At 41.3% G+C, this 72,089-nt stretch overlaps 1 protein-coding gene and 1 long non-coding RNA gene across 4 annotated transcripts; both read right to left on the bottom strand.

Annotated features, from left to right (window-relative positions):
• Nucleotides 1-19,466: 19,466 nt before the first annotated feature.
• Nucleotides 19,467-61,787, bottom strand: AQP9 (aquaporin 9). Of its 3 annotated transcripts, XR_003608619.2 has the most exons (7): nt 59,811-60,477; nt 35,849-35,975; nt 30,641-30,778; nt 29,143-29,261; nt 26,246-26,463; nt 21,809-22,034; nt 21,549-21,633 (listed from the first exon to the last, which is right to left on the bottom strand). XR_003608619.2 is itself a non-coding variant. In XM_028100174.2 (6 exons), exons 2-6 carry the CDS (start codon nt 35,889-35,891, stop codon nt 21,459-21,461), a joined length of 693 nt encoding a protein of 230 aa, XP_027955975.1. In that variant the 5' UTR covers nt 35,892-35,975; nt 61,770-61,787; the 3' UTR covers nt 19,467-21,458. The 3 variants fall into 3 exon arrangements, 2 of the variants coding, with proteins under 2 accessions (XP_027955975.1, XP_027955972.1); XM_028100174.2 differs by lacking the exons at nt 21,809-22,034; nt 59,811-60,477 and adding an exon at nt 61,770-61,787 and having other exon boundaries at nt 19,467-21,633; XM_028100171.2 differs by lacking the exon at nt 21,809-22,034 and having other exon boundaries at nt 19,467-21,633; nt 59,811-60,461.
• On the bottom strand, nt 49,217-53,453 carry LOC114206426 (uncharacterized). Its single transcript, XR_003608620.2, has 2 exons — nt 51,842-53,453; nt 49,217-50,114 (listed from the first exon to the last, which is right to left on the bottom strand). It is a non-coding gene; the product is annotated as an uncharacterized LOC114206426 (long non-coding RNA).
• Nucleotides 61,788-72,089: the final 10,302 nt, after the last annotated feature.

Below are 72,089 nucleotides of genomic sequence, written 5' to 3'. Positions count from 1 at the left end.
GTGTCTTAGACACTTGAAAAAGTAAATTGAAGGGGACAGAAAGAAGCAAATCTAAACTGGAATGCAACAAAAAACAAATGAATCTAGCTGTATGTTGTACTGATAAAATAACCACACAGAGAAAAGAACTGATTCAAGTGAATTTTGATATGAGGACCCTGGCTGACCCTCCCTTAGTGGGATATATTCTAAGAACAAAAAGAATTCAGTGGCATCTAAAGCTTTAGTATGTTTATTGGGTATTAGGAATGTTAGCAAACTTTGAAACTATATATAAATACTGTAGGAAAAAGGAAAGAAGTAGATATAGTAATATTATTAGGAATCAAAACTTTAAATATTATTAGGAATCAAGATTTTAAATCAAAACTTAAAATAAATGAAAATAGAAAATAAAATAATTTTTAAAAAGCTTCTGTATTAAATGTGAATATATGAATTCTTGAATAAATAGTATGTGTATATTATATACATACATTTCCTAGCTCTGTTCACTTGAAAAGACTTATAAGTGAGGACATTTAGTTGCAATGAGCATACTCACTTGCCCAGCTCTTGATGTGAATATCATTCTCCATTAAAAGGAAACAGGACTCCTTGGAGAATGGTTGAATTCAGATCCAGGGAGGGCAAATGTGAAGTGAATCAGAAATAGTTTATATTGCTGGATAGCAAGGAGGAACTCAAAAACCAGTGTGTTCTTATGAAAAGGATACAAGATCCATCTTAAAGGGGCTCCCCCTAGCCAAGTTTGGGACCATTTGGACATCAAAAAGAATAAAGAGAGTAACTGATTACAAATTAAATATAAAGGAAATTCATGAGACTATAGTAATATGAAGGAGAGGAAGAAGGAAAAATGGACGACGGGGGGAGCCAGAGAGAAACACACACGCAGTGGAAGAGAGAGAGAGAGAGAGACAGACAGACAGAGGGAGAGACAGAGAGAGGAAGAGAGAGAAGAAAAAATAAAAGGGAAGTTCATCTTTACAGAAGAATGCTAGCTAATAAATATAGAAGGGAGGGTAAAATGGGCAATCCCCGCAAACCCAACATAATAAAGGATTCAGGTAAGGATCCTGATGGTGCTAAAATAGTCGGGTGAGAGGTTTGTTCATAGGACATCAAAGCGTTATCCCACAGATTACGAACGACAAAGGAGGAGAAAACGCGCCTTTACCCTGGGGAGACCTGGCCGTCACCACCTTAACCAAGGGATCAAACTTACCATCACGAACACTGGGACAGCCTGACATGAAAGGGCTTCTGGTGCGAATCCATGTGAAGAACACAAAGTTGCCCCAGAAGCATTCTTGCCAGAGGTGTTGACCTGAATCGGCTAAGTCACCAGACCTAACTTCCAGCCTACAGAAAACATCGGGATAGAGGAACACCCAAGATTTCACGACGAGGGGGCGCCTGGGTGGCTCAGTCGTTGAGCATCTGCCTTCGGCTCGGGTCATGGTCTCAGGGTCCTGGGATCGAGCCCCACATCGGGCTCCCTGCTCCGCGGGAAGCCTGCTTCTCCCTCTCCCACTCCCCCTGCTTGTGTTCCCTCTCTCACTGGTGTCCCTCTCTGTCAAATAAATAAATAAATAAATAAATTCTTTAAAAAAAAAAAGATTTCACGACGAGGAAACGGCTGTGTCCAAAAAGTGTGAAGTGTTCTTCAAAATAACTGGACTGCTCCGAAAGTAAATGTAAATAAATTAAAAAAAAAGAAACAGTTCAGTATCTTAAAATGTTAAAGGCTAAAAAATAAAAAACCTAATTGAGTGCAAGAACTTGGTATAATTAGAAATATGAATACAAGTTAGATATTAGAGTATATGGAATTATTGTCATTTTTCTTAGATGTGACTGTGATATTGTGGTTATATGGGAGGACAGATGGTTGCTAGATGGTTAGAAACAGACAGACAGAAACAGAAAATTAAAGCAAACAGCAAAATGTTGAGAACCAAGATGACGAGTATATGGATGTTAGTTCGATTCCTTTCTGTAGACTTGAAATTTTTCCCAATAAAATGCTGGGGGAAAATGCCTGACTGTATAAGACTTGGAAGAATCCTTCGATTTTTATCTTCTAAATTTTTCCTTTTGTGAGTTGTAAAATGAAAACCCACGCAGGTAAAGCCGCTTGCCCGAGGCCCCAGAGTCAGCAAGCAGGAGGGCTCAGCCTCCAGTGTTATTTCCACTGCTCTTCGCTGTCTCGTGAAAATTAGACTCACGTTTTCATGTAAAATTCTTTTTAATCTCTTCTAGCATCACACTGGCTTTTCCATATTAAAATGAGTGGGGGAGAGCAGGGCATGTTGTCTGTCTCCCTAGGGCCTTGGTTTCCCCTGCTCCCTAGACCTGTGCCTCTCCCCTGGACCACAGGACGACGCCCCGGCCCTCTCCTGGGTGGTCTCACTCAGCCCCCAGCCCAGCCCCCAGGTCCTCACCGTCTCCTTGTTTCATTAACTTGGTGCCACTCCCACTGTCCTGGCCCAGCACTGGTTCGTAATATTCCCAGGTTGGTTTTTAAACAGCTTCTTTGCAGTATTGAAACAAATTCTAATATAACCAAGTCAACATGATCACATTTGGCATGCTAATTGGAAACCTCCGTTTTAAACAAAAGGTTATACTCAGGGCACTATCTTCCCACAGTCTCCAGAAAGGTAGCTTGAAATGCACCGAAATGTACCAACCTATAAATAAAACTACCAGGCTGAGTACATTTTGCAAGTGGGTGAAACCATGAAAAAGAAACTTTTCCCAATCAGCCTTTCTTCTCCCAGAGGAAGGGAGATAGTGGTGGAGATACTCTGGAAATCAGGCATGGGGCTGAAGCCTGCTAAGGTGGAAGAGTGAAAACAACTCAAGGATCTTTAATCAGTTTGGCTCCAACTACTAGGCTAGTTGATGCCTCCCCTTTTTTTCCATTTTTATTTACCTTTACATCTTCTCCTTCCTATTCTGATGTGCCTACAGTTTATTTTGTTGTTGTTTACTGGAACAAAATGATTGCTATTCTTCATGTGTATTGGAAGTTTGGTATACAAAATTCTAGATACTCAACCCCTTTCCCCCCACCTAGTTGTTGCTTACAATGAGCCTCTTTTCAATGAATATCTAATGAAGGTAGCTGTTAAATAAAAATGAATGTTATGTATAAAATTGTGAAATGTTATTTTCTACCTTGTAAAGAAAAAACTATATCAGTGTGGAATGTATAATTCATAGTCAGGCTGGAAGACTCTGGCAACTCAAATGGCATCAGCCATGGAGTGGGCAGAAAATCTGAAGTTACCAAGAAAAGCTGGAGGATATTCTAGAGATTGCAAAATAATCCTCGGGGGTTCAGTGTGTTTGCTGAGTAAGGTCCTTGGAAAAACATTCCTGTGGGTTCATATTATTGGCACTCCAAATGAGAGACATAATATCTTCTCCTGCATTTATTGGGCTGAGTTCCTCAATTCTAGTGTGTTGTGAGTCTGCTGCATATGGCGCTCTAAAATTAACTTTAAAATAACAAGCTGCTGGCCTGGATTTTATTTGGCCTGTACAATATTTTTGAAAATCAGAAATTTGCACATAAAAATCCAGATTTCCAATTTCTCTCAGCGTGTCGGAAGATCTGACAACAGTGGGCTTGAATTTTGCTCCCGGTAAATGTTGTCTCCCGTGGCCATGAACTCTGTGGTTTGCCACAGTCCCTAGAAGTCCCTGTTGTTATATATCCAGACAGCTTTATTTAAATGGCTAGCTCCTGGAAGCATCTGAGTTTGGGACCTACATTATCCATTTTCAATTCACTTAGATAAAATTATTTTGACAAAAATGGGTACCTCTATCTATTAAGGCACCTCATGCATTCAAGGCGTGAAATGCCTTATGAGGCATTTTATATTACATTATTTCATTTGCTCCTCCCCAAAACCCTTTGAAACAAGTGTAATTATTATAACCACTTAAAAAAATCTGATTCTGAATCCTGGAGAGGCTGTGTAACTTGCCCATGGTCACACGGTTAGTAAGGAGCAGAGTCAGGATTTGAACCCAAAGACTACATTATCAGATAAGTTAGGCAAAAGAGAACCCTGAAGTTGCAGTTATCTGCAGCTGATTTCCTTGAAGAGCAAGAAAGCAATATGGTAGCCTAAGAAGGACCATGAGTCAAAGACCCAGGAACCAGGACTGAGAGAACACAGGCTTGCTTTTCTGAGAATCTTACCACTTATTAGTTGGTAACCTTAGGAAGTCCCCTTTCCTCCATTGGCCTGTTTCACAATCTATAAAATGAGGGTGGAGAATGTGATTAAAGATACTTCTCTTAAAAGCCCCTGATCTGTCTCACTGTTTGGCACCTAATCTGGGAAAGGATTTGTTCCTTTTCTTTGGCTCCCTCTGCTGACATGGAGCAAGAGAACACATTTTTTGCCCAAACCATTTCAGGTTCATTTCAATTACTAATCAAAGGTTTGCCCTTTCCAAGGTCATGGTGGGCACCTGGTTACCCGCTGAGAAAACTTAGATCAGTAATAATTATAAGTTACTTCCTGATCGCCATTCAGCAGAGCAAAAGAAGTGAAGGTCTAAAGTAATTCAAGATTTTATTGTATACGTGGAAATCATAGAATCATCACCACCATCATCATCATCACCATGGAAATAACAAGAGCTAATATTTATTAAGCACAGACAATAGGCCACTCACTCTCTAAAGTACTTTATCTAGCTTCATTTCCACTTTATTCTTTTTTTTAATATTTTATTTATTTATTTGACAGAGATAGAGAGAGGGAGAGCACAGGCAGGGGGAGCGGCAGGCAGAGCAGGCAGAGGGAGATGCAGGCTCCTGTTGAGCAGGGAGCCCGATGCAGGCCTCGATCCCAGGACCCTGGGATCATGACCTGAGCTGAAGGCAGCTGCTTAACTGACTGAGCCACCCAGGTGCCCCTCCACTTTATTCTTAAAGTAACCCAATCGAAGTTGCTCTTTATTATCCTCACTTTGCACTGGGAGGGAAGTTACAATCCAAAGCCCTCCTTTTCCAGTTGAAGAAATTGAGGCCCAGGGGCATTAAATGATTTTCCCAAAGTTATACAGCAGCTAACTGCTGGTAGAGCTAACACTAGAAGCTAGTCCAGAAATCTTCTATTTCTCTTTTTGTCCAGCTTCTTCAATCTAAAATCTGGCTGAGGAGATAGAACTAATATACTAAGAAATAATTAGCAGGAGGAAGCATGTAATTAGAAACTTAGATTTTGAGGTTGAAGGGGGCCTTGGAGGCTATCTAGTATGACTTCGTGCTTTGACAGAGGCTTCTCTCCACACCCCTTACAATTGGATACTTAGCAATTGAGCTGAAACCTACCTCCGGTCCTAATCTTGTTCCTTGGAGCTATACAAGCCATCTTCTGTACACAGTCCTCCCAAAATTTGGAAACAACCCTTGTGAACTTATAGAACATCATGTCTGGGGGCACTTGGGTGGCTCAGTCTTTAAGCGTCTGCCTTCGGCTCAGGTCATGATCCCAGGGTCCTGGGATCGAGCCCCGCATCGGGCTCCCTGCTCGGCGGGAAGCCTGCTTCTCCCTCTCCCACTCCCCCTGCTTGTGTTCCCTCTCTCGCCGTCTCTCTCTCTGTCAAAAAATAAAATCTTTAAAAAAAAAAACATAATGACTGTGCTAAAATCCCTAAATGTATTTATCTTTCATGTTATATATAAATTTTAAAATTCATTATAAACCTCATTGTCCTGCTCCAGTGGACTCCAAAGATGGCCTCCAGTGAATAACGTCTCCTGGTATTTGTGTCCTTGTGTCGTCCCTCCCATCCTGAGTTTTGGCTGTCCTCTGACCGACATTGGATGGGCAGAAGTGACTGGGCCAGTTTTGGTCCTAAGCCTTAAGAAAGCCTGACACCTAGTGTCTTTGTGTCCTTGGAAGCTAGCCAACGTGTAAGAAGTCTGGCTGCCCTGCTGGGGAGGAAAGACCTGGGAAGATGAGATGCCATCTGGAGAACAGAGGCGTCAGCTCTAGGAGTGACGAGACCTTCTTGAGTGTTCCTGCCCAAGGGCCTCTAGAGTACTTCAGCCCCAGCTGCCAACTGACCACAACTGTAAGAGAGTTTCCGAGCAAAATCAAGAGAAGAGCCACACAACTGAGACCAGTCAACACACAGAATCATGAGAGATAAGGATAAAATTTATTAAGCTACTAAGTTTGAGCGGTTTGTTTTATACCGATAACTGAAACAAACCACTCAAAAAATATTTCCAGAACCCAAACTGGTTGTCCAATGCCAAGGATGGAAGGCATAGTGTCTGTTTATCCTGACCCTATTAATACTGTTCTGGACTTACTTTACATTTAACAATCGTATCATCAGATTGAATGTGTAGCTAACTATACATCTCTAGGATGGCTGTTTGGCTACTTCTCTCCAATGTCTTCCTAAAAGGTGTTAGGGACCCAAATAAAAGATTTTATATCTTTTTCCTTTATAATTTTCCTCTTGTTTGTTGTGACTCATCATTCCAGCTCGATGAGATTTTTGGAAAAAAAATTTTGCACTCTTATCTAAGATAATAACGATCTCTTGTGCCCTCTGCACTCTGAGAAACAGACTATACATATCTTATTCAAATCATCATGATAAAATTATTGAATGGGACCAGGCAAATCCAGGATCCTTCAGCCGGGCACTGAAGACTTCCTGATGAGTATGTTTGTTCTACTGATTGGGAGACACTTTTAGGAAGTGATCATTCCAGCTACAAGTGTGTGTAGTCTGTCGTTCACTAAGCTGCTTTTCTTCTTTTGTTCTTCACAACGACATCGCAGAGCATTTGCCTTCCCTGAACTTTGTGGGTATAACTTTCCAATAAAGTGGTTCCAATTTAGTCTGACAATGGTTTGCTCTTAATCAACTCACGTAGGTTCTTAACAGAGACCACACTATTTTCTACACAGTCAGAAACAATTTGTTTTAGAATTTGAACAGCACAGGTTTGGCGTTAAACACACCTGGGTTGAAAGCCTGGCTATTTTTAATTGTGAACTAAGCCAAGTTGTTCAGCTTCTCTGAGCCTCAGTTTCAGCCATAAAATGAGGATAATAATACTTTCTTTAGGGGTTTGATGTGATGATTAAAATGAGATACTGTATGGAAAACGTTTAGCACCATGCTGATCGTGTAATACTTCAATACATGTTGGGTTTCATTATTGTTCCTGTTTTATTATTGTAACAATAAGTTGTTACTCAATCTGTAGTTTCTAAAATTGACCTCTTTTCTTTGCACTTCTCTGAAAATTTGAATAATATATGCCTATCCCTAGTTTTATGGCCTGTGTTGAAGAATATAGCAAAAATAAAAATAGTGCTTCTTTCTATCTGCCATCTGTTAACATTAACCATCTGTCCGAAGCTGTGGGCCTATCCTTTTTTTTAATTCCTGCTCAAAACACTGATTAAAGTCTGTCCCCCACCCCTGTGCCCAACTCATACCTTTTGTGTTCCTAGCATGTTTCATGGGGCTCAACTCATCTGGGGCTCCAACCTCCATTAGAGACCCATTGGGGTCACTCTTGCTCCTGCCATAATTTGCATAGGTCTGCCATCCTGTTATAGGTCTGTCAACCCAGTAGTAGGTGAGGCCAGAATTAGAAGTTATTTAGCTCTGCCAGGATGGGGTAGAAAGCCAGTCAACACTAAGAAGTCATGAGGTCTAGCGTTAGGGAGCAGGGCTGGGAGAAGCAAGGGGGAACTGGGGCATCAGAAAGGGAAATGAAATAGAATTATAGTAGCAAGGAGCTGGGTACCAATTCATAGAACCGGGCACAAAGCTGACAAAGTGAGATCTTAGAAAGTACCAAATCCAGGGATCCTTACATACCCTCCAGCACTAAAACTGGTGGTATCGGACCTGAGGTCCGAGTAGAATCTGTAAGTAGTAACAGGAGGACCCCAGCGATGTTGGTGGTTACTGTGATGCCCCAGCAGAGAGCCAAGCAATGTACAAGATGTCCTCCGAGAGAATTTCCAAGATTCCTGACACTTGCTAATCCCATCCAGCTCTTCCAACTGGTTTGTTTTTTTTTTAAAGACACATTTATTCAGCATCATGATCAGACTATTACATTTAGCAATCAACAGCATGGGTGCAAAAAAAAAAAAAAAGAATCTACATTAAAACCCTTCGTTGGAATGCTTTACACTTTCCACAGAACAGAACTAAAATAACCTGTTATACAATTAGTCACAAATACAGTCCTCGAGTTTTTTGCCCATACACATGAGTACTGTCTAAAACATGTCTTCTCTATAGCAGCTAGGCCCTGCCACCACGGTGCTTGGCTGAGTTCACAAATCTTTTGTAAGCTGTAGCTTCCCCGTCACTTCTCTGGCTCTCCTCTCCTGCTAAGCTTTGTTTCCTGACAGTGATTAAAACCTTCTGCCACTGCCATAGCTACTGCTGCTGCTGGAACCACCACAGCCACCCTCGCTTTGTGGTTTGGCAAAGTATTGGCCTGCACCACCATAGGGGCCAGAGCTTCTGCCTCCAAAATGTCCTCTTTTCATGGGTCCAAAATTTGAGGATTGATTGCTGTAATTGCCAAAGTCATTATAGCTTCCGCCACCTCCAGGGTTGCTTCCCTCATGACCAAGTCCGTCATAGCCATCCCCACGGCCACCATAGCCACCACCACCTCGACCGCCACCAAAGCCACCTCGCCCACTGAAGTTCCCTCCACGACCAAAGTTGTCATTCCCACCAAAACCACCAAAGTTTCCAGAACCACTTCGACCTCTTTGGCTAAAGCACTAGCCATCTCTTGCTTAGATAGGGCTTTCCTTACCTCACAGTTGTGGCCATTCACAGTATGGTATTTTTGAATGACAATCTTGTCTACAGAGTCATGGTCATCAGATGTTACAAAAGCAAAACCTCTTCTTTCTGCCATGCCTCGGTCAGTCATGATCGCGATCACTTCAATTTTCCCATACTGTTCAAAGTAATCTCTTAGGTGATGTTCTTCAGTGTCTTCTTTAATGCCACCAACAAAAATCTTTTTCACAGTTAAGTGGGCACCAGGTCTTTGAGAATCTTCTCTCGAGACAGCCCTCCTTGGTTCCACAACTCTTCCATCCACCTTGTGTGGCCTTGCGTTCATGGCTGCATCCACCTCCTCCACAGTAGCATACGTGACAAACCCAAAGTCTCTGGAGCACTTGGTGTTTGGATCTCTCATTACCACACAGTCCGTAAGCGTTCCCCATTGCTCAAAATGGCTCCTCAGACCCTCATCGGTTGTTTCAAAGCTCAAACCTCCGATGAAGAGCTTCCGCAGCTGTTCAGGCTCTTTGGGAGACTCTGACTTAGACCTGACGGCGGTGGGAGGGGAGACTTTAGCTATGCTTGCTCGGCGGCGTCCACGGGCAGAAAGGAGTAATCTAACGAACGTATCTCCTTCCAATTGGTTTTGAATTAAATCCTGGAGAGCCTCTCTTAACCGATTTCCGACTTTGGAAACATGGCCTTATTGTAAGACTAGCTAGAAACTTACCAGATGTCTTTCTTTCAGCAGGATGACAATATTTGACTACAGCTGAGGGGGATCCAGGTCACTGGTGACTCTCTGAGTCCTCGAAATGTCAATTTTATGTTAGACTAGATCTGATAAGAGTGGAGAGAGGCAGTGATGGGTTACACGTCACAGGGCAGTCATTTTAAATACACTTTAACAACCTAAGGGAATGGTACTGGTTATAATCCAAGGTGCCCTTAAATGTCACTCAAAAGCCATCTAAGACTTTTACCATTTCTTAACCTTCTAAAACAAAAAAATATACCCCCTCCCATTTTTTGAGGAGCTGGAGAAATAAACCCCACCACACGCCCACCGCCTAGAGATCACACTCAATATTGTGGAGCATATTTGAGTCAGCTTCTCTCTGCCCCCCTCTCCTCCCTCCAACCTTCCTTCCTTCTTGTCCCCCTCCTTCTGTTTCTCTCCTCAGACCTCAAGGCCAGAGAGGTGAATTATTTCTACTTCTCAGTCATGGCACATTATCCACATTTGCATGTCCTTGGCATTGCTTCTATTTTATTTTATTACTTCCCCCCTTCATCCTGAATCTTTATTCCCAGTCCTCTCTCCTGCCACTGGTAGCCATTCTAAGATGCTATATTCTTGTATTTGTATGCATCATTGAAGAATATATTGTGTTTATGTATTTTTAATTTACATAAAAGGTACTTGCTATGGGTCTTGTTCTGTTTCTTTTTATTTTTTAGCTCAATACTATTTCTACGATCTATTTAGAGTGCAAGATGTCCATCTGGCTCATTGCGGCTAACTGCTGCATGGTGGTTGATAGCATGCATCCACCACATTTCATTTATTCATTTCCCGAATCATGGACTTTTAGATTATTTCTAACATCCTGCTGTCAAAAACAACACAGTAAACATCCCCGTGCACATGTCCCTATGGATCTGATTACCAGAGGTATATGGACAGGAGTGAGCTTGTGGAGTCATAGGCATACAAATATCTGCTATAACTAAATGCTTCTAGGTTGTTCTTTAAATGGTCATGACAGGGTGACAGGGGTGCCTGGCTGGCTCAGTCAGTAGAACATGTGACTCTTGATCTCGGGATCATGAGTTCAAGCTTCATGTTGGGTGTAGTGCTGACTTTGGAAAAAAAACCTAATCTAAATGGTCATAACACTCTTTTTATTGGAGAAATGACTTGCATACTGTAAAATTCTCTCTTTTAAGGTGTATAATTCGGTGGTTTTAGATTATTCACAGAGTTGTGCATCTAATTCCAGAACATTTTCAGCACCTCCAAAAGAAATCTGGTAACTATTAGCAGTCACTCTCCCTTTCCTCTTCCTGTGGATCATGTTAGTCTGTTTTGTTTCTTAAATTCCATATCTGAGTGAAATCATATGACATTTGTCTTTCTCTGACTGACTTATTTTGTTAATTTTCTCTATTGTTTTTCTATTTCTCATTTCATTAATTTTTACTCTAGTCCTTATTATTTTATTCCTTTTACTTGCTCTTGTTTTTGTTGTTGCTGTTGTTGTTTTATTACAGTGTAGTCAACATTGCTCTGAGGTTAGCCTGACCGTCTTTTTCGGTGTCACAAGGTAGAAGATTAGGTTGTTGATTGGAGATCTTTCTCTTTTAATGTACACATTTATAGCTATAAATCTTCCTCTGAGCATTGCTTTCACTGCATCCCATAAATTTCCATATGTCGTGTTTTCATTTTCGTTCATCTCAAGATATCTTCTGATTCCCTTTGTGATTTCTTCTTTGACTCATTGATTATGTAATAGTGTGTTGTTTAATTTACACGTACTAGTGGATTTCCCAAATTTCCTAGTTACTGATTTCTAATTTCAATTCATTGTGGTCAAAGAATATATTTTATATGGTTTCAATCCCTACCTATGGTCTGTCCTGGAGACTGTTTCATGTGTACTTGGAAAGAATATATATTCTGCTGTTTTATGGGGTTAGTGTTCCAAAGATATCTGTTAGGTCTATTTGGTTTATGGTGTTGTTCAAGATTTTTATTTCCTTGTTGATCTTCTGTCTAATCGTTCTTTCCATTATTGAAAGTGAGATATTTTATATTTAACTATAATGGTTGAAATGTTTATTTTTCTCTTTAATTCTATAAGTCTTTGCCTAATGTATTTTGGAGCTCTATGTTTATACTTTTTATGTCTTCTTGATAGATGGACTCTTTTATCATTTTTAAATGTTCTCTTTGTCTCTAGTAACACTTTTTCATGAAAACCTATTTTTCTGTTATTAGTATAGACACTTCTCCTTTGATTACTGTTTGCATGGTGTGTATCTTTTTTCCATTGTCTCATTTTCAACTTATCTTTGGCGTTCAATCTGAAGTGTGTCTTTTGTAGACAGTATATAATTGGATATTTTTGAATTCATCCTGCCACTCTCCATCTTCTCACTTGCGTGTTTAATCTATTTACATTTAATGTAGTTACTCATAAGGTAGAACTTACAACAGCTATTTTGTTATTTGTTTTCTAGATGTCTTATGTCTTTTCTGTTCTTTTATTCCTCCATTACTGCCTTCTGTTGTGTTAAACATATTTTTTAATTCACCATTTTAATTCTCTTGTTTCTTTAATATTTTTTGAGTTATTTTCTTAATGGTTACCCTGGAAATTAACAATAAATTTATTAATTTGTAACAATCTAGTTCTGATAATTACCCCCTTGATTTCAATATTGTAAAAAACTTAGCTCCTGTATAGCTTCATTCTCTCCCCATTTTGTGCTATTATTGTCATACAAATTACATACTTATACATTATAAAGGCATCAGTGGAGGCTTGTAATTATTACGTTACACAGTTATGTTTTAAAATAGACCATGGGAGGGGCACCTGGGTGACTTAGTTGGTTAAGTGGCCAATTCTTGATTTCAGCTCAGGTCATGACCTCAGGGTCGTGAGATCGAGCCCCATATCAGGTTCCCATGCTCAGAAAGGAGTTTGCTTGAGAGTTTCACCCTCTCCCTCTGTTTCTCCTCCTGTTGTTGTGCTCTCTCTCTCTCTCTAAAAGAAATAGATAAATCTTTTTAAAAAATAAAGTAAAATAGATCATGGGAAAAAAATTTACAAACAAAAACACATGTATACTGTCTTTTATATTTACTTATATAGTTACCTTTACCAGTCTGTTTCTTCATGTGGACTTGGTTACTGTCTAATGTCCTTTAATTTCACCCTGACAGATTTCCTTTAGTATTTCAAGTAGTACAGATCTGCTAGTGGCAAACTCTCTGTTTTTGTTTATCTGGGTAAGTCTTAAATTTTCCTTCATTTTAAAGGATGGTTTTGCTGGACATAGAATTCTTGGTTGACCATCTTTTATTTTTATTACTTTGAATTTACTATATCCCCCTGACTTATGTCCTCTATAGTTTCTAATGAGAAATTAGTTGTTAATATTTTTAAAGAGTTCTTGTATTATTACTATTTACACACAGTGAAGTGCACAGATTTTTAAGTGTAAGGTTTGATCAGTTTTGACATATGTATACATCTATATAATTTCTAACCCAGTCAAAAACTATAAAACTTCCATATTTACAGGAAATTTCCTCCAGCCCTTTTATATCCAATACTGCTGTCCATCTCTGCAGCATCTCTGATTTCTTTTTCCTGTCCTTGAGCTCTATAAAAATAGAATCATATATTATGTACTTTTTATGTCTGATTTTTTTTACTCTTAATGTTTTAAAGATTTATCCAAGTTGTGGCATGTATAATAACGTGTTATTTTTTATTGTTGACTAACGTTTTATTGTAAGAATATACCACAAATTATATAACCATTTTCCTGTTGATCTGGATTTTTTCCAGATTAGGGCTATAATGAATAAAGATGCTATGAACATCTTTTTTTTTTTTTTTTTTTGAGAGAGAGAGTTAGCAAGAGAAAGAGAGAGAGCATGAGTGGGGGAAGGGGCAGAGGGAGAGATAAGCAGACTCCGCACCGAGCAGGGAGCCCGACGCAGGGCTTGATCCCAGGACCTTGAGATCATGACCTGAGCCAAAGGCAGATGCTTAACTGAGTGAGCCCCCCAGGCGCCCCTGAACATTCTTGTATAAGGTTTTTTGGTGGACATATTTTCTGTTTTACTTGGGTAAATACTTGAGAGTGAAATGCATGGTTATGGGATATATGTATGTTTAAGTTTATAAAAAACACTTTTACAAAGTAGTACCGTTTTACACTTCCACTGATAATATATGAGTTCAGCTACTGTTATTTGATGTTGTCCAGTCTATTTTGGAATTAGCCATTCTAGTACCGGTAACATGATGTATTATTGTGATTTTAATTTGAACTTCACTGATATTCTTATTGTCCATTCATATATATTCCTTAATAAAGTGTCTACTTAAGTCATTAGCTCATTTTAAAAATTGATGTTTGTCTTCTTTTATTGAGTTGAAGGAGTACTTTAGATATTCTGGGTACAAGTCCTTTGTTAGCTAATAAGAATTACAAATATTTTTTTCCCAGTCTGTGGTGTGGACATTCATTTTCTTTCTTTTTTAAAAAATATTTTATTTATTTATTTGAGAGAGAGAGAGCACAAGAGAGACCACAGCAGGGGGAGCGGCAGAGGGAGAGAGAGAAGCAAGCTCCCTGCTCAGCAGGGAGCCTAACACGGGGCTCAATCTCAAGACCCTGGAATCATGACCTGAGCCAAAGGCAGATGTTTAACTGACTAAGCCACCCAGCATCCCACACATTCATTTTCTTAATAGTGTCTTTTAATGGGTAGAGGTTTTAAATTTTGCAGAAGTACAATTAATCTATTTTATATTGTTTTATATTCTTTTACAAGATCTTTTCTCATCCTAAAGTTGTAAATACATCCTCCCATGTTTTACTGTAGAAGCTTTATAGTTTTAGCTTTTATGTTTAAGCCTATGATCCATCTTGAATTAGTTTTTGTGTACAATGTTACTATGAAGTAGGAGTCAAGGTTTCCTTTTTTCTAGTTATTCATTACTATTTTTTTTTTAAACCTGTGTCCTTTCTCTATAGGATGGCATAGGCTCCTTTACTGAAAATCAATTTTCTGCATAAATGTGAATCAAAGTCTGTATTCTCTAAATCTGTTTCATTAATCTATTTGTCCCTCCTATGTTAACAGCACACTGTCCATAGCTTTATAGAAAGTGTTGAAATTAGATAGTATAAGCCCTCCCACTTTGTTCCTTTTTCCATTTGTTTTGGCTCTTGCAGTTTCTTTTCATTTGTGTATACATTTTAGGCTATGAACTTCCCCTTTAGAGCTGCTTTTGCTGCATCCCACAACTTTTGGTATATTTCCATTTTCATTTGCTTCAAGGTATTTTTTTATTTCTGTCTTGATTTCTTCTTCGACCCATTGGTTGTTAAGTAGCATATTGTTTAATCTCCACATAATTGTGAATTTTCTGGTTTTCTTCATGTAATTGATTTCCAGTTTCATACCATTGTGATCAAAAAGATGCTTGACATGATTTCAATCCTCTTAAATTTATTAAGGTTTGTTTTGTGGCCTACTATATGATCTATCCAGGAAAATCTTCCATATGTCCTTAAGAAGAATGTATATTCTATTGCTTTGGGTTGGAATGTTTTGTGTCTATCTGTTAAGTCCATCTGGTATTACGGTATTTAAGGCCAAAGTTTCATTATTGATTTTCTGTCTGGATGATCTAGCCCTTGGTGTAAGTGGGGGTATTAAAATTCCCTGTCATTGTACTGGGGTCTATTTCTCCCTTAAAGTCTGTTAATATTTGCTTTATATATTTAGGTGCTCCTATATTGGGTGCATAAATATTTACAATTATTACATCATTTTGTTGGGTTGACCTTTTTATTATTATGTAACACCCATCCTTGTCTATTATTAAAGTCTTTGTTTTAATGTCTGTTTTGTCTGACATAAGTATGGCTACTCTAGCTTTCTCTTGGTTGCAATATCTTTTTCCAATCCTTCACTTTCCATCTGTGTGTGTTCTTACATCTAAAGTGAGTCACTTGTAGTCAGCATACAGATGGGTTTGTTTTTGTTTTTGTTTTAAGATTTTACTTATTTGAGAGAGAGAGAGAACAAGCAGGAGGGAGGGGCAGAGGGGGAGGAAGAAGCAGACTCCCCGCTGAGCAGGAAACCTGATAAGGAGCTCAATCCCAGGACCCTGGGATCATGACCTGAGGTGAAGGCAGATGCTTAACCGACTGAACCACCCAGTTGCCTCCTTTGTTTTTGTTTTTCAATCCATTCAGCCACTCTGTATCTTTTGATTGGAGAATTTAGTCCATTTGTATTTAAAGTAATTATTGATAGCTATGTACTTATTGACATATTGTTAATTGTTTATTAGCAGTTTTTGTAGTTCCTCTCTGTTCCTTTCTTCTTCTTTTCTTCCTTTGTGGTTTGATGGTTTTCTTTAGTGGTATACTTATATTCTTTTCTCTTTATCTTTTGTGCTTTTACTATAGGTTTTTGCTTTGTGGTTACCATGAGGCTTACATATAACAAATTATCTGGAACAGCCTATGTTGATAACAACTTATATCTGATTCCATTCTAAAGATCCAGAACATATATGTAACCAAGAATTATTACATTATGGAGGGTAAGAGAAGAGCTTCTAACCAAATTCTGATTTCCTTACTCCATGTTTTCAAACTACACCATATTGTAATGACATTAATAAAAATGGCAGCTGCTACAGCAACACTAGTTCATATTTATTGAATATATAACACGAGCATGGAATTATTCTAAGAGCTTTACATTGGTTATCTCACTATTATTATACCTAGTTAAGAGATAAGTAAACTAAGGCTAAGTAACTCGGCTACTTTACGAGTAACTAAATTTCTGAGGAGCCAGGATTTGAACCCAGGGAGTCTGATTCCATAATCCCTTCTTTCATCCATTCAACTAGTGTTTATTGAGCAGCTACCATGTTCCAAGCACTAGGACAGTAGTGGTGAATAAAAGAGCAGTGGTCACCCTACTCAGACATGGGATTTGTATTCCACCTCTACCACTCTTTCACTCTGGAACTTGGTGCAAATCATTTAGGCCTCTGAGCCTCAGTTTCTTCATCTTCAACTGGGGATAATAATATACCTGTCTAGGTGTTCTGAGAGTCTTACAAGATACTGAATGTGAACATGTTTTGTAAACTGTAAGACACTATAGAAGAATTATGTGTTAATAACATATTATAGTACCTCTGGACCTTATGATGTCTAGGCCCTAGGACCTCCCTGTTTCCTTCTCAGGTCAGGAAGCCCCTTTCTTGCTTAGTGTTTGAGAAGGAGGGAGAAGGACCAAGATTTGTACAATCCCCATGGCCATAGTTCTGGCCTCTGGAGTATCCCTCACAACCTCTAGAACTCTCAAGGCTCTCCTCAGTCTCCATCCCTACTCCCGGGTTCAGTCTGCCCCTTGACCTATTACCTGAGACCCCATGGGCAGGGAGTTGAGAGCCACAGGGAAGAAGCTGCATTGTAACTGAGCTCTGGGACACCGGCGGGGGGGGGGTGGTTGTGAGGGAGGTAAGAGGCAGGGCCTACTTACTCATTAAGCAAGATACCTAGAGCCCAGGATACTTTTAGTAGCCCATGAAAATGTTTTAATGTTCTCTAACATCATATGAAAAAATATATATGTAATCTACAATCTAGTTTGCTACTAGTATAATCATAAAACATGATTTATTTAAAAAAAAATCTGCAAGGGAAGGGGCCCACAAAGGCAAAAATGCCTAAAGTCCACAGATGACACATCTGGAGGGAGACAGAGTCAAACTATGCTTGGGCAGCATCTCCACCCACACAGAGTTCCCTGGGTTCTCTCAGCTCATTCAGTTCATTTATTCGTGTTCAGTTCATATGGAGGCATTTCTTTCCGTAATGTAAAGACAGCTTCTCTTAGATAAGAGCTAGTCCATTTCCAGCAACAAGAGCTTAGGGCTTGGTGGATCAGTCTATCTACCTACCCACCTACCTACCTATCACCTATCTATCTACCTACTTATTTTATAGAGACTTAGAGAGTCAACCCAGTAATTAACCCAGGACTAACATTGCTTCTCTCCATTTGCTGCGATTAGTAAATATGTTATCTCAGACAACTTTAAATTCCCACTTTGAGAATTGATACACATGTCTTTCTAATGTTTGGTGGGTTAAGTAGTTCTGTTTAATGTATCTAATTAATTTATTAAGAAGTCTTGGGGAAATTACCCAAGATTGAACTACCATGACCTTTGGTAGGTTCCGTTCTTGAATCTCATCCTTTTACAAAAATATTCATCAACAACTTGTCCCAAGTCCTTTATCAATGGTTTTCAAATTGTGTTCTGAAGATCCCCTACATACATACACACATAGAGTTTCTTTTCAGAGACCCCTCAGCATCGGGCTGGGGGCAGATGGGGGTAGTATGATGATACACAGGCAGGGCAAAACTTCTATCCCCTTCCCCACCCTCCTTCTATTTATAGCAGCTTTTGTTTACTAGTGGTTACCATATAAGATTTCATTTGAACAATAGGTTCTGTGGCTAAATAAAACTTGTAAACCATTCTCTTTAACTGGAAGTTGATATTTTTGAGTACTGATGTCTATATAAGACGTTGTGTGTGTGTATGTAAGCAATTTAAAGGAAACAGTAATTTATATCTTAAGGACCAGATTTTAAATGTGGCATTTCTACTTCACTTAGCCTGTTCAACAGCTGAGTATTAACTCTGGTTCCTACTGGTTAGAAAAGTCCTACAACATTTGACATACTTTGAGATCTCAATGGGTTGGGGAATCATGGAGAAATTCTGGTTTTGGCATTAAAATAAATGCTTCTATTAAGTTTTGTGATTGACAAGGAAGGGGGGGGGTAAAATTCCAGCTCCTAAAGGATCTATTTAAAAAATAGGTTATTGGCTCTACTTGACTTCTGATATAGATCATTCAACCACAAAGACATTCTCTGGAATAAGAACCCATCACAGGAAAACCCACTTGTAAACTGGGGGAGAGGGAGAATTTGAATGTAAACCCCTAGAACTAGAGGACTTTTTTTTTCCCCCATTTAAAAAAGCCTTCCTGGGGTTGATTTCCGTAAGTGTGCATTTCCTCTTCATGATCCTGGTCATTAATCACCAGTTAGTGTTTAATGAGCACCTGCATGGATCATAGGTTCCACAATCCAACCTGAAACTCAAATTTTAGGTTGCCTCTTCCTCTAATAACTATAATCCACCCCCAGGGGCTGCTCCTGACTTGTTTGGCATTTCTGTTTTTGCAGAACTTGAATCAGGGCACAGGGCTTCAGTGTCTTCTCTTATTCCTCCCTTCACCTTTTCTCAAATCCAGACTCTCTCAACCTCTGCATGATTGCCATTTTGGGCTGAATAATTCTTTATTGTGGGGAGTGTGGGGGTAGGGGGGCTGTCCCGTCCTTTGTTGGATGTTTAGCAGCATCCTGACTTCTACCCACTACCCACCAGTAACTCTCCTGCCCAAACTGTGACAACCAAAAATCTCTCCAGACTTGGCCCAAATATCCCCTTGCAGGGATGGTGGAAGGGACTGAGAAGGGGGTAAAGCTGCTCCCTGTAGGGAACCACTGCTCTCAAATCCATGAGGATCCTAAGCCTGAGAATCCTACCAGAAATCACCTGGCCACCACCAGACATGGTTCTCAAAGAAGGCTTAGACATATGTAATTTAACCAAGTCAATGTTATCAACCTCTGTTGCACATTTGAATCACTGCAATATTTACAAATGATTAACTGGGCCTTAGTATTTTTTTAAAACTTCCCCAAGAGATCTCAATTTGACATAGGATAAATATGTGTACTTAGCAGTCATAATACTCATAAAAACTTAAAAAAAAGAAAGGGCCACCAATTTTATTTCAAATAGGAAATATCCAGGTAGTTTCAGAGCAAGAAAAAAAATTCCATGTTGGTAGATTATAGAACATAGGCCACTGGAGACATTTCACAATTACTTTTTGTTCTGTTATCATCACAAAGCAGTTGGGAACCTGGATACCTCTGGGAATGCTGGGCTTTTTAACAGTTTGACTGAAGGTGCATCATTTGATGTAGAGCAATTTCTCTGGTGCTTGTAACTCACAGAGACTTGTCACCAAAGTGACATCAATTAGGGAACTTCACAGGGAAGAGCCCGACCAACGGGAAATTCCCCAGATGTAATGCTTGTTGACTGGCAGGGAAGGAGGCGTGAGACTTAGAAAGAGCAAGGGTGGGCTAAGGAGGGAGGCATTCTGATAATGTTTTATCAACACATGAAAAATATGACCAAACTGCAACCTCTTTCCTTTGTTAGTGTTTCAGTAACAGCGGGAATAAAACCACATGATAGTCTCACGGATAAGAGGAATTCTTAATCTCAGGAAACAAACTGAGGGTTGCTGGAGTGGTGGGGGGTGGGAGGGATGGCGTGGCTGGGTGATGGACACTGGGGAGGGTATGTGCTACGGTGAGCGCTCTGAATTGTGCAAGACTGTTGAATCACAGACCTGTACCTCTGAAATAAATAATACATTACATGTTAAGAAAAAAAAAACACACACGATGAAGGTCTTTATATTTTAGGATCCCAGGAACATTATATCCAGAAGGTGTACACATTTTGGCAGCTGCCAATCCCATGTCTTCTGGCCGGCCAAGGAGGGCTGGCCGAGATTCTTGGCCAGTTACTGATCTTCTGAAAGGTGTATGATGCAGTAGACGAGGTTCAACCTTCCGTGTGACCTTAGGCAACTCACTTAACTTCCCCAAGACTTTGTTTCCTTATCTGAAAAATTGGGGCAGCATGGCATTTACCTCGGACAGTCATTATGAGGATTAAATTAGATAATAAAGGTGAAAGTGTTTTTGTGAATTGTAAAGCCCAATAAGGTAATACTATCTTTCCTGGGACCTTCCATCCTGAAGATTCCACTAGACCAGGATCCATGGCTTCCAGTTTTGGCTTCTAGGGCCTGTGTGGAATAATGGATGAGTGCAGACACTGACTTAGCTTGTCAAATGCCTGTCCTCAAGTGGACAATTAGGAAAGTACATTTGAGTTAAAAATACAGGGTGATGTAATTTTCCTGACTGAGGTTACAGTTGTATTTTAGGTTATTACATACTAAAGACAAGAAAATTAATTGGTGCCCTCTAAAATGTAAAGAGCAAGAGATTAATCTGATAAATGGTTTCCATTAAGAAATGCCATTTGGTTTCCCAAATTTATCTTGTCTCCTGAGGTTTCTGAATGCCACAGTGTCCTTCCCCTGTGCTTTCCAGCATATTCTACTGATTCTTGTATCTCTAGGTTTGAAGAATATCTGTATTTATACCAATATAGTGGCACAACATAACTACAGAGTTAACCTATTAGCTCCCTAATTCATGGACATATTAATTGAAATCACAGTTTTTGTCTTTCAATTTAGTTTTGGTTGATACTCGAAACATAACCTTTGTGGAAGAAACAAGGCTTTCGTAATGCTTTTTCATATAGGTCGCGCAGCTGAGATCATCCAAATAAGTCCATGGTCAAGGTTCTAAGTTATCAGTGCTCGCCTAGTAATAAGGATTCTCATCAAAGGATGAAACAAGCAGAGCAGGAGATAAGGCTATTTCAGGGGACAGTCAGTGCTATTCTAGGGGAAACCGGTGAAGAAGAGGTCAGCATTACAAACTTTCCCTTGAATGCTTTTACAATTAGGAGCCTCACATGGCTAGCAGAGGAAATTGGGTGGATTCCACCCTAGTTTTATGAAAACACAGGCCCCTGGATGCCATCTTTTCTGAAGAGAATACTAGTGCAGCCAGTTGTAGACCTGAACTGAGCACACTACTACATTATCACACTAAGTTCATATTTTTCTGGTTTGTCCTCAGCTTGGTCTGTCTCGAAGTCCGGGTCAGGATCTCGGTGGTGGATTTCAATCACAAGAACATAGATGAGGCCTCCAATGACAGCGCCAACCAAAGGACCCACTACGGGAATCCACCAGAAGTTATTTCCAGCTCTGAAATCAAGCAAGAAATTAGTGACACACCACTTGGATCTTCCCCCTGGTATTATTAGCCATTCACTAACAAGCCCATCTTTCTCATGCTCATGGTTCCCTTTTAATTCAGCAAGAGCTAAGTATAAGGACATTCACTGTGCTTCACGAGCATCATCCTAGATTTTTCATATACCTTATTTCAGATGATCTGTTCCATTGTCCTATTAGTACTCGTGAGAGAATATGTCCCATTTATTTTCCTTTCATGAAAGGGAGTCCCTGAATCCACTGTCAGAATTGAAGGCATCTAGGGACAGTGTTGGTCGATTTTTCAGGAACTGCCTTTCCCTCATCCTGAAATGATGAGTCCTGGGGATTACAAATGGAAGGGTGTGGAGAGGTTCCTGGATAACGTTGGTCTAGGAGGGCAATCACAGAATAAACAATCAGGAATGTTTGTCAATGAATGAATTTAAAAAATGAAAGGTGGACATATGAATTACCTACTAAATATAATTTAATTTCATGCTGATTTTTTGAGGTCACAGCTTCAAGCTACTCTCTGATAAGGCTTTTCTGCCATGATTCCCTGTCTTCTGCAGAAGTCCTCAATGACAGTACATTATACTAGAAGTATAGCTCTGGGAGAAAGCAGGTGCCTTCGTAAATTGCCACCATCTTTTCCGGAGACAGGAAATCCATTTAAATAACTCCATAGGAAGGACCACGAAGCTCAGAAGCAAGCAAAATTGTACAATAATACTCTAAAATTATTTAAGGATTTATACATTTCAGACAAGACTTTTTTAAAGCAGGGGAATGATAAACACCAGCATTGAGGATAATGCAGAGGAGGCAGAGGAAAGAGCAGGAGCATGCGCGTATATTGAGGACTTCACAGTTGGGGAAATGCTCATGGCTGTTCTTTTTATCATTATGCTTAATAACCATATATATGTTCCATGTGGCCTGTTGTTTGTATCACATTTGAATCAGAAAGGATAATAAAGGAACTAAGCCCTGCTCTTGACCCTCATTCTTCCCTCTGCATGGCGATCCCTTCTACCTGGATCATCCCCAGAAATCCTAGCTCATGAATTCAGGCTCCAGGGCAGAGCCCTGAGGTTGAGCACCACGGCCACCAGATGTCACTCTTACTACGAAGGAGAGAGGACACTGCACTTGCCTGCTCTCCATACCCAGAAGTGGCGAGCCCCCCAATCCAGGAGGGCTTTCCTATGAGAGGCACATGGGCTTTAAAGAGCTAGGAGCCTTCTCTTTGGTAAACACATGAAACAAGTATAAGCCCCCTTATTTTTCTCTCATTTCCTTTCTCTCATCGTGATTTAACCGCAAATCTCACTGTCCTTTAACAGATTCGGGTCCCAGGTATCTGCCAGGACTCACGTCCTTCTTTCACTGGCCGGACTCTCAGGGCTGAACATGTGGTACCAGGGTCACAGCTCAGACATGGCGGCCCTCGCGCGTGGCTTCCTGCCTGGCCGGGTCTTACGTGCCCACAGTGTCATCCGCATGCCGTGATTTGGGGGATGCCAGGACAACGTCTGTGTTACTTGCTTAAGGTACGCACCACCATCAGGGATTCATTCCTTTGGGTCAACTATTTAAAATATTAACAATATCCCTGAGATCCTTCATCCATGAAGTCATTAACACCTTAATGTGAATTCGTGGAGAGCGCTTAGATGGAAAACCTCCTAATTAAGGGAAGAGCCAGAGTCAGACAGGGTCTATTGACTTGCCCTTGTCAGGGCAAGTCTCTGGTGCCCCCCACACACGGTCATCCTCACTGCCTGCCAGAGAGGGACGAGTGGGGACCCGAGAGTTAGGCGGTCTTGGTCTTATCTGACACCAAGCTAGGGTATCTCCTGAGATGCTTACCAGGGATGAGGAACCCTGAAAGGGTGGGACGATCTAGGAACACCCTGGAGATCGGTTATCCCTCCAAGATTTTCTTGGGAAGTTTTGAAGATCACCAGCCAGCCAGCTCTTTCCTAACTGGTTTCTGCTCCTCTATCTCTCCTTTTTAATCCATTTTATGTAGTGATGTCAGATTACTTTAGTGAATTGGAGTTCTAAGCATGTCAAACTTCTGCTCTAAATCCTTCCATTGCTTCCCATAATCTATGGAAGAGGGAGCAACCCAGACCCCAGTCTTTCACTCTGGGAGTCTAGAGCCTCTGTGATCCGACACGAGTTGTCCTTTCCAGCCTTCTCCACGCACCCTTCCAGCTAGACGAGATCACTTGTTAGTTTAACATTCCGTCTTTGTAAACAGATCCTCTCTGCCTGAAATCTCCTCTCTGTCCCCCATTTAAGCATGTCCAAATACTATAAAATGCCCCTACTTCCACCCCCGTAATTCCTAAATTTGGAGCTGCAAACCTCTCAAGTGCCTGAGTTAACGAGTCAAATCTCCTTAATGGCACTAGGCAGCTTCAACTGGTGCAAGCGCCTATGCTGAGCCCGCTGAACAGAACACAAAGGAAGCAGAAGGGCAGCAGCTGGGTTTCATCATCTCCAGCCCGGGGGCCTTGAGCAAGAGATCAGGTTGCTGCAGGGGTGGATAAACGAATGCACGAAGGGAAAAGACCCTGACACAGAGGGACATGGAGCTGGTCTGGCAGTAGGGGATTCTAGCATTTTGCCACAGACATGATCTCTTACTATATACTTAAAGCCAAGGGAGGATAGGTGAGCCCTCTATTGATCTTAGAAGCACCACCACTCCTAGAGCTTTGGGTGAGTCACAAAACAGGGCTCAAAAGGAGGCCTTCGAGGTCTATTTGTTCCAGGGGTCTGTGTGAAGCTAACAGAGGTGACCTGGCTGTGGGGGCAGCAGTCTCCTAGAGTGAGGCTCGGGGAGGTGGGATTAACGAAACTCAGGTTAATTCTGGGCTCTGGGAATCTTTCTGACATGTTTTTCATTCTCCATCAGGAGGACACAAAAGAACCTTCTTAGTTGGGGACATTTTGTTCAACCTTTTCATGTCCTAGCGGTAATCATTCTGGAACAAGAGCTCCTCACCCGTGGTACTCTTAACATTTTTGGCCAAATAATTCTTTGTTGTGGGGATCTGTCCTGGCTACTGTAGGATGCTTGGCAGTGTCCCTGGCCTCTCTCTACCCACTACATGCCAGTAATAACCTTCACCTCCACCCTCCCCAGTTGTGACAACCAAAAATGTCTCCAGGCATTGCCAAATGTCTTTGGGTGGAAAAAATTACCTCTGGTTGAGAACCACTGGTCTAGAAAACTCATTGCATTATTAGTTTCTTAAAGATAGGAGATGTTGCTTGATTTTCTTTGTATTTCTCATCTCCTAGGACATGCCAGGCACATAGCATTTGCCCATTCTTTCATTCAGACTTTATTGACTTCTCCTGAGACTCTGTATATGCCAAGCCCTGGTCTTGTTACTCTGGGGGCAGCGGTGAGGAAGCAGCCAGGTCCCTGTCCTCAGGATGCTTACATTCTAGCAGTTCTCAACCCTGTCTGTGGTGGTGATATGACTGGTGTCAGTTATTTTAATAGCTACTTTTTCACACTGGTGAAGACAACCCAAACTTTCACTTAAATAAGTCATCACATGTGTATGATTATATGTACAGGTCAGCATTTAGGGACATTCAAGTCTTTTCTCACAGCAAATATCACTAGAATTTCCTCACACGTGTCTTTCCTACTTCTCTTTCTCCATGTGAGAGCCCTGCTACTTGATGAACCAATGTAAGTTCCTTTCCCACAGAGAGATGTGCTAAGTGGGTGGGGACAGACCACTGTGATTGCATGGGGCAAAAGTGGGAAGGAAAAATGGGCACATGTGTCCTGGAAGATTGGTACCAACAGTTGACGTATTTCCTCAGCACATTCTGAGGTAGAAAGTATGGCGTCTTGCCATTTCCTGTGCATGGGCTCTCTTTCATATCTGTTCCACCAGGGATTTCCTACTCATATCTCAAGACCCAACTCAGCCCTCACTTCTTTGGTGACGCCTTTCCCAACCTCTGAGGCATAGCTAGTCACTCTCTTGTCTGCGTTCACTAAGCACTTTGTTTTGGGGGTTGCCAGAGCCCTTACTATATTGCTCAAGGCTAGTGTTTTAGCTGATTTTGAAATCTCCTTACGTAGCACAGTGACCACAGCACAGATGGTGTTCAGTAAAGATCTGCTGAATGAGTGAAGCATAGCATGGTTCACTAGCAAGAGCCCAGTAGTCGTATCAGAAGATGGAAATTCTAGGTGCAACTTTATCACAAAGTGAATCTGCAGACAACCTATACAACCAAAATACTCACATAAAGCCATCTACTAACTGAGGATTTATTATTATTATATAGGGTAGGCCTATCTCTTTTGAATTTACCTGGACCCTCTCTCTGTCTCTCTCCCACTCTCTTTCTCTTTATCTGTGTCCATGTGTGTCTCCCCCTTCCCCCACACCCCAAATCACAAATCGTCAGTGAAACAATCCACACTGATGACCAGAGCATGCACTTAATCTCCATGCTCCTAACTGAACTCTCCCGGACCTCCCCGGTCCAAGCACAGCCCTTCCCAGTGAGGCACAGCGTGAATCTCTCTTCCCCCGACACCGCCATTACTTACGTGAAGACCTCAAACCCCCAACCTGCCAAAGCAGTGAAAAGTCTGGGACTCAGGTCTCGAGCTGGGTTCATGGCACAGCCACTGTTCAGTCCCAAGGAAGAAGAAATGACAATAATCAGGAGGCCAATGACAACGGGCTCTAGGCCTTTGGGGACTCCCAAGTTTCTGGAGTCAAAAATGGCAAAGACAATCATGAGGAGGAACATGGTGGCCACTACCTGGGGACAGAGAAAATGCACAAAGGATTTAACTTGTATTCTGCTCACTCACCCACCTCAGAATTCACTCCCTCTTGTTAAAAACAAACCCGGTGATAACTAACACGCACTGTGCCAGGCTCTCTTCTCATCACAGCAATCCTAGATGTGGGGCTAGCATCATTTACACATTAGTGACGTGCCAAGGTCACCTACTCAGTGGCAGTCAGGTGTGGACCCAGAGAGTTCGGCTCTGGAGACTACTAGCTTGACTACAACTATCCTGCTAAGCTACCATCCCGCTAAACAGAAAGGCAAGCTGCCGGCTGGCAAAATGGTTAAAGATGCTCAGTCAAACTGGTGAGAAAAACAACGTGAGACATCAGTGGATACGTGGGCAAAGGAAATGAAAAGAAAATTCATAAGAGAAAAGTAGAATTAAGAAGGAAAGAAGTGGGAAAAACTAATTTGTAATGAAAAAAGGCAAACAGTACTAAACATTAGGGAAATGATACCAGTTCTCTCAGGCTCTTCTAGTAGAATGACACATGCCACTTTCAAAAGGAATGAAGATACTGTCCTTTTCGATGAAAGCCAAGGTTTGAGAGAGAGAAAGTCAGCCTTCTTTCTCTCTTACCTCTAATGGAAAGGACCTGAATTCACATGAGAAATCTCTAATGAGATAGCCCAGCCCCAATTGCTAGAAAGGTCTTCCTTTTATTGGGTGTAACTTTATCTCACCATAATTTCATGGACTAAATATCTTATAATTAGTGTATAAATATTACTGTATATATATTATATAATTAATATGTAAGTATATTAATATTTATTGAGCACCTGTTATGTACTAACTTCCACCAAATCTCCATGGAGGGTGTACATACCAAGCCTAACTTCTTTTGCACTTGACATTCCTTCAACTCTTTGAAAGCTACTAGTCCATCCCATCACCTCCAGCCCCACAGCTCCCACACACACACCTGCTCTAGAACAAACATCCCCATTCTCCACTCATTGTTGTGTGACATCATTAGCTTTTGGTTCCTCTCTTGTAGTAGTATGCCCTCTTGAACTGTGACATTTGGAAATGAGTCTAATACTCCCAGTACAGAATAGAGTATAAAACCCTAAACTACTTCATTTGAATACTATCCTTCTGTTTTTTCAGCTTATGAGAACATTCCTTTTTCTCTGGCAGCTACATCTCTCTGTATCTTTGCCACCAAAACTTTTCTCATCATCCCAGCTCATTTAGGCTCTTGGTTCCAAATGACTAATGTGATTCCCACAGTCCAGTTTCCCATCTAATTGTCTTCACTTTTGCATTGTTCCTTTTGTCCTCAGGTGCTCATTTTGTTTTTTGCTAGATTCAAAATTCCTGGGCAGAGACTGTTTACAATGCATTTTCCTCATATTATTCACTTCGTCCTTACAAAGTAATCTGATAAGTGCTCATATTATCCCCACTTTACGAGACCCCCAGAGTTCAGTAATTTAGCTAAAGTTGCTCAGGGAGTTGGCACAGAACTGTTATTTTAATTCAGACACTCAGACTCCAAATCTCAGATCTTTATGACTCACGTTTACTTGTCAGTCCCTCAAGCTCCAGACACAGGGCTGAGCATACAGAGAAGGCTCAAGAAAGACTTGTTGGTTGCCTGTTTGGTTTGTTGATCAAAGTGGAAAGGAACAAGACTGAGGGCATGAGGGCATGGTTTTTTCATCTATCCATCAAACGGAGGTGGGCAGAGTTGGCAATCTGGAAGATCCCTTTTATACACATGTCCACTCTACCCAGCCCCATCGTGATCACAAGAGAACAACTGAGAGTTGCTGGAGATGTCCTCCCTCCCTCCCTCCTTCCTTCCAGGCTGACCAGCAGCCTTTTTGGGCTGCAGTAAGGGAGGAAGAGGCTATCAGGTTGACAATGTTCGTCCTGCCACAAATTGACCAGAAGAACTGTGCTACTGGCTACATCACAGATGTCTGGGTGCAGCTTGTTGAGATGTCCATAGGGCAGAGACACTTCTAGCTACCTCGAGAGGTTAGATAAACCTATGCAACTGAGGAGACACAGAGGATCAGTGATACTCTAGGCTCAACTGCCACACTTCACAGTCCTTGAATTGAGATAGAAATGTCTTTTCTTATAGCCTCCATGTTCAGAGCACAGAAGAGACAGTGATCAGAAAGCAAACTCTATTTGCCCCTTTAGGGGTTGAAATGTCCAGTTGTCCACTCTTTTCTGGACCTCAACCAATGTGAAACAAGTGTATGCATAGTTTTTAAAGATTTACATCGTTTATTTTTAGAGAGAGAGAGAAAGCAGGGGGAAGGGCCGAGGGAGAGAGAGAATCTCAAGCAGACTCTCCGCCCAGTGAGGAGCCTGATGACCCCAGCTTGATCCCATGACCTTGAGATCATGCCCTGAGTTGAAATCAAGAGTTGGGCCACTCAATCAACTGAGCCACCCAGGCACCCTCAAGTGTATCTATTAAAGAGGAAACAGAAAACTTTTTTAGTGGTATCAACTTTGGTAAAGGGAAAAACTTGTCAAAAATGCTTGCGTTATGCCTAGTGACCTCTGACTTTGGAAACACAGCCTTTTCTTTTTGATGGACTATAATGCTCCTGTGCATTCCCCTTATTAGATCATATCTTTTCACCAAAGTTTGATCTTTGTTAAATGATACTTACTTGGTCTGCAAATGCATTCGTCAGAGACAGATATGGAGCTGGGTATGTTGCAAAAATGTGTGCTGTTGCATTTTCTCCCACAATGAGCAATTTTCCACCAGCAAAGGCCATAAGTCCGTCTATGGAAGAAAGAACTCTCACCTTAGTGCTCTCTGGGCAAAGCTGAGGGAAGCCCATGCCCAGTCTTGTGCTAAACAGCTGCAACCCAACACTCAGCTTCAGCTTAGCAGATCCACACCATTTGCCTCTCCTCACTTCATAGCATGGCAGTTTTAGAGATGCCCAGAGAAATTCTAGCATGTCGGGTCAAAGATAGAAAGCCCTGGCTGCCCTCCATGGTTCACTCCACACTTGAGCCATCCTTAGCCAGTGGGTCCGGGGAACTAATTTTTTGGAGGGGAATTCTTGGAATTTTCGAGGTCAACCAAATGGCAAGGTGGAGCTTCAATCTACTGTAGGTAGAATTCATGAATCCCAGGGGGTTCTCAGTAACCCCTAATACCAGTCCAGAAATTGAGGGTGTTGTGGTACAGCGAAGATGCCCTTAGTTCAAGGGAGACCACAGTCCTCGACACAGCCAATGCCAACCCCAGGTCTCTCCTGCCACAGCAGCTGGCTCTCCTGAGTTTCTGATCTGGTCTCAGATCTTCCATCAGTCCTCTTAAGCTCTATTTCTCAGAAGGACATTCTGTGGGAAGAAGTCTCCATCCACAAAGTATTTCTTGAAGGCGCAGTTCTTAAATTCTAGCTCCTAGAAGCTTCAGTTTGAGAGTCCTAATGTACTGAGACTTACCTTGGGTTAGACAGAAGGATTACTTCAACCATTGATTTCATGCAATCTCAAGATTTTTAGTTTGAGGGGTCTTAGAAGTCAAGTCTCTTATTTTTCAGAGGAGGAAACTGAGAATGACAGAGTCAGATGACTTACATGTAAGTCCCCCATCTACTTACTGACACAACACAGAATTAAAGTCTGGGTCTTCGATCGCCAGTACTGTTTCTCTCCCAGGACTGTTACAGAACAGAGGTCCTGGTTGTTGGACAGAATGTGGAAGAGATTCTCCACCTAGCCTATTCTCAACCGTGCCCCTTCCTTCAAAGACTTTGTTCCAGATTCCTTCTCTGAATACTTAATCATCATCACTTTTGCTACCAGTCAACACCCTCTCTCCCAGCCAAGTCAGAGAAAGTTTGTGGAGAAGCCACTGGCCTACTGCTTATTTTGTGCAAGGTCACACTGTAGTACTGAATGGACCTAAAGATAGACTTCTAGTTCTGCCCTCCATTTAAATTGTGACCATTTTCTGAAAAAGGCTTCATGAATTTGTCTTAATGATAATGTTGGCCCCATCATTCAGAACTTTGAATACTTAGAACTGCCTGCCAGTTGTGGAACACTTCCCTGTTCTTGCCTTATCTCAGCTCTTCCTAGCAAGTAATTCTGACTTCCAAATTATGGCCAGCTCTCCCTAACCTCTGGGCTCGGGGACCTACTCACCATGGTAAATGCCAAAGAGGGTTGCAGCTCCTGCAAAGGCTCCCAAGAACTGGGCTCCCACATAAAAAGGAAATTTGAACCATTTCATTCGTCCAAAGAGACACATTGCAAAAGACACAGCTGGGTTGATGTGGCCACCTACAAGAAAGATCAGATGATTAGGGATGTTAGCAAGAGGCCAGGGAGAATTATTACACAGAAAACCTTATCTAGAGACCTCAGGCAGAACTCAGCCTTCCAGGTAGGGAACTGTGTGAAGAGACAGACACCTAAGTGTATGTGAGTGTGCATGTATGTGTGTGTGTGTGTGTGTGTGTGTGTTTGTGTTTGAATGGGGAGGAAAGGCAGACCAATAACCCACATGCATCATTAGACACTGTCTAGGAAGTTCAGGTTTCTGAAAAGGGAGTCAGATATGGGAAGAAACTTGTACTCAAGAGGCTCATTTTGTATCTCTATCTACTATCAATGGACCTCTACCCAGCTATCATCTATCTACCAGGCTTTTATCTATGTATAAAACAATAACCTCAAAGAGATGGGTATAAACTGTTAACTTCAATATATTTTTAAGTCAATATATTTATACAATATGTTGTTTAAGGTTTAAATCTGCATCTAGCAATTCCTCAGCCCACGTCCAGAGGATATAAAACAATCTTAAGATGGAAAAGAGATGTCTAAGGGAAAATAAACCTTGGCTGGTGGGCTGTGACTCTCGCTCAGGTAAGGGGCTCAATTTACTTTGAGGTAATCACAGTGTCTGAGTGGATTCTGCTCAGTTCCTCTGCATAAACCATGTATTTCTCTCACACACAAAACGTAGCAACACTTCCAACACTGCAACCTAAACTCCTGCTAGAGAAATCAGCCTCCTGGTTTCTCATCTAGTCACCAGATCAGATAATGGGTTTGCTCAGTGGTAGGTCACCAATACCCCAGCCGGCTTTGCTAGTAACAGCAACAACATTTACTGAACACGTGCCATACATTATTATTGGGGTATTACATACATTTGACCCTTAGAAGAACCTAGTGAGATGGGTATTACTCCAATTAACTGGTGAGAAAACTGAGGCATAGAAGTTAAGCAACTTTTTTAAGGCCACATGATTAGTTAAGTAGTGGAAATGGGATATTCAAATGCAGGTTGATATGAATTCTAGAGTCTATGTTCTATGTTATACCACTTCCAGACCTCCTTCACCATCTTTATAAGCCTTCCCTGCCTTAGTGGGCAGAAAAAAAATTTTTTTTCAAATATCATCTTTGAGTGCATATGGGCTTAGTTCCTAAAAATGAAAGATGTTCATTTGAAGAGTACACTTTGTGTGGAGGGTGAGTTAGAGTCACTGTCAATGTGACCACATTGAAATGTGGACCTTTGGGGTGGGGACATAGTTGTGAACAAGAGATGATAATGATGATGATGAAGGAGGAGAAGGAGGAGGAGAGCAGAAAAAGAAACTTCACCATCTGATTCTCTACAGAACCTGTAGGTCAGGCTGCTTCTGGAAAGTCTCCCCCTGTGAAGAAAGCAATGCTCTTCTTAAGTCTCTAAACCAAAGTGGGCTGGCAGGTAGTGGTTCTCACTGCTGGCTAAGCCACAGGGTCCTTTCTTCACCTGCCCCTGCCATTTAGGGGCTAATATGAGGGAAAAAATGCCAATATATCAAAGTATGGGTGATTTCCTGAAGCCTTACAAATACCTCAACTGGTTTGTTTTACTTTTAAATCTAAGAAAGCCACAATTCTGGAGACCAGCAGGAGCACCACTTACTAGGCAAGCTGGGAACAGGGGTTAGGAGAGAGTACCCAGGCAATGGAAAGTTCCCGAAGCCAGCCCTGTTTCTCTATTCCCAGAGGCTATTTGGAGAGGAGCTGCCACCCAGCCTGCATAGAGGGATCCATTGTGAAAGGACAAGAGAAATCAGCTGTAAGAAATCAGCCCCAATCAAAAGCACCTCCCCTCAGTCCATTCAATTTGAGAGTTATGTGTTTAGCAGGCTCCTCTTCCAAAATAAAACCTCCTACAGGTAGGTTTCTGGTTTGTAGCCCCTCATAAGCACCTTGAGGCAGGGTGCTCATTCTTCATCTCGGACTTTACACAATGCAAGCCACGCAGGAGGTGTTTAAAATATGAAAGTTGAGTCAATAAATCATCAGAGGCCTTTATTCAAGGGTAGCTGGGACTACGAAGGCCTGCTGAGAGGGAAAGTTGTTTGGGAATCAGAGAGGGTGTGTCCAGGAGGGTGCCTTGCAAAGCAACAGGAAGATTTCTCCTTGCAGGATGAGTGCTCAGCCTGGCTTATTGCCGGACAAAGCAGAGCAGTGTAGTGGGAAGAACACGAGTGCTGGACTTGGGGAGCGCCGCCCTCAAGTCTTCGCTCTGTCCAGGTTGTTGTGAAGATCAGATGATTCATAAGAAGAGCCCAGGGTGGAGCTGGAGCCCTCCTGGCCGGAGATGAAAGTCTTACGTGAGCAGAATGAACACTTTCAAGGTGCTGTTCTGGGCAAGCCTCCTCCTTTCCCACGCTCACAGACCATGCTGCGATAGAGACAACCTTAATATTTTATTTGTCATGATGCAAAGCCCTCTTGCTTTTTTGAGAATTTATATGGCTTAAACAATGTTACATCACAAACAGCCACCATACAAGGAGGCAGCATAAACACTTAATGTTGGATGCTGCATCATTAATGGGGGAGTCGTGAGTTCCTATCGGCAATATTTGAGGGGCAGGCCACTGGCATGTTCACAAGGAAGAACAGTGTGGTAAGTTCCTTCCAGAAAGGTAATGTTGTATATTGCAAAACCAGATGTCAGTTGACGTCACCAGTCTGTGACCACAAAGTGGGATCTTATTTATGTTTATGCCCATTGTACAATGGTTATTTTTGGAATCCTCAAAGAGGGCCTCCTATGTGCTCGCAAACCAGTATGTTAGCTGCAGCCAAAGGAGAAAGTCACCTCCTCCCCGCCCCCACAGTCTTCCCGTCCCATTACTGTGGCTGCTGAAACCAATACTGATGTCGGCCTGGGTGTTAACGGTGGCCTGGTGTGTGGTCTCTGTGCATTCCCAAAGCCACCAGTCCTCAAGGAGCTGAACAGCGCTAGGTTCCAGAGATGGGGAGATAAGCTTCCTTTCCAGCCCAATGCTGCCTTGTATCAGCCAGGCTCAGAAACTGCTCTACATATATTTTGGGATCTCACAGACTCTCATGAACAGGTCGGCTCTTAACCCTCAACTGGAAAGAACCTCTAGTAGAAATAGTCCCACAGGCTCTAGCTGTCACCCTTCTGAGCACAGGGGCTTAACCCCAGTCCAGGGCCCAGATGGGAAGCCTTCACGCCATCTCTCACCTTCTCTTCCTCTTTCTGCTGGTCTTTGCCCTTTTTTGTCCTATGCTGACTGCCCAAATCCCCGACTATATCAATAGATGCAGACAGATATGGGCCACATTGGTGATGAAAGCTATTACCTACACTGGTAAGGTCTGGGACCAATTTCTGCTAAATAAATATGTGATGATGTTCAAGTCAGGGTATTATGCAGGTGAAATATTCCCAAACCGTGTTTCTACCTAAAAAATATGCCCACATTTATATTCCCCAGTTTGTGGCCACCAGCCTTGTGTGAACGTAGTGGGAGCACAGAGGGGGCAGCTGTGGGGCGTCTTGCAAGTGTGCTTTAGGCCACGCCTATGATCTGTCTGCTGCCAAGGCCTGCACTATAGTTAGGATGGTCCCCTGCCTACTCTGGTGTTTAGGTAGGCACTATAGTGCTGGGATCACAGCAAAGACTCGACAAGAGTGTGAACATAAACACTGCTCATACCAAACAAACCACACACACAGCCATCTCTAACCTGGACCGCCACAGGATCTGAGTCTATGCGCTACAGAAAGGTGGCAGCCAGCAGGTGACTGTTCCAGGTGCCCAGTCCAATGGGGCTCCCAGGGGGTCTGGGCAACCATTCTTCAGTGTTCCAGTGGCAGCATCTGTCACCAGGCCTGCCAGCTTGACTGCAGGTTCCTCTGCCAGGACTGTTCTGCCCAAAGGCCCTGCTTGTAATGTCACGCCCTTCCCATAATAGACCATTGCGAACACTGTGTAATGGTGGGGACAGGAGTTTTGCTGTCACATAGACCTAGGTCAAGTCTTTGCTCTGCTTCTTTACCAGCTGGGGGACTCGTCATTTTCTCAATTTCTCGGAGCTCCAGGTTTCTTGGTGGCATGGAGACAGGAACGCCTGTGGCAGAGCGCTACTGTAGAGAAAGGGGACAGAGTATGCACAGCAGGCTGCACAGGGCCCCGCCGCGGGCTTCCCTTTCTTCCTTCAGGCTCAGCAGGCTTGCCTTAGTGTTCTGACCCGGCTGCTGAAAGATTCTGAGCACGTTTGAGAACTGCATCATTTCCACAGACCTCTCCTGAGTTCCCAGGCTGCATTAAATAGCATCATTTCATTTTGCTTCTCAGAACTTTGTGAATGGGTTCTAATCAGTCCCCCACTTGGGGCGGAATTCAACCAAGAGCACTGCTCAATGAGACCTGCACTTCCCCGAAAGCACCAGCCATTTTGCAAGTGGCCTAGACTTTTCTGATTGTTGTGGGTAAAGGTCCAGAGACTTGTCTCTGTTGGAGTGATCTTCACTGGGCTCTGCACAGGGTCTCCGGGAATGACTTCCAAGCATGGGGAAGAAATAGGCCAAAGATCATACTGATGGATGAAGAACAGGATGCAGTGGTTCGATTTAGGAATCAGCCAGGTCAGGGGGGCCTGGGGGGCCCAGTGGGTTAAGTGTCTGCTTTTGGCTCAGCTCATGATCTCAAGGTCCTGGGATCGAGCCCCTCACTAGGCTCCCGGCTCAGCAAGGAGTCCGCTTCCTCCTTTCCCTCTGCCCCTCACTCCACTCATGTTCACTCACTCTCTCTCTCAAATAAATAAAAAAAAAAAAAAAAAAAAAAGAATCAGCCAGTTATGAATCCTAACCCTCATCTCTTGTCTCTTGCTAAATGTTGCTTTTGCACAAGTCACTTACTGTTTGTTGGCCATTTTGATTTTAACATCTATAAAAACAGAATTAAATACATATTCTTGCAGGGTTGTTGGGGTCCAAATAAACTGGGGTATGTAAAGCCCCCAACACTGTGCTACCACATTGGAATGGCTGAATGAACGGCCGCTATTATTTCTATTACTTACCAGAGACACCCCCAGTCACATAAATGGCCATTACAACTGCCATGGCAAATCCAACATTGATAGTGATAATTCCTCCAAAGAGTCCTCGACTGAGGACAGCTTGGGCGACAGAGCCACATCCAAGGACCTGGAATGAGAGGAAGCTCAGTAAGCTCAGTAACTAAGTGGAGAAGGCCACTGTCGAAGACAATGGAAAGTCGCAGAAATAAGAAATATGCTTAAAGCAAGTGCACGGATTGGGCTGCCTCCAACTTCATGCAAATCAAATTATAAGGATCCAGCCAAGCACAGATAGCAAATGGTGATTCCGAAGCTGTATCGGGCATACAGATGAGTTTTGCTGGGCTGGCAGTGTTATTCTTTCCCCACTTCTCAATCGGGTAGTTTTACACACTGATCCAGGGTTCTGGCTCTTAGTTTAAATCAAACTTTTTATTTTGAGGCAGTGGTAGATTCCCTTGAGGTTGTAAGAAGTAACACAGAAAGATCCCGTTACTTTTTACCTGCCGGTTCCTTTTAATCCATCAGAAGATCTAGCAGCCTCAAGGAAATAATATCCTGGGGCAGAGTAGGGGTCAGTCTATCCCTTTAAACAAAGCCTGTGTGGGCTCAGTCACTTCACTGCACTCCTGTGGGTCTCCTTCCTGGCCCCTGGAGGGAAGCTGGCAAGCTCTGCTCTAGAAGTTCCCAGCGCAAGCCGTTTTGGGCTTACAATCAGATGCACATCCGGCAAGTGGAAGGGCCACGGGTACCACCTACAAGGCCATGGGAAAGAACGCCTGATGTGCAAGCAAACAGAGGCAAACTGGGAGGAGGAGAGACTTGGCAATCAAGCCCTCCTCATCTCCGTGTCTTTTGTCCCTGCGGAGGCTGTCCTTTCCGAGGGAGCAGAGACTGCCAAACTCACTGCTGCTTGTACTCCCTCTGGCACTGAGCATGGAGCCGTGCTCACAGGAAGCACTCTGCAAACAGGTGTACAGTGAAGAGGAAGTGCGATCGTGAGTCTGCCACAGTCTTCAGCTGTAGAGGGTACTGTGGAGAATGGGATCAGTATTCAGAAACGGTTGGGACGAATATCTTATGGTACATCTACTCAACAGAGTGCTCTGCCGCTATATCATAGAATGAGGGAGGTCTGTGTGTCCCAGAGGGAAAGAGCCCCCATAGGTATTCTTAATTTTTAAGAAAAGATGCAGAACAATGTTAAGGCACACTGCCAATTGTATTCAAAACACGTTATATGTATTTCTTTTTATATGCATGAGCCCTCTTTATGAACCTAAAAGAGCAGGAAATGGGGTTGTACTCTGTGGTGGGGGGGTGGGGCAGCTAGATGGCCAGGGCAGATACTGGAAGAAAACTTTTCATTGCTTATCTTTTTCCTTCTTTTTAAACATGTGTTTTAGTCTGTACCACTATAAAATACCATAGACTGGGTGGCTTATACTGAACGGATATAGGTGGAGGCTGGAGGTCCAAGATCAGGATGCCAGCATGGTCGGGTGAGGGTGCTCTTCCAGGTTGCAGACTTCTCTGTTGCATCCTCACAGAGCAGAATGGGCGAGCGAGCTCCCTTGAAAGTCTTTTTTTTTTTTTTAAAGATTTTATTTCTTTATTTGAGAGAGAGAGAATGAGAGACAGAGAGCACAAGAGGGAAGAGGGTCAGAGGGAGAAGCAGACCCCCTGCTGAGCAGGGAGCCCAATGCGGGACTCGATCCTGGGACTCCAGGATCATGACCTGAGCCGAAGGCAGTCGCTTAACCAACTGAGCCACCCAGGCGCCCCCTTGAAAGTCTTTTAAAAGGGCACTAATCCCATTCATGAGGGCTCCACCCTCATGACCTAGTCACCTCGCAAAGGCCCCACCTCTAATACCATCACTGTGGGCATTAGGTTTTTAGCAAATGAATTTTGGGGCGGGGGGGGTGGCGACAGAAACATTTTGACTGTAGCACCATGTAGTTCCTAACGTTTAGAAAATGGGTCCTATATACTCACTGAACAACCAGTCAAAACCATTTAATCCTGGCCATGAAGGAAACCTTTGGTGAGGAACTGTTATTGGGAAAGACAGAATAGTCACGTGCAAGTCTGGTAGGAAAGTAACAAGACAATAAATGGCCATCAGCCATCCTCATGCTGTGGCTTAAAGGGTGAGTGTGGTCCTGGAGGAGTGAGTTCTGGAACACAGGATCATTAAATCATAGCTCTTTGTGTGTTGAATTGGCCAAACTTTTTCCAGAATACACAGACCAGCTTGGGTTTCATAATGAAAGAGCAACCGATTTCAGGAAGGGCTCAACATCAGGCAATGAATATTGTTTAAGGGCATATGAGGAAAGATTTCAGAAGCAAATATATGTAAGGAAAAAGAGATTAAGAAGGTGGATGAAGATAATAACCAGCCACTGTGCGTCTCTCCACAAAAGGATGAAAAAGGAAATCTGAGCCTGAAGTATGAGAGGTTACATGTGAACAATTTCCTGACAGCGATGAATTAATTCTAAATAGCTTCCCCCTGGGTGCCTCTGTGAGGTTTTTCATAGAAATATAATTTATGAACAATAATTTAATACATATAGAATGATTTTAGATTATTCCTCCCTGAAGGCAGAGAAATTATCTTGATCTTTCAACAGCTTCTGTAATCCTTAGTTCTAAGACACATTGCCTCATCTTAGTTCCACTTGCTAGACAGTAGGGTTAAGTAGGTGGGCTTGACATCTTGAGGGGAGCCCTTGGGCTACACAACACACATGCACAGGCTGGGCTCCAGACCCTACAGGGAATCTTAACTAAGGGTGTACTAGTAACATGTTCCCTTTTCCCTATTCAAGAACATCACCTGGGTCCATTTCATGGCCTATCAATTCCACTTAGACATGACCTAATTTTTTTCTAGAATCCCTATCTATTTTAGTAACTCTCTGAATTAAAACCACCACCACATTGGTGTCTCTCTCTCTCTCTCTCTCTCTTTTTTTTTTTTTTTGGTGTCTTTCTTTTTAATTTCAAGGCAATTAACCGACCCATGCACAACTTCTACGCTAACTGGCATTTTGACTTCATCTTCTGAAAAGAGGAATGAAATGTTACTGACAGCTGACATGACATGTCCTGACAACTGGGGGTAAGACGAGACACATTCAGACATGGGCCAGTCCTGACGTATTACTGCTTTCTATATAAATGTCTTCCCTCTTTTGAGGTCTGATGCACGTGCACCTGTGCTAGTCTAGAGGGGGTAGAAAAGCTTTAAATGGCCCCGGCGGGTTCAGGGAGGCTTCCCCCCTGTCAAATTTCACAACGATTAACACCTCCTCTTCCACCCTAGATGCTGAAATTGTTTTTTTATTCTTTCCTCAGGAGGATAACTGATGCAGTACGCTGCAGGAAAGGAAGGAGGAGAAATGAACAGTGTGGGGGCTCCAGTGACCTTCATCGGAAATTGCCACTTGGAAGATTTCAGCCCAGATTTATGTGATTGCTTTTTAATTTTAAAATATATTTATTATAGCCTGAAAGGTAATGAGGTGAGGATGATACCACCTTCTGGTATCATCCCTTGCCTGCCTCTTCCCACCTGCATCCAAGCACCAGGGAGGCAGAGCTTGGATATCCTAAAGTACCGTGGCCAGATCACTGGGGAATTGTCACCCACTCTGGTTTCCTTCTTCTTTGTGCCTGGTGTAATTTTTCCCCTTCCAAAATGAGAGAACTGTCCTTCACGGTATTACTGAGAGAATTTCCAACATGATTCCCTGCCCTAACCTTTAAACAAACTGCCCTACCTTTCCCCTTCTTAGATACAGAAAGAGCCTATTATCATATCCAGCTTGTCTCAATTTTCTGGTCCCACTATCTGGAAAGCTGTTGTGGATCCATCACCCATTCATACTCTCGTCACACCTAACCTATGTTCTCCGAAATTCAGTTGTACTGTCCGTACTATACAATTAGTGCTTAGTTGTTTTCCAAGTGCCGGATCTTGGCCTCCGTATCTAGAAAACAATCTCTAAGATTCCTTTCCAGACCAACAGCAAACAATATGCTGGCCTACTTTGTTTCATTCTGTTTCCTTAGGTGTTGTGTTTCCCAGGTCCACCTGTGCTGGCCATCTACATACCTTCAAGTACTCTTCCCCCTTCTTGTCAGGATCTGGCATCTGCTCAATTTATCTTCCTTCTCCAGGGGAGTTAGAAAACTCACAGAACCATGTAGGGGAGGGAGGTTATTACAAATCATGGATCTAGTTCTCACTGTGCCCTTCACTGTGCCTCCAAAGCTCCTCATTCAACTCTCATTCATATTCACCCAACAGCTTCACCATACTTTCTCTTTTCTCATCAGCCCAACCCACCAATCCCCTTTCTGCAAATAAAACCACCTTCTACTTGACTCAGCACCTGTAAGTTGCCTTGAAGATCGGTGGCAATTTAGAATATCACATAAACATTGTGTCCCAGTTACCCAGCACTACGTAACTACCCCCCAAACTTAGTGGCTTAAAATGATAACATTTATTTTGCTTGCGAATCTGGAATTTGGGCAAGGCTGGGCAGGGCATCTCATCTCTGCTCCATTTGGTATCAAGTGTGATGGTTCAAAGTTGGAGGATTAGAATGATCTGAAGGCTAACACATTCATGTGTTTAGTGGTTGATACTGACTGTCAGCTGATGCCTTGGCTGGAGTGCTGGCCAAAGCCCCTACAAATGGCCTTTCCATGTGGCCTGGCTTCTTCACAACCCCGTGGATTGGTTCCAAGGAGTCTTGGAACTCTGGAGTCTCCAGAGCCTGTGGTCTCAAACCCAGCACAATGCTCTCTCCTCAGCCTCAACACTACACTGGTCCTGAACTCAATGGCAAACATACTTGGTCTGATAGATATAGGCATTTTCCCTACAACATCCTAAATAGGTGTTCATCTGGTCTGTGTTGGATTACTGTGAGACATAGGGAGCTCATTACCACATCGGGCAGCTTGTTCTATATATTTTTTATTGTTCCAGTGCCTAGGGTATCTTTCCTTACATGAAGTTGGAATCCTCTCTCCTGTAATTTCTGTCTGTTAGCTCTAGGCCCATTCTCGGGACCATAAAGCATAAGCCTCTTCCACATGCCAGGCCTTCCAATAAATGGAGGGAGTGTGAAGTCCTCTCTGAGTTCTCTTTCCTGGATGCCTGTCCCTTCATCTTTGATTCCTGGTGAGTTTCACCCGGTCAAGCTCTGGGTTGTCAGCATCCCCTTTAAAACACAGAACCCAGAAATGGACACAATCCTCCCATACTCGTGCATGGCATTACGAGGAGGTAAGTCATCCTGTACCTTCTGCTCATTGCTTCTATTGCCATCTAGTGGGATACTCAGGTACAGGATGTACTTAAACTGTACAAATCTATGCCCGGTTTTCCCAATTTTGTAAGGTACTCAAGATCCTGTATGAAACGTCTTTGTCTCTGTAACAGCATCTAGTATATTGGAGGGAACTAAATAACGGGATTCTAGGTGCTATTTCTAGGTATGACAGCCGGTGTCTGTGTAAATGACACTTCTCAGTATCAGCTTGATCACCTATTAAAAGATACTAATGATATCAGACAGGCTTGTTTCGTAGTTTAGTAAAGGTTCAAATGGGATAACAATAATGAAAGCATTATTTAAACAACAAAGGGCAATGGCAAGTGCAGGATATTGTTGCTTTTAGTATAAACTCAAAAGGAAACCCCCAATTTAGGGTGAATAAGTTAAGACAAAGGGACTCATGAACTTAACCGCTGACTCACTGACTGGCAATAAAAATAGGGAGAAAACCACATCTGTGACAGATACTAGAAATAGTTGCGGTTTCATTCCTAGTCATAGGATCAAAATTTGCAGAAGAGGGGAAGTGGGAAGCTGACAGGAGCTTCAGGGTGTTTTGCCTACACGTGATTCCTCTCCAAAGCTGGGTCCTTACATAGTTGGTGAGATTTTAATGCTTTTGGTGGGAAAGCCACACTAGAAAAGAGGAGAGGGCAAATACTGTTGTTCTTCTCAGGCGCCATGCATGGTAGGAACGGGAGAAAGAATTTCCGTGGAAAAGCGAGAAGGACATTTGAAAGGCAGAATTCCTACGAAAGACTGACTGGCTGACTAGTCATTCTCATTCACCCAGGGCAAACATTCTGGAATCATTTGGTATTCCTTCCTCTTCTCTCCCTTTGCCACCCATAGCCAGCTATTCCCAAATCTTTGGAGGCTTTTTCTGCAGCCCCCAACCAGCATCCCCACCCCCAGGGTCTCCCCACTCAGTGACCATGCCAGAGGGAGCACGACTCATCACACTGCTCCCCTAACCATTACTCGGGAAATGGCAGCACAAGCCCCTCCCCCTGGTACTCAGGGCTCTCCAGGGTCTTGCCTCGTGACCCCATCCACTTTATGCCCAGTATTCTCCAGCATAAATCTGCATCAGCTGCCCTGGCATCCCAGTCACTTTGAGTCCTCTGAGCTCACGAGACTCATTCCCACCTTGCACACCAGCTCATGCTCTATCTTCTAGCAGTACGTCCCTTCTCTGTCTGTCCCTTTCTGCAACCAAACTCAATGTATTCTTGACACTGACCTAAAATCCTACCTTTGCTGTGGGGCTTTCCTTTGACAACTTAAGCCCTCAGAGACCTCCTCTGCTTCTTTTGCTACGTCTTTACAATAGCATTTCGTTACATAACACCTTGCCTCGGGTCACCCTACCAAGACTGTAATGTCCACCGCAGCAGCTCATGCTTCTTTATATTCCATGCTCAAACAATATCTGATGGAATATATTAAAATATCTAAACAGGGGCACCTGGGTGGCTCAGTCATTAAGCGTCTGCCTTCAGCTCGGGTCATGATCCCAGGGTCCTGGAATCGAGCCCCGCATCGGGCTCTCTGCTGGGCGGGGAAGCCTGCTTCTCCCTCTCCCACTCCCCCTGCTTGTGTTCCCTCTCTCGCTGTCTTTCTCTGTCAAATAAATAAAAAATAAGATCTTAAAATATCTAAACATAAGCAGGGGGGGAAAAAACCCTGTGTAAATTTCTTTTCAATAGAAACGGGATAGGATGTGAGAAATGGGAGGTGTAATTTCTAAGAAATCTCAGCTGGGCTGCTGGGAAGTTCCCAGTTGAACCATGACCGCTATGACAAGCTGATTACTGGACACAGTATAAAACCTAAAGAGGTAAAGTGATTATCACAAACAAATGCTGGGTTGGGGAGAATCATAAGCCCACAAATTTTATTTCATTTGACCGTTCTCAAATCCCCTGGGTATCTATTACCTCCGTTAAAGTGCAAACTAAGATGTTCTTAACCCTGTACACAGTGTATAATAGACACTGAACAAGTATCTGTTTAGTCAATATGTAAAAACTGAGCCCTTTGGGAAAGCAGTAGTTAACAGAGGCCAAGGATTCTTTAGAAAATGTTTGCAAATGCCTGCAACGTGAGGCCAGGGACCACCAGGGGACCTTGTGATTATTGCAAGGGGTCTGCAATTCTCTGTGCTCATCAGACATTGTCCAAAGAAGGAAAGGATAACATGTCCTGTATAGTACATGTCTTCCACAGTTCAGCGTTCTCAGAATTAGTGGATACTGAAAGAACAGTTGAAAGGGCTTCTTGGCCAGTACTGTCATGGACTTTGGAGCTAAGGCTGCATGACATGTTTAGTGTCTGTACTCATCTGTTTAGGGCAGTATGGGTAAAGAAATACAAACACCAGGGATGCTCTCTGCGCCCGGTCCCAGGCGAAGTGCTTTCCCTGTATCACTTCATCCTACCAATGCCCGCGCACCCCAGGAAAGGAGGACAGCATCACTATCTCCGCTTCATGGATGAGCAAATGGAGGCTGAGAAGCCGAACAAGTTCTCCAGGGTTACATAATAAAAACAAAGGAGACAGAATCTGGATTTGATCCCAGGTCTGTCTTACTCGGAGGCCTGTGCTTTAACCATTACACACTGGATGGAGTGAGAGGTCATCCAAGACAACCAACAGCCCCAAGAATTCATGGCAATATTCAGGGGGACCAGCGAGGTCCCACGGAATGTGGGGTCAGGCCACCAGCTTTCCCATCTGCACGCTACAAGGGCTGTCCGGGAGTGTTGAAGGACTTGGGAGACCCAAGAGCTGTCAGTTACCCATCTACCCATCTATCCTACCCGCACTGTAAACTAGATGCATCGGGCTGCGGAGAAAGGACTGAAGATGAAGCTCATTTGGGAATCTTCTTGTAGTTCTGGGATTTTGCGCCAAGACAAAGTGCATTTTCTGGTGACGACACATGTGGTCACTCTGGTTCAGAAAAATACCCAACACTTGTGCTTTCTCACCAAAGCTTCCAATGACCTAGGGAAACATCCTCTTTAGCCCCATTTGCCTTCTTTCTCAGAGGTCAGTGAGACAGGCTGGTGATGCAGCACAGCTTTTTGGTTTACGCAAGACCGATTTCACTGAGTAGTATTTGCTTGCCTTCTAGCTCCCCCTGCACAGACGGCTTCCACTAGATGACTGAGCAATCACCAGGAGAATACTACACCAGAAAGCCCATTAGACCCTTTCCTCTTGTTCTTTTTGGCTCGCTCCTTTTCTCAGAGTGTCTCCCAACTCTGTGGTCAGCAGCAGCCGGCACACTCATGCCCCTAATGATGACCAAACCTGCCTGGCCCTGGAAGCGACTGGGCTGAGATAATCGTGGGGTGGGCCTTTTCTGCACAGATGAACCACACTCACGAGTCAAAGAGACTTCCGGCGGCACCAGCCAGTGTTTGGGGACTTCCTAGCACTCATCTCTGTTCTCAACACCAAGACCCGAGAAGCCAAGCATTTCCCCCACTCCCGCTTGTCCCTTTAACCAGAGCCAAAGAAGTAACTAAAGTGGCCACTGAGAATAAAATGCCCCAGTAGCTTCCAAGCTCACTTGGCTAGTACTTATTTATTACCCTTCTCCTGAAAACTTTTCTAGGAAATTATTATGCTTTAATCCAGTAGTGCCAGTCTGGGGCATGGTTGCTAGGGGTCACATGGGCAGCAACAATGGGACCCAAGAATGTGAGTCATATATGGCTGTTGACCTTGTACGTTGCTGCTGGTCTTCTTAGAAATAGGTAAGCAGTGTATTTTAAATGAAAAATATCCTTCAGTAGAAAATTTGTCATTCAATGTAAATGCTCACCAGACAGAAGTCAGCATTAAGAGAGTAGATCTGGGGCAACATTTGTATTTTAAATAAACTGATTTGTTTTGGGTTTAAATAAACTGATTTGTTGGGGGGCCTGGGTGGCTCAGTTGGTTGAGCGGCTGCCTTCGGCTCAGGTCATGATCCCGGGGTCCTGGGATTGAGCCCCACGTCGGGCTCCTTCCTCGGCGGGGAGCCTGCTTCTCCCTCTGCCTGCCACTCCCCTGCTTGTGCTCTCTCTCTCTCTCTCTCTCTCTCTCTGTCAAATAAATAAATAAAATCTTTAAAAATAAATAAATAAACTGATTTGTTTACACACACACACACACACACATACATACACACACGCATTACAAACACTGTCTTTTAGTCCGCATAATAATTTGAGGGGGAGGAAAACTCTGCTGTTTTCATCCAAAGAAACCTTGAGATAAGTAATTTGCCGGAGGACATACAGCTAGTGAAAAGATCTTTTGGAACCTAAAATTAACATTTGGGTCCAAAGGTTGTGTTTTTTTTCACTTAAACTAAACTGCCCTCAACTGTGCCTGAGCCAAATAAGTAGTTTGTCCAGATTTGTGCTTTATGAGTCTGTCTTTCAAAAAGCAAAATTGGAGGAAACTAAGATCCTCAATTCTACAAGTAGCCCTAATTGGAATTTGGCATTCATCCAGCCATTCCTTCCGCTCTTCATTTATTCCTCCATATATAGGTACATTCAAATATTCTCAGTGCCATGCATGATGCCCAGGGGTAGCAGGGATGCAAAAAAAAAATCAGACCCAGGTCCTTTTGAGAGCTCATAGACTGGTAGGAAAAGTATGGATGAAGGGTGGTACTGTTATTTAATATTGTAGGCTTGTTATTAAAAAAAAAATGCCTTAAGCATTTATGCCTAGGGAAAGTGTACATGAAGACGTGATTTTGTAATTTTGCCTTACTAACTAGATGATGGTTATTTTGACATTTAAGTCTCCCCAAATTCTTGAATCATCTGACATAATACTATTAAATCAAATATATTAATATATGCACATGACAGATTGGCTTCATGAGAAACTTGATTAAAATTACATGAGATCAAGATTTCTCTTCTGATACTGCCTGAAATAAAAATGGTTTTCTCACGGGGCAACTGGGTGGCTCAGTTGGTTAAGCATTTACCTTTGGCTCAGGTGGTGATCCCAGGGTCCTGGGATTGAGCTCTCTGTTGGGTTCCCTGCTCAGCAGGAAGTCTGTCTCTTCCTCTGCCCCTCTTGCTGCTCCTGCTCTCTCTCTCTCAAATAAATAAATAAAATCTTTAAAAAAAATGGTTTTCACACTATTGCCTCAATCAGTTTTGCGAGGTGTTAGAACAGGAAAAGAAAAGGACAACAATCTCGCATGCAGGAATTAGATTTCCCATAGCCAAGCCTTTTATAAACAGATGATATTGAACAGAAGGCTTAGACCTTCACAGTCTCTCCATTTTCCCTATTCTGGTGAGCATATTTTGTCTGTGTAGAATGCAATTAAGGACACCTTAGAGCAGAGTCACAAACTGGTGGTCCATGGCTGAAGACAGCTTATGAGTGGGATGGATTGACTCAGAAATATGTTTGTTTGGCCTACACCGTGTTTTTTTAAATTATTATTATTTTAGAAATTGTTGCCAGTATTTAAAAAGAGAAAAATTGCATAGAACTTTTGATTTCTGACCATTTTTAGAAAACTTGAAAATCTGATAAAAACCCACCCAATTCCTACTTGGCCACAGTGGAGAGAGTCTGGGCGGCAGATGCATCCTAAGACAGGACATACATTGTCCACTTCACTCATATACATGACCTGCCTCGTGTCAATGAGTTTTGGGGCTACCGACTCCCATCTGAAGTCCTGGGAAGAGTTTTGGTGCCAGTGACTTGTTGGCCCCACAGATGGCATGGTGATAACATCTCTGGGATGAGAGGTAGCCCAGCCTCTCAGTTCCTGGAGGGAGAATCTGTGGCAACCCTCAAATAAAGGACTGACCATGGGCATGACTTCATCTAAGGTGGCAGTGATAGCGAGACCAAAAACCCAGTCCCCTTTCTTGAGGCAGGAGTCACTTTGGGGTTTTGCCAGAGGTTCCCCTACTCCTATAAACATCTTGCTTTTTGTAACGGGGGAGGAAGGAGAACAAATGCCAATCTGCCAGCATAGTCTCGGCAAACCTTGGCCCTCCAGCCCAGGCTGTAGGTGTATGTTACCAGAAGCCCCACATCCTACCTCTCATATATCTACTCAGTTGATGTGACTCTAGCCATTGGAAGACATAACGGTAATAGTCACAACAACAACTAATGTTTATTGAGTGCTTTTTACAAGCTAAGCACTTTCCATACATTAGCCCATTGGTCCGCACAACAGCCCCGTGCGTCAGGTCCTCTTACTTCCTCCATTTCACAAATAAGGGAATGAAGTTTTTAGGGAGGCTAAGAGAATTTCTCACGCTCACATGGGTGGTCAATGATGGGGCCCCAGTTTGACTACACATAATTCTGACCCCTGGATAGGTGAATACAGCATGTATACAGTGTGGTTAACACTGTCACGTACATTACCTGCCAACATTTAATCTGCATTTCAAAAGTGGAAGACTGGAAAGAGACAACCCAGAAACAGACTCTTAACTCTAGAGAACAAACTGATGGTTACCAGAGGGGAGGCGGGTGGGGGAATGGGTGACATAGGTGAGGGGGATTAAGGAGTGTGCTTTTGATTAAGACCCAGTATTGTGCAGAAGTGTTGAATCACTGTATTGTGCATGTGAAACTCATGTTGCACTGTATGTTAACTAACTGGAATTAAAATAAAGACTTAAAAAGTGGAACACTGGACAATTCGACAAAATTCATACAGATAATAAGTGGCAGAATCTGAACCGGGAGCCAGGTTTTTGGATTCCTAGTTCTGTGTTCCTCTTCTGACAACCGCTACTGTTTCGGTGGGTCTGCTTGTTCCCTTTATTAGGGCAGAAAGCATATTTATGTATGGCTTTCCAGTCAGTTAGTTTTCCAATTGGAAAATAAAATTTTCTCAGTCATAACAAAATAGTCACAAAAAAACCCCAAGATTGAAACTTGGACATTTTGGTTAAAAATAAAGTATTTGGTGGCACGCAGCCTGAGAGAATATCAGGATAAGATCAATCACCACTCAAGAACCAGCTGTACTTGCAAAAAGATGATGTTAGAGCAGGCTCATAAAAACAGAGGAATCCGAGGTTTGAGAACCAGGTGAATGGGCAGATGGCCAACCTCAGATCTCTCTGAGTAGAAAAAAGTACCAAGAACAAAATTAGGCCTCAGAAATATAAGGTGATTAAACACCATTGTTTCTCACAAGCTAAAAAGAATAATGCTCTTCTCTTCTGACCTACATCAGGCATTAACATCCCTCAACTCATCCAAATAATGCTAGCTTGGACAAGAACTTGATCATGATCCCAGCGCCAGAATAAGGAACTAATTAAGCATTTATTTATTATTTATTAAGCATTATTTACTTATTATTAAGGTGTCAGTGTTCATATTAGGATAACCATGGTCTGATTATGCTGAATGTGGATGGGGGTTGCTCAAGACAGCTCTCCCTTTACTTAGAGTGGTCTAACAATGTTAAGTACACCTTGGGTCACTTTCACTTTGAAAGAACCCTGGAGACAGAGGAATTCTGGGGCCGATTAGTTTCTTAGATTCATTCTAGGCCCTGCAATTCCCAAAGTATGTTCCATAGATCATCAGTTCCACGAGATGCTCCTCAAAAAAAGGGATTTGTGCAGCAGCTGTGTTAATCTTCTCTGTGTCATTCCAGTTTTTCTCCGAAGAAGACATACAGATGGCCAACAGACACATGAAAACATGCTCAACATCACTCATCAACAGGGAAATAAAAATCAAAACCACAATGAGATATCACCTTATACCTTTCAGAATGGCTAAAATTAAAAACACAAGAAATAACAAGTATTGGCGAGGATGTGGAGAAGTAGGAACCCTTGTGTGCTGTTGGTGGGAATGCAAGCTAGTGCAGCCACTGTGGAAAACAGTATGGAAACAGTATCCCCCAAAAATTAAAAATAGAGCTACCATATAATCCAGTAATCATATTACCAGGTATTTACTCAAAGAATACGAAAACACTAATTCGAGAGGATATACGCACCCCTGTGTTTATTGCAGCATAATTTACAATGGTCAAGTTATAGGAGCAGCCTAGTGTCTAATGATAGATGAATGGATAAAGAATTTGCTTTGCTTTGTGGGTTCAGTGGGCTTAGCAATCCTACCTCAGACATGAAATAAGGTGCCCACTAGATGTACGGAGTAGCCTTCGTTGTTGGGCTGTTTTAGCATTTCAATCAGATCTATCAGTTACCTCACTTTTATGAGGATTCTCTTCCTCATGGTCCCTCACTTTATGTGATATCTTCATCACAAGGCTGATGAGTAAAGAGGGGCCAACTTCTGCTCTCATTTCTATGTTCTCCTTTCTTGTCAAGTAATGGGAACATGTTGCAATGGGCTTTGTCACTAAAGAAAAACCAACCAAACCCACTTTGGAAAGCAGAAAACAAAAGTACTTCCTCTTTGAAAGTCAATGAAAGTGGCAAGTTTTCTGAGTCAAAATTCAAATTCAGGGATCAAAAGCAGAGTTCTGTTTGGCAGAATTGTTTGGCTTTAGGTATCTGTAGCCTTCAGATCAGTGATCCAGAATGGACTTTTCTCCCCAAGTCCTTTGGAACTCTGAACTTTTCCGGGCTAGTCTGGCCCTTCATGTTCAGGGCTGTTAAGGGGAAATCTATAGGAAAGTCCTTCAGCTGATCCTGACTCAGGCTCTAAGGACGTGAAGAGAACCAGCTTCATTTGGAGAAAGCATGGGATTTCTTAATCATTCATGGTCACAAGTCCCATGTGGAAGAAAGGGAGCCAAGAGCCATTCTTTTGGGAGAGTGCTCTTCAACAGGGCATGCACATTCGTCAATCTTCCTTTTCCAGTTTTCCACTTCACAATAATTTCTGGTTGGTGATATACCTGGGCAACCTAGCAGAAGCAAATGCAAACCTGCTGTAGAAGAATGACTCCACAACTCAGGCCATATAGAATTCCCACAGAGAAAAACAAACCTTCCTGAAGAGTTCACAATACAAATTTACAAAACACTAAAGGAAATGATCCTTCATCAATGAGACTTAGTAGGTAAAATAAGCAGGATTATTAGCTCCCCCAAAACTTAAGATGACAGAACAATCATAAAATAGCATAAATATATTAGACTTTAGTGAGTTAAAGAGATGAAAAAAATAAACACCTAAGAAAAGAAAAACAATTTTTAAAAAGAACCAAATAGAACTCCTGGAAATGAAAACATAGGAATGAAACTAAAAACTTAATGAGTGTGTTAAACAAAAGATTAGATACAATGGAGTAAGGAATTAGTGAACTGGAAGACAGGTTTGAGACAATTACATAAAATTCATCATGGAGAGATTAAGAGATACAGATAGGAGAGAATGGCTAGAGACATAAAGAAAAAAAGTGAAAGAGTCAGGCATATATGCACATATAATAGGAATTCTAAAAGGAGAAAATAAACTGGGGAAAAGGCAAAGTAATAAAGTTGAGAATTTTCCAGAATTGGTAAAAATTGTGAATCTTTAAATTCCAATAAACAATGAATCTTGAGCACTACGAATAAAATAAAATAACCCTTAGTCATATTGTAGTAAAATTTCAGGGGAAGAGAAAGAGAAACTCTTTTTGTTGTTGTTGTTGCTGCTATAAACATCGGGGTGCAGGTACCCCTTAGGATCACTACATATGTATCCTCGGGGTAATTGGGTGATGGGCATTAAGGAGGCCATGTGATGTGATGAGCACTGGCTGTTACATGCAACTGATGAATTACTGAACTCTACTTCTGATACTAATGATAAATTATATGTCAGGTAATTGAATTTAAATTAAGAAAAAGAATGGAGAATCTAAATTAGACATAAATTTTAGAGAAATCTTCTTGTACACACCTCTCTCTCTTTCTCACTCCCTCCCCTCTTTCTCGCCCTCTCTTTTTTTCAGTGCATATGCTAAGTAATCCTCAAGGAGTAGGTAATCCTTACTTTATGCAAAGTGTTTCACAACGCAGAATACTAACCACTATACGATCACGGCATGCAAAGTGTTTCAGAAAATATAAAAAGAGGGAAAGAACTTCATTTCATGACATTAATATAATCTCAGTGATAAAACTGGATGAAGGACAACATAATATAAAGAAATTATAGTTCAAATCCTTAATAAAACATTGCAAATTAAATGCTGCATGATTAATGAGAATTCATCTGAGGAATGTAAGGAGGATTTAATGCTAAAAATATTTGTCAGTGTAATTTTCTTTATCAACAGATAAAAGAGAAACCCATATGCTTATCTCAATAAATATGGAAGAGATATTTTTAAAATTCAACAATCATCCCTAATGAAAGTTTTAGTAAATTAGGAGCAGACAGGAACTTCCTTACTCAAATCAAGAATGTCTACCAAAAGCCTACAGGAACTATCACACTTAATGGTAAAACATGAGGAGCAGATTCTTTAAAGTTGGGAATAAAACAAGAATACTACAACTATAACTTCTAGTAACCTTGTACTAGAGAGGTTTTAACCATGGTAATAAGAAGAAATTAAATATTTAAGGTCAAGAAAGGAAGAAAAGTTCTCATATTCTCAGAAAAAAATATCAAAAATATTAAAAAAAATATTATCTATACCAGTCCAGTCCAACAGAACTCCACATCCACGCTGTCTAGTGTAGCCAGAAGTCATACATATGGGTTTTAAGCACTCAAACTGGGACTAGTAAGATTGAAGAAAACAAATTTTATTTTATTTAAATTTAATTTTAATTTAAGTAGCCACATATGGCTAGCGGCTATCATATTTGACAGACCTGATCTATACAGAATATCCAAGATAATCCATAAATTTACTTGTGTTATAAGACAGTTACCGAGTTTGCTGAATACAAGATCAACATACACACAAATCAATGTTGCTCCAAAACCCTAGTAGTCACCAATTAGAAAATATAATTTGTTTTAGAAAATATAATTTTAAAATGTACCATTCACAACAGTACTAACAACCACAGTATATCAAACAAAAGAGATATATGACTAATATCAAGTAAATTATAAAACTTAAAAATAAGTTTAGAAAGCAGACCTATGAAGAAAGAGCTACATCATGTTCATGGATATAAGATTCAATATTTTAAAGATGCCAGTTCTATCCAGAATAATACATAAATTCAATGCAATTCCAGTCAAAATGTCTACAGGGTGTTTATGGAACTTGATAAACTGATCCTAAAATTCATGTAAGAATAAAGGGCTAAAAATAGCCAAGACAATATGGGAAAAATAAGGAAGAAAAACATCAGATAACAAAAAATAATTTAGAAAGTAATTATAACAAAAATATATGGCATTGGTGCTGGTTTGGACAGAGAAATCAAAAGAACTAAATCAAGTCTAGGCCTACAACCACATTTATATATGAACTGATATATGATCTCTATCTAACTGGTATTTGATGTCATCACAAGAAATAGAAGTAGAACAGACTGTCAAAAATGTTACTGGAACAATTGGCTGTCCTACCAGATAAAGAGCACCTACTCTACATCATATACCAAAATAAATTCTAATTATTTAAAGACTTAAATATCAAAACTAAGACATTAAACTATGTAATAAGAAAACACAAAATACCTCTAATGTCTGGATTTTAAAAATACCAATACTCTATTATAATCAATAGGACAAAATTAAAATGCAGAGGATATGAGCAGGCAATTTACAGAAGAGGAAATCTAAAGGTTAGTAAACATGAAAAGATGGTCAACTGCACGAGGAATTCATTGCAAATATTAGTGAAATTCTATTTCTTATATGTCAAATGGGCAAAAATCTAAAAGTTGAATAATATCAAGGGTCAGGGAGTACATGGAAAATGGAAACTCACAGGTTGCTGATGGTACTGTAAATTTAAAACCACTTTGGAGAGCAATTTTGCAATATGCATGAAGTTGAAGATGCCCTTGGGCCACCAAACCCACTTCTAAGTGTATACTCAGAAGAAACTCTGGAACACACGGACAAGGAGATGTGTACAAAGATGTTCATTGTTGCAGTGGTGCTCCTAGTGACAAACTGCAAACCACCCCAACGGTTCACAAGGGGAGTGGAAACATAAAGCCACTGCACTACAAGACTATAATGAATTACCCACATCTACATGGCTCTAAACAGAGCAGTCTCAGGAAGTGTACTTGGGGAAAAATCTCAAACTGTAGAAGGTATACAAACTAGGAAGCCACATACGTACATCTTTAAAGCATACAAAACAGTAACATATATTGTTTGGGGCAACAGTAGTAAAAGCTCAAAAGCGTATGTGAGAATAACTCCAGCACGGTGAAGGAAAAGCAGGGATTTGACTCTGATCCCAAATCCGCCACACACTCGCCAGTGGGCAAGTCGCTTGATCGTAGTAAGCCTTCATTTTCTCATCTGTAAAATATGAAGAATTCCCTTACCTCGTGAGATGTTTCCAGAATTAAAGAGTGTCTGGGTATACTGTACGCTCAATAAATGTTAACCCCTTTCGTTGTCTTTTGTCCTCATCACATAGCCATACTTGAAGGGAAAGGACCTCCTGCTTTGGGCCCCCTCACACCCTCACACCTGCTGAAGGCACAGGGCAAGAGCCCACACAGATCCTGCCATGTTTATTTAACTCTTCCCCATGTTCATAGTTAGAAGCTGGCACTTTCTTAAAGTAACAGAACCCCCCAGGACAGAAGTACAAATCCATGAGAAGCTGAGAACTAAACATAAATGATAAGTAAATCTTAAGAATCAAGTAGGACTGACTGTGCAAGTTCTCTCTGATGTCCTACTGTGGTGGAAAAAGCATTTGACAGAATTCTGTGAGGATGCGGGTCTCTGTTTCCTCATCTGAAAGACACAGGGGGTGGACGACAGAGGCCACTTCATTCCCAAGCCAGTGCATGAGAGCCTGAGGACAGAGATTCTTCCACACCGCCCCTGCAAACACGCCATTTGTGGCCAGAATCTGCCAGGCACTGCTGACAGCAGAGGCTTCTGTCCTATCAGCTGTGGGTAGACCGATGGCTCTAGCTCAGTGGGACCCTCATTCTGGACATCCCGGCTTGGACTGGGGCAGGTCTTTGCAAAGCAATAAGCCAGACCAAGCAGGGAGGAATCAGAGAAAGGGCAAGTGACCGTTGAGTCAGAAAGCAAGAGAGAGGAGTTATGGTGTCTTTGGCCACTGGCCTGTCGGTCTTTTGCTCTGAGCCACAGGGTGGTCTCAAGGAGAACCCAGAAAACAGAAGCACTAGAAGAAACACAGTGCAATGCATGGTCAATGTGTTCATTAGGCACATGAAGATATGACTGAATCACCTCAGAACCCTCGTGTTACAAGAGGTTTGAGTGTGTTTGTAGGTACTGAAGTGGTCCATAAACTTTACGCTAATAGATCTTCTATAAAGTTTCCATGCCATGATCGTGTTTGTTCTATATTATCATCTTTTGACAACTTTAGTGTCTAATGTATTTTACACTATAAAATTAGTAAGGTTCTCTTGGGCTTTCCCAGGAAAGGAGTTAACTCTCATCAAACAATGGTACATTAGGAATAACTACAGTCAAATATAAAGCCCAGTTCTTGCATTCATAGGCTGGGTGACCTTGGGTGAACCTCTTAATTATGTTACACCTGTTTCTCCATCTGGCAAAATGGAGTTGATCTTTCTCTCTCCCTCCCTCCCCCGCTTCCAGGAAAGATATAAATATAAAAATAAACAAGAACCTATATGAAATTTGCAACAACATGGGTGGATCTAGAGAGTATGATGCTAAGCAAAATAAGTCAGAGAAAGACAAACACTACGTGATTTCACTTATATGTGGAATTTAGGGAAGAAAACAAAGAAAAAGAGAGACAAATGGAAAAAACAGACTCCTAACTCTAGAGAACAGACTGATGGTTACCAGAGGGGCGGTGGGGGGTGGGTGGGTGACATAGGTGAAGGGGATTAAGAGCACACTTGTCATGATGAACATTGAGTAATGTACAGAATAGTTGAGTCGCTATACGGTACACCTGAAACCAATATAACACTGTATATTAATGATACTGGAATTTAAAAAAGAGAATCTATATGAGAAAGCATTCTATGCCTCTTGGAGGGAAGCACAGTGGAAACCAAGGGCAAGTGCATGCTTAAGGCAGGGCATGCGGGCTCCACACTGATTCAAAGGACACATGATTGCATCAGCCCATGCCTCGGCTTTCCCATCAATAAGAAGGGCCAGCAGCATCTATCTCAGAGCTGTCCTACTAGTACCTGGGAATTCTAAATATGCAGCAGTCCCAAATGTCCTGAATTATGACCTGCAAAGCACTTGTTTTAAGAACTAGCTTATTTTAAGAATTTTCCCATTTTACTTAAATGCTAATCGTATATTCTTAAGTTTCAAAAGCTCTCCAATCTGGAATAGACCCACTCCAAGATCTGAGCACAATTTGTAATAATAATTTTAAGGCCCCAGAATTTCTATAGTCAGCATATCTGAGATCTCCTAAAGACAGAATGACAAACTCAGTGACTCTGGCAAGGTGGGAAGTATGGTCATGAAGTCTTGGAGGAAGGCAAGAGCAGATATGGAAAACAGAGTGGAGTCCGACATTTCTCATGTACCACCCATCCCACTTCCTCTCTCCCTCCTGCACTGCCTATTCCCCTATGCCCTCCGTATCCTGTGTCCCAGGTCTCTGCTCATTCTATTTCCCTTCAGGGCACAGATCAAGGCTATAGCAAGTATTTACATTTTTTCATTCTTAGAGATGCCAAAAGGTAGATCTCTAATGTGTAAGCTTGGCAGAGTGAGACAAGAATTTAGAATCTTTCCCAATACACAAGTAGATGATTACCCACTCATAAATCCAGCCCTGGAAGGATGCCCTTCCACCGCAGGAGGAAATATGGTGGCTTGCTCACCTCAGCATCTTCAATAGGATGAACTGTATCAAAGAATCACACCTCTATAGAATAGTGAGGAGTGAATATTTATTACAAGAAATGACTAGAGATTCTGAGAAGTACAGCCCCCAAAAGACATTTTAATTGAACAAGACATAATTATGGGGTCCCAGTTATGTACGTGGCAGATGTTGGGGGAAGGGAGCTGGCAAGATGTCCAGAAGGAGACAAAGCAGGTATTTTCAAATACTACAAAGACTTCCACGTGAAAGAGGGGAAGGGGAGAGAACTGGGAAAGGGAGCCGGCATTTAATGAGTGTTTCTTACGTCAAGAACTTTCTAAGCAGTGGGTATGTAATGTGCAGCTTGAAATCCCCAGGCCACGAGCCATGGGCAGGGGGCTGAGGAGTCCCCTGTGCTCCACCTTCCCCTCATAACTGTTGGCTCCTGCTGAGCCGTCTTTTCTGCTTCAGAAGGCTTTGGGGTACAACTCATGGTCTGGTCTCATTAGGTGCCCATCAGCTAAACTCACATGCCCACAGGCAAAGGAGAGCTCTTTCATGGTTCCAAGCTATGGAGATGTTAAAGTAGAGGGAGTCTGATTTACTATCTATCAAGGACGTTGGGGAAGGAATTCCATCAATAGGTGGGAAGTGTAGGCTCTAGAATTAGAAAGAATCCCAGTTCCATACTTTCCTGGTTTGGGCCAGTTACTTGGTCTCTTTGAGCCCTCATTTCTCCAACTGTTTATGAGTGTTAACAAAGCCTTTCTAGTGCAGCTATTGTAGGATTAAACAGATATGTATATAAAGAAGCTAACATATGGTAGGTACTTAATACATGCTCTCTCCCTTCCTTTGCAGCTTAATGCTTCAAAACCTCTTTATTAGGGAACACACATTACAAACCCTCTCCCGGGCCCTAGCAAAGGCAAAAAGGCCTACTTGTCCCTTGACTACAAGCCTAAATTAGAGCTAGCTTAACTGCTTATAACTTAATCATTGTTGTTTTTAGTTGTAGTTTACAGAGACTTTTTCACGGACTTTAATGCTCATGGTTAAGTGGATGTCATCAGTCATTGACACCATGGTGTCAATGAGTTTAAGACGCTTCTCCTAAGAGCAAGTTTTGAGAGGAGGAGGGAAAATGGCACCAGACTCCCAACATCTGGGGAAAAAAACAAATTTGAAGGCCTGATGAGTCCTGTATGTCCTTTGCCATCTTTTTTATGTTCCCTTTTGCCCCTGCCTTATCAACATGCAAAGCTTTTTGCTATACAAAGCAACACAAAATGCATGTTTTCTAATTAAGCAGAAACCATTACTTTGGCTGATAGTTAAGCAAAACCACGAAGATTAATTGGTTAAAAAATACTGTGTGCAAAAGCGTCTTGTTTATATACCCCCCAAGCCTCAATAAAAAGATTATAATCACGGGCGCCTGGGTGGCTCAGTTGGTTGAGCGACTGCCTTCGGCTCAGGTCATGATCCTGGAGTCCCGGGATCGAGTCCCGCATCGGGCTCCCTGCTCGGCAGGGAGTCTGCTTCTCCCTCTGACCCTCCCCCCTCTCATGTGCTCTCTCTCATTCTCGCTCTCTCAAATGAGTAAATACAATCTTTAAAAAAAAAGATTATAATCACAATTATGGACTCCATCAGAGGTTGCTTTAAAAAGAAAAATTAATTAATTAATTAATTAATTTTTAAAAAAGTAAATGTACAATGTAGATGGAAATGAAACATTTAGGCAATTATTGGCTTTCACCAGAAGATACAAAGTTTTATTTTCAACATAAAATAGAAGATATTTCTTTAGCTCCCACCTTGAATACTAGATGAAGACATGCAACTAGTTGTATGAATAGAATGGTGAATGATGGAAAGCAACTTTTATTTACTCAACACAGAGGGGATGGAGTTATGAAACAGCTTCTCATTAAGAAAGGAGGTTTTAGCTTTTTCAGTTGCAAAACGGATGTTTAGTTCACTTCCTCCTCTGTGTTTTCTGCAGAGCACTGTGGATTGTAACTGAATTTGCTTACTTCTCTGTACCACAGGTCACCATAGAGCTGAATTGAGTCTGTGGTGACATCCACTCTCCTCACTGGGACCAAACTGTAAAGAACATGACCCCAGAGTTCTTGTCTCACTGAGGGTGATTTTCCAGTAAGCACTGAGTAAGATCAGAAGAATCATGGGCTTTTATTTACTCTCTTTTCCTTCAAACGACCCACCCCATCTGCATTCCTAACTCAAGTGAGTGAGGACAGTCAAGAAGGAGTTGTCCATATGCCTTGAAAAGACTTGAGTGGATCCAGTAAAAAGAGGCTCTCAGAGACCAGGAAACTTAACGACTCCCTCTCAATTTACACTAGGTTCAAATTTCTGAGTTCACATTTGTTTCTTGATCTTGGCTTATTCACCTAAATTATGTATTTATACAAAGCAAAGAAATTTTTTTTGAGATATAGCTGACATAACATTATAATAGCTTCAGGTATACAACATAATGATTCAATATTTGTATATATTGCAAAATGATCACCACAGTAAGTCTAGTTAACATTTATCACCACATAGTTACATTTCTTTCTCCTGATAACAAACTTTAAAGATCTATTCTCTTAGTAACTTTCAAATATGCAATACAGTGTTAACTAACTGTAGTCTCCATGCTATACACTACCAGAGAAATTTTAAAGTACAAAATTTATGGACAATTCTCTATAACTTTAAGAAAAATGAAATTACTAATACCTGAAGTAGGGAATCTTTGAGCAGATTTATTTATTTTTTTAGAGCAAGTTAAAGTCAGTAGTTGTTGCATATGAGAATAATCAAACATTTCATTTTCTGCTCACAAATGATCTTGCTCCAGCTAAAAACTCAGCATCCAAAGAATACTACAATGTGCAATAGGATGAGAGCCTAGAGCCCATGCCACTTAAGTAAACTGTCCAGTTTTTCATTAATAGCTGTGCAATTCCCTGGCCAAGATCCTTGAGTGGTTCTTATAATCAGTCCTTCCTTTAGATAGATGATAGATTAGATAGATAGATAGATAGATAAATAGATAGATAAATAGATAGAAGGTTCTTGTAACTGTCTCATTAAAGACCTTTAGAGATTAGCTTAAGGTAAATAGAGGGGGGAAAATCACGCAAAACCAAAGCTGGATGGTTGCAGAATACATATTTCTACCTCGCGAAATTTCTAACTTACTAAGTCAAGTGATCTGACAACATAAGCCTTGCCAAGCATTTGTACTACTGAGTTGTTTCTTGCCGTTCATATTTATTGACTACCGATCCTTATTTCAAGGGGCGAGTCACTTCAATGTTTGTGGGAAACGAACACGGTATACATCAGTTAATCAATGAGAAAAATTTCTAACAGCTGACTTTAATCAAAGCCAGCTCAGAGTCTGAGTAAATCTCTGAAATGAAGTAGTTTATTCCCCTTCTCCCACCCCCATCAACTCTTGAGAATAAATGAAATGAGTAAATGGAAACCTAACCTGTGGTCAATAAATAGTCAAACAACATGGAAGTAACGTGATGTTTCCTGGAAGAGATGAATCTGGTAACAAACTTAAGGAAAACAAAACTATCCGCCACCAGCTACATAGAAAGAGAGGCATAACTGGGTCAGAATTCAGGAAATACTTACGATCATTATATAGGTGCCCAAGAACTCAGAGATTGTTTCTTTAGCTAAGCTGCTCTTCAAGACCAGCTTCTGCTTGAAGCTTTTCCTCTTTCGCCCCTTACCAGGCTGCATCATGGGGCTTCTCCAAGGACCACTCTCTCCACCAGTACCTGCTTCTTCTGGCTCCTACTTCACTCGCACGTGAAAATGGAAGTTTTGACAACAGCTCAGATTCCTGGAGATGTCTAGTGAGATTCTCTGACTGTACAAACGCTGTCCCAATTACAGCCCGTGACTTAATCCTCTTCTGGTGAAATTGTCATCCCCTGTTCACTGTTGTTTATCTGACTTCGTGAGTTAGAGTCTGAAATACCCAAAACGATCCTTTTTGTGCCTGATAGATTAATCATTACCTTTATTCTCAAGGTATTTTTTTTCCTCTGTTGGTTTTTTGTTTTTTGTTTTTTGTTTTTCCCAAGAGATGAGAAAAGAGATGTTGTGCTGGTTGTGTTGCCAAACCACAGCGATGGGCTCCAGTCCAGAAGAGATTTGCATGTTACACAATTGCAGGCTTCTGATTTTTTTCCCCCTATTCAGAAGTGGGTGGTTGGGGTGTAGTTTGGGATTATCAAATCAGGTATACATACATCCAGTGTAAACATTCTCTTCTGAAGGAACTTTTCATGCACGTTGGAGAATATGGAGAAAATACAGATGTATTGTTCTGCAAGATTAATCACTCTTGTTTTCTTCCAATATCATTTCAGTGATTTAATGACACCTCCCTAAGGGTGGTAAAAACAATTGCATCCATTCTAGAGATGGAGAAATTAACATACAAAGAGACCATTGCAAGTTTCACACTGCAAGACTTTAGGACAGGATGGATCTCCTCCTTGGTTACTGTAGCTGGGCTTCATTTACTGAGGACAAACTGGGATCCAAGAATCAGAATGATGGAGAAAGCAACTTGTTGACTTTCTTCTGAAGGATTCCAGAAACTTGAAAACCAAGTTTCTCCCCTTCATTTTCCATGAAATATTTAAGCAAAACACATAGAAAATAAACAATAGTGGCTTGAAACTCTACACTGCTTGAAGATCAAAGAGACACCCCAGTTAAACAAGAAAGGGATTAAATACACTGAAACAAGGTTTCTAGGTTATACCATTTAAGTTTGATGAATTAATGTCCTTGCAGGCAACAGGCTGTTTAGGACTAGCATTCTGTCATGTCAAGTATTCAAGCCTTACTTCTCAAAACTAGTTTGTCTGAAGAGATAGAATCCAGCAGTTGTTTCTGAATACCAAGGCAGTTTCATAGAATTAGTACCCACGCTCTGTGCTTCCTCCCAATCCTCCCACAGAGAAGCCAGTTCTGTTTCAGGCCTTCCCCTCCCTTTGCAGGAGGCCTACCGTCATTTCTAGCTGAGGAGGCAGGCAGGCAGGGAGGAAGGAGAGGTCTGGAGAAAACAGCTGTTGAGAGTCTAAGTACAGAAGGAGATACCTAATTAGGGGTGAAATACAGAGTTTAGGCCTAAAAAAATTACAACTTGCCAGAGGGCATACCATCCCAGAGCCAGGACAAGAATGCAGCATTTTTGGCTTTAACTCTTAGTTAAGTTATCATGGATACCATTGTCTAGAAGGATTACTGATGACTACCCTATTCCCAAGTCCCAGTGGATGGACCAGAGAAACAGGACTTTATTGCTGTGACTATAACTAACACTACACAAGGGTGTTCTTTGGTCTCTTCATTCACTCATCTCACAAATATTTATGGCATACTCATTATGTGCCAAGCACTGCACTTAGCAAAGCACACACAGTTCTTGCCCTTTACAGAGCTTAGAGTCTAGTGAGGGAGATAGGCATAGGGAAATAATCACACACACGGAAATATGAAATCACAACTGAGATGTATGCTATAAAGATGGAAGACATATTTCTATGAGCAAATAAAAGAGGGGGATTTCACCTCAACAGAGAGATCTCAGATGGCTTCTCCAGGGAAATCATGTCCCAGCTGAGATCAGAAGGAAGTATAGGGTTTAACTGCACGAAGTGGGGAAGGAAGTGCATGTACAATGGCCTTGGGGAGTGGGGGTGGGAACAGTATGATACCTGTTCAAGAACAAAAGAAACCTACTGCCTGACTCCCAGAGACAGTGAAGGAACACAATGCAAAATGAACCCGGAGCCATGGGTGGGAGTCAGACCACACAGACTGAGCCTATAAATCACATTCAGGGCTAAAAGCAATGGTAAGTTGCATAGGTGGTTTAAGTGAGAACACAACACTACCAAATTTGAGTTAAAAAAAATCATCCTGGCTGTGAGATGGAAAGGAGATTGGAAGGGGCCTAAAGTAGGCATAGTAAACCCACTGGGGGATATTACAGAATTCCAGAACTGGGGGGCTTTGACAATGGAGAGAAGAACTTTAGATCTTAAAATTGGAAGAACTTGGAAGCATGGCTATGGAAGGTGAGGAGAGGGACTCAGCAGAGCTGATTCCTGGGAAAGGACGTGCTAAGTACTGGGAGAGAATACACCCAAAGAGGACCAGGACTGCTGTGGCAGATGGTGATGTCTGTGTGTGCAGATTACGCCTCAGGGGCTTTCTGGTGCTTCGGAGAAAAGATAGTTGAGTAGGAAGAGATACGGTTCTGGAGTCAGAGGAGAGGTTTGTGTGCTCATAGACGTGATAATTGAAGCCAAGAATAAAGTTGAGCTCACCTGGGGGGAGAATTTGAAGAAAGCAGAGGCTGAGTTTGTGATACTGGACATCCCATGCTCACGTGGAGAATGAAATCTTTGTTATCTCACTTATTCTGCTTTCAGATGACAGTCACACTCTCACCTTCATCACCATGAACAACTTCTCATCAAACGTAACTCACTTACACTCTCCTTTGCACCCTCCCACCAAAGTTCCTATTGGAAATATGGGGCCGCTTAGTTTCTTTCAATCATTCGTCATGCATTCATTCATTCATTCATCCATCCATCCATCCTCCATTTCTTCATTCATTCACTCTTTCAGAAGAAGATTTAACTGAGTATATACCATGTGTCAGACACAGGGGATTCAAAAATTAGGAAAACAGAAGTCTAGTGCTAAGGCATTATATAGTCTAAGTGACAAAGACTTCCAAATGAATACATCAGGTAGCAAAATAGAAGCATATGCAAAGCACTGAACTAAAATTCCAGCTATCACCACATGGACATCAGAGAGTTTGCTGTACATTGTCAACGTATCGACTAGTCCTGCCACCAAGAGTTCTAGAACCATGCTCCCCTAGACGCAGGGCCATGCTGAGTCTCCAGTGCCAGCCTATCCAGCTCTCAGCCCCCCAACTCTGTCACTCCCTGACCTCAACATTCTCTTCTTCTCTCTCTGGTTGTACTGTGAGTAACCATCTTTGCCTCCATTCATGGGCTTCAACAAGTCTGCTGCTCATAAGGAGAACTATCTCACACTCCAACCTCACTTCCTCAACCTCTTCTACTTGGCCAACTCTATCTCCACTCTAGTTCAGAAGCCCCTCTGATGGCCACTGTTGGAATGTGTCACCATCTCCTCTTTGAGAACCTTTCACAAGAAGGCACATCTCACTGACTAAGACTTACACTTCTTTTTTTTTTTTTTAAAGATTTTATTTATTTATTTGAGAGAGAGAATGAGATAGAGAGCATGAGAGGGGAGAGGGTCAGAGGGAGCAGACTCCCCGCTGAGTGGGGAGCCCGATGCGGGACTCGATCCCGGGACTCCAGGATCATGACCTGAGCCGAAGGCTGTCGCCCAACCGACTGAGCCACCCAGGCGCCCAAGACTTACACTTCTCACATTGCACCCACTCTCTAACTTTCACAAATGTGCTGCACATCCTCCTCATAAATTTCAGTCCCTCAGTTCCTTCCTCTCTGCTCAGTTCTTAACCTTGTGATCATCCAGGTTAACAATGCCCTTAACAGTATCTCAAGTTCCACTGACACACTGACTTCCTCCTACATTCACGCTGCCAAAGCCCAACTCTGAGTCTACCTAGCCACCTATTTCTCTCAAATACTCTCTTCTCAGGATGTTGAATGATGCTGGAGAAAATCCTATTAATATATTGATTGACCCTATTTCAGATCACTGTGATCTAGCATCAGCAGTGGCTGCATATTCTTAGTTAACCTTTTATTTCAAAGGTTCCAGATTCTAGTGTGCATTAGGATCACCCACCTTGAGAGATTATGATTTAGTACATCTGGGATGGAGTTCAAGAATCTCGTAAGCATATACCTGATGATTCAGATACCATGCCTTATTTCATTTTATGTAGCAGCAATACATTTTCTATGCCCCTCCAGATAGCTGTCCCAAACCTCCTGCTCCGCTGATGCACTTTTCTCTGAATCCATTGGGGAAAAACACGGGTTCATTAGCTATCCTTTTGTGCCTCTCCTTCTCAAGAAATTGCCCTAGGGCGCCTGGGTGGCTCAGTTGGTTGGGCGACTGCCTTCAGCTCAGGTCATGATCCTGGAGTCCCGGGATCGAGTCCCACATCGGGCTCCCTGCTCAGCAGGGAGTCTGCTTCTCCCTCTGACCCTCTTTCCCCTCATGCTCTCTATCTCTCATTCTCTCTCTCTCAAATAAATAAATAAAATCTTTAAAAAAAATTGCCCTAATTTTATCTGTGTTATCCTCCTTTTCTTTCCTTCTCTCTGAACCTAGCTCTGATGCTACTGTACTGTTCTCACCCCTCTAGGACCTCAGCTAATTAATAATCTCCTCACACTTTCAATCTCTTTCCTCCACTGATTTCTTTCCCAGGGCCTACAAGCAACTTCAGGTCTTACCTATCCCGAAAAACATCCCTTCAGAGTTAAATTAAATTTAACTTTAAATTTAACCTTAAATTCCTTGTTTTAGTCAGTTTGGGCCAGTACCACAAGACTGAAATTAGAGTGCCAGTAGGGCTGGGTTTGGGTGAGGGCACACTTCCTGGTTTGGAGATGGCCATCTTCTTGCTGTACCCTCACATGGCTGAGAGGGACCTCCTGTCTCTTTATCCCCCATTAAGGACACCAGTCCCATGATGGGGGCTGCACTCTCAGGACTCCATTCAAAATCAATTTCCTCCCAAGGGCCCCACCTCTGAATACTAGCACATTGGGGATTAGGGCCTTAACATAATGAATTTTGGGGGAAACATAAGCAAGAAATTCATAGCAACCATTTCACTGGTTTTCTCCACATTCTTTTTTTATTTGGGGAAAAAATAACCAGTTCACCTTGAGCATAAAATCATATTACATGAAAAAAAATAAAACTAATTCAGAAGTATTTAAATTAAAACATAAAAACCTCCCATAATCCCAGCCCTCAGAGACAACCACTGTTAACAGGTTGGAATATATATCTCCAGAATTCTTTTTCAGTAGATCTGTATAAATGTTTTTTTTTCCCCTGATATTAGGTTAATGGGTTTTTTTGCCACTTAAAATATTCTGTTCATCTTTCTATGCCAATCTATACCTCCCAATGGGGGGGGGCTTGAACTCGAGACCTTGAGATCAAGACCCTGAGCTGAGATCAAGAGTCAGATGCTTAACCAACTGAGCCACCTGGGCGCCCCTGTATAACTGATCTTTTTAATGACTATATAATATTCCATTGTACAAATATGCTGTAATTTAACCAGCTCCTTTTGATAGACAGTTGTTTCTAATTTTCCACCATTAAATGAACATTCTTACATATATACTTACTTACCTTTTAGCACAACTTTCTTGAAATTGAATTATTTACTGATCAAAGAATATGCATATATCAAGTGCTTTAAAAGTACCTATTGCTCTCATTCTTTTCAATATTGGTTAATGTAAATCCTTTCAATCCTTCCCCAATATAACAACTAAAAAATAATATTGTTTTAATATGCATTTCTTTGGTTAATGGTGAGGTTGAACATTTTTCATGTGTTAGCTATTTGTATTTATTCTTTAATGAATTTCATATTTTTGTCCTCTACCCAATTTTTAATGTAATGTTTAATTTTTTATTTTAATTTTTGTCACTCTCTACAATATAGGTTGTAAATCTTTTATCTGTTATATGTGGCAAATCATTTTCCAGTTAATCATTTATCTTTAACTTGTGATGGTCCTTGGTTGCCACATAAAAGTTTAGAAAATTTATGTACTCAAGTCTATAAACCTTTTTCTATATGGTTTCCAACTTTGTTATTTATTCTAAGAAAGACCTGATCTACACCAATATTACAAAATATTAAACTTTGTCCTATATTTTTCCAGTATTTTCATGATTTTATTTTTCACTCTTAAATTTTAAATTTTTCTAGAGTATGATGTATAGCATAAAGTAGGACTCTAATATATTTCCCAACTATTTTGACAAGTTTTCCAACACGATTTGATTAGAAATTTCATCTATCCTATATAAAAAATTCCCCAATATAAAATTGTGATTTTTAATTACTCTAGTTCTGCTATAATTTTTGATGTCTTTCTGCATAGAGTATGTACCCCCCTCATTATTATTTTCAAATATTTATTAGCTAGGTGAACTTTAGAATCATTTTTTAAGTTCCATTGCTTCCCAACTGTAATTAATGAGAAAGCATTAACTTTATAAAGTTATAATATGAATTTCCCCATTCAGAAATATAATTCCCATCTTGCCATTTATTCAAGTCTTTTTTATGTTCTCAAGGAAAATTACATCGTACCCATTCTCCACTGGGTCTTGCAAATTCTTAAGTTTATTTGATATTTAGTTGTATTTATTTTTGGAGTTAGGATGGAATCCCTTATTTTATTCTATTTTCTAACTGACCATTACAAGCAAAACTCTATTTCTTTCTATATATATCTATTTACTGTCCATGCTAATGAACTTTCTTATACTTTCACATAGGTTACTAGTTGATATTATAGTGAAAATTGTTAGTTGCCTACTTGGCATCTATTAAATCCTCTTTCTAATAGTACCAGAATTTCATTTAGATATCGACCCTTTATTCTATGCAATTACATGCTTTGAGTGAAAGATCGATTATACCCAGGTTTAAGGGTAAATGCTGATTAGTCTAAGCCTATCAGAATCATTTTCCCACCCTCAAAAACATGCCTGGTTCAGGAATAATAATGTGATTGAATTGGGGCCAATACATTTGAGAAGAAGCTTTCTAAGGTTTTGGAAAGGAATTCGTCAATTCTTTGAAAGCTATAGGAATCCAGGTCTCTATCATCTCTTGGACATGGACAGGGAAGCTTATAGCCTCAATTATTACAGATACCCATCCTATAACCTTGGCGGGAACTAGGCTTCTAACTAAGCTAGTAGAATATAATATGAACTAAAATAACCATCATTTACTTGTTTCCTTTTTAATATTCCTATTTATTTTTTCTTGCCTTATTGTATGGGCAGAAATCATTCAAAAATATTGAATCATAATAATGAAAAAAGGCATCCTTATATTGTTTCCGAATTGAAGACAATGTTTTTATTATACCGTTCATTAAGTTTCATGTTTCCCATTTATCATACTAAGACTTTTAAAAAATTTACTAAGAAATGTTATTAAAAAACAGGAATGGGTATTAGGTTTTATCAAATGTCTTTTGAATACTTACTGAGGATATTGCATTTAAAAAATTATTCTGTTAATCATTTGGCATTAATTAATTATACTGTATTTTAAATGTTCTACTGTTAAAATATCTTGCATTCCTGAAAAGACCCTACTTGGTCATGATACACATATACATGTACTGCTAGATATAATTTTCCAATACTTAGTTTTTTATTTTTTTGGCTTGCATATTCACCATTAAAATTATAAATAGGTGATTTGTGTTTTATTTGTCACACTTTGATATCAGACTAATACAATCCATGAACAAATGAACTGGAAAGATTTCCATATTTCTCTATTTTATGGAACTATTTAAATAATCCAAGAAATAGCTGTTCCCTAAAAAATGATAGGCTCCATTTATATACAAATATGAGCCAAGCTCCTTTTTGGATAGTAGATCTTTGAGAATGTTTTAATATCTATCACAGTTACTGTTCTTTATATGTCTTAAGTGAATTTTGGTCAGTTATCCTTTCTTATAAATTCTTTTATTTAATGTAGATTCTCAAAATAATTAATACAGATACATCATACAATTTTAAAGCATCTGATCTCAGTTGCCAGAAGTGTACCATTTTTACAGTTATATTTGAAGAAGCCATGCCTTGATTTTATTTGTCGATTATGGTTTTCTTTTAGTCAAGTCAACTAGTTTCTCATTTTTCTTCATATATTTCTCCTGATTTATCTCAATTTCTTTTACTGTTCTTATTTATTTCTTTAAGTTTACTGATTAATTTATTTTTATTTTTATACAAAAGTTTTTAACGTATTTTTAGGGACCAAACTTAGGTAGTAGATCTATGAAGAAATGCAAAGGGATGATAAACAAAAAACTCAAGATAGGGGTTAGCTATCAGGTGGTAGGAGAAGGGAGAGATTTGAGAAACTAACCGGGGGGGGGGGAACTGTCAGATAATGGTCCTATTGCTCATCAGAAACTAGAAGGTGGGTTCATAGATGTTCACTGTATCATGAATTTTTATACTTTATATTTGTTTTATTAATAAAGAGAAAAAATAAAGCAACATTGAAAATTAAAAAATGAGCTTCCTGCTTCCGTCTCCTCACTGATTCACCCTATACATCCTTGAGAGAGAAATCTTTTTAAAACATGATTTAATTACAACATTCCCTCCCCTAAAACTCATTGACTCCCCATTCTCTGAAGGGTCAAGTCCAAACTCCCTAGACTGACATTCAAGGTCTTCCACAAATATCACTCTTCCTCATATGACCAAATATATATATCAATATCCCTCAAAAAGATGCACTCCATTTTATCTAGAAGGGCCCATATAGTTCTCACTAAATGCCTTGCTCATTTCTGCCTACAAGTCCTTGCTTGTGCTCTATCCCTTCATCTGGAATGCCCTTCCTCTGCCTCTCTTCCTGTCCAAACCCTATTCACTTCTTCTTTTGAAGGCCAAGTCCACTTTCTAACTCATTTATGAACCCTCACAATTCTACTGAACAGTGAAATATCCCACAATCAAATGCCTATACCACTCATAGTGTAAATTACTCACTTCACTCTTAATCATATAGAGTTTCTTAACCCTTCTTATCTGTGTGCATGTATATGTGTATGCAAGCAAGTGTTTTTCTCCCTCCCCATTTGGTGATAAACTCTTCAAAAGCAAGAGCTATGTTTTTATTTCTTGGTATAATCTAAAAGGCTTTTAGCACAGTAAACATTTGTCATACAAATCTCAATTTTTTTTCATGGCATGGGATGCTTTGAAAATGACTCAAACTCAAATCAAACTTAGAAACAGTTTCCAAAATTAATTCTAATGTTAATGTATTGGAATATGTCTAGCTTATAATTATGTGCTCTGATATTCAAATTTCCCAGTGGTCCTTCCTTTCAGAAATACTCTCACTTACGTGACATTCCAATGCAGCCATTTTTATCCAGGCACCATGGTACAGGGACATTTTTACATGACCCAAGAAACAAACTTTTAAATGTTCAGGTTAAACAAAATTGACCAGTAATGTGCACAAACAGACCCACCATCCTGATCTGCCCCCTGTGTCCTGAGATTTGCCCTATCTATAAGACCCCTGGTTAGTGGGCTTCAGGAGTGAAGTAAGGAATGGTGTGTCTTAGAGGTTGATGGGAGGTGGATGAGGCTTTGGGAAAGAATAAGAGAGTACAGAGCCTGTCAAAGACTACAGGTGGTCCTGTCAAATATTCTGCTTCAGAAATATCATCTTATTTTAATGTACTCCAATTTCATGAATTAAGAAAACCTATAAATCTGTCTTTACCAAACACACAAATCATCTCACAATAAAATCATCATCATAGAAGTACAATTTAATAAATATTTATGGAGAATGAAGTATGGGCAGAATGCTGGGACTTTTTAAATAGCTTTCCACAGTTTAACAAGCATTTGCATAAATCATTTATTTTGATCTCAAAACAATTATGTAGGAGCCGCCTGAGTGGCTCAGTCGTTAAGCGTCTGCCTTCGGCTCAGGTCATGTTCCCAGGATCCTGGGATCGAGCCCCGCACCAGGCTCCCTGCTCAGCAGGAAGCCTGCTTCTCCCTCTCCTACTCCTTTTGCTTGTGTTCCTGCTCTCGCTGTGTCTCTCTCTGTCAAATAGATAAATAAAATCTTAAAAAAAAATTATGTAAAGAAAAAGAGGCAGAGATAAATTACAACTTTTTGCTGCTTGGCCTGTCTCTCATACCACACTGATGCTTAGAAGGTTAGAAACTATGTTGACTGTGTTGGATACCTAGCACTTGGTATGCCCATGGCATGTAATCTTTGAATAAACACATGTGGAGTTAGGGAGTGAAGAAAATCTTCACTTTCCGTTGAAGAAACTGAAGCCCAAGAGAGCAGTGACCTGTCTAAAACCAGGCAGTTGGTAGGACGGTGAGGATTCAAAGCTGAACCTTTGGACTCTGGATCCAATGTACCTTCTACCATTGCTCAAACACAATAGGGAAATCTGATTTTGTCACAAACTGAAAGATTTTGGCTTATGGATAGATTTTTATTCAAACTTTCCTAATTTCTTTATAATGTGCTATTTCACAGAATGAACACACTATAAGATATCTTGGGTAGAATTCCAGCTCTGTGAGAATGAGGCCGAGGCCAAGGCCTTGGCAAGTGCCACTTGGTTGGGATGGACTCCACAGCCCCAGCCACGTGCATCTCTCAATCACATGAAGCTGATCACACAGGCTGGGAGTGATCGACAAATCTGTCTCCAGAACTGCCAAAACAAAAGCAGGTGCTCTCCTGACAGTGCATTTGCAACAACAATCGTGTATAGCTCAGTTACTATTAGAGCTTCAACTTGAGTATTTCAGGAGCCTAAATTATTCATCAGGTTGGGGGTTGGGGTGAGGAGTCACATGTCTCACAAGGATGCCCATTGCCCTGGAAGTCCATGCATCCCCATGCATAGCAAGGATGCTGGACACAATATCTTGAGAAAGGCACTGAAGGCCTACCAAGTCTCTCAGCAATTGGGATAGGAATGCATTGCTTGTTTTTCAAACTCTGCCACTGGAGAGCCCCAAATGCCTACTGGTTGCTGTATAATAGCCCTGTGTGCTCTCCACACAGTCCTGAGAACCTGGGAGTTCCTTCTTGTTCTAGCAAGTAGCTAGCACTCGTTCAGTTGGTTATATTGTCAGTCATATCTATGAAAGTGCTAGATCAGAATGCTTTCCTTTCAGAAGCTACTCCACAAATTTTAATTCTAACTGCTCCATTAGGCCAGAGGACACCAATATCTATTTTTAGAGCTCTTTTCAGGGTAGCCCCCTTCTCCTAATTTTATATTTATTGTAGCATGGGGAGAGACTGCAATGATCACTGGTCCACTTCCTGGTAAGGACATTAAATAAAGGGTTTAAGGAGATGGTGACCTTTACCTGATCCTCAGAGAAGACGTGGCACCCTAAGCTAAAGAACATCCTGGAGCTCTCTCTCCAAGACTTGTAGGAGACTCCCGTGAGACACCGAGGCATACATGGGAGGTAAGTTTCCCTCATCTCCTGAATTCACTACGGGCTTTATTATTATTACAATTTTTAAAAATTAACTTCTTAGCTGATGAAAAATATAATGACCGCTAGAAATTTTAAAACAAAATCATATTTTCAAATAGACCATTATCGAGGAGCTCACTGCAAAACACACCACTGGCAACAAAACTTTTGTCCTTGGTAGTAAGTTAAGAGTGTGTTTGAAATGCTGTAGTTCTCAATGGAAGTACACTCTCAAAATACCTCTAAATGTCTTCTAGTTTAATACAAAGAATTTAGAGACTATGGTAGTGGCTCCCTCATATAGACTTTTTACAGATTAATCTCTGAATAATTGATCAAATCCCCACATAGCCGAGGTACTTAAACAGTTGAATTGATAAAAGTAACCAATCAACTAATAATCACAGAAGCAGTACAGAAGAAATCTTAAGTCAACTACATTTTGACTGAATTGTCTGAATTGAACATAGTCATAACTAATGTGTACTCAGTGAGGGGATCTTTGACTCCATGATTTTCATGACCTCTGTGATCTGAGTTCATTGATCTTCTGGGTACAAAGACGAAGAATACCTGTTTACCCAAATGTTTGCTCAGGGAGAATTTGTT

The sequence above is a fragment of the Eumetopias jubatus genome, unplaced genomic scaffold, assembly GCF_037043125.1.
Source record: "Eumetopias jubatus isolate StellerSeaLion01/CBP00866 unplaced genomic scaffold, mEumJub1_p1.0 scaffold_7, whole genome shotgun sequence".
Classification (NCBI taxonomy): domain Eukaryota; kingdom Metazoa; phylum Chordata; class Mammalia; order Carnivora; family Otariidae; genus Eumetopias; species Eumetopias jubatus.
The sequence above is the reverse complement of the archived record's forward strand: the minus strand, read 5'-3'. Positions and strand labels throughout refer to the sequence as shown.

Coding starts and splice junctions, on each gene's coding strand:
- AQP9 (XM_028100171.2), bottom strand. CDS start 59,924: ATGATGCAGCCTGGTAAGGGGCGAAAGAGGAAAAGCTTCAAGCAGAAG. Junction 30,779..35,848: donor TGTGACTGGGGGTGTCTCTG/GTAAGTAATAGA, acceptor TCTTTCTTGTAG/GTGGCCACATCAACCCAGCT. Junction 21,634..26,245: donor TGGGGGTTTGAGGTCTTCAC/GTAAGTAATGGC, acceptor GCTTGATTTCAG/AGCTGGAAATAACTTCTGGT.